The sequence below is a fragment of the Selaginella moellendorffii genome, unplaced genomic scaffold (genome assembly GCF_000143415.4).
Source record: "Selaginella moellendorffii unplaced genomic scaffold, v1.0 SELMOscaffold_32, whole genome shotgun sequence".
Lineage (NCBI taxonomy): Eukaryota > Viridiplantae > Streptophyta > Lycopodiopsida > Selaginellales > Selaginellaceae > Selaginella > Selaginella moellendorffii.
In genome coordinates, this window is record NW_003314293.1 from 752,452 (window position 1) to 817,002 (window position 64,551).

General features: G+C 45.0%; 13 protein-coding genes, 1 long non-coding RNA gene and 1 other non-coding gene across 21 annotated transcripts in view; 10 read left to right on the forward strand and 5 right to left on the reverse strand.

Annotated features, from left to right (window-relative positions):
• The window catches only part of LOC112348719 (ABC transporter E family member 2-like), a 3,353-nt gene extending 3,181 nt beyond the window's left edge, over positions 1-172 (reverse strand). The window contains exon 1 of the mRNA XM_024681764.1: positions 1-172. This exon is cut by the window's left edge and continues 253 nt beyond it. Within this exon, the coding sequence (XP_024537532.1) occupies positions 1-172 (172 nt within the window).
• Positions 173-694: 522 nt separating this feature from the next.
• On the forward strand, positions 695-1,991 carry LOC112348762 (transcription factor TCP20-like). Its single transcript, XM_024681929.1, has one exon. It carries the CDS (start codon positions 762-764, stop codon positions 1,914-1,916), a length of 1,155 nt encoding a protein of 384 aa, XP_024537697.1. The 5' UTR covers positions 695-761; the 3' UTR covers positions 1,917-1,991.
• A 452-nt stretch (positions 1,992-2,443) lies between these two features.
• Positions 2,444-2,515, forward strand: TRNAP-AGG. Its single transcript has one exon. It is a non-coding gene; the product is annotated as a tRNA-Pro (tRNA).
• A 655-nt stretch (positions 2,516-3,170) lies between these two features.
• LOC9638505 (bifunctional monodehydroascorbate reductase and carbonic anhydrase nectarin-3) lies at positions 3,171-4,432 on the forward strand. Its single transcript, XM_024681924.1, has 6 exons — positions 3,171-3,342; positions 3,398-3,606; positions 3,690-3,905; positions 3,970-4,125; positions 4,189-4,239; positions 4,291-4,432. Exons 1-6 carry the CDS (start codon positions 3,276-3,278, stop codon positions 4,348-4,350), a joined length of 759 nt encoding a protein of 252 aa, XP_024537692.1. The 5' UTR covers positions 3,171-3,275; the 3' UTR covers positions 4,351-4,432.
• A 14,966-nt stretch (positions 4,433-19,398) lies between these two features.
• LOC9649966 (cyclin-dependent kinase F-3) lies at positions 19,399-23,551 on the forward strand. 2 transcript variants are annotated; one of them, XM_002976802.2, is made up of 14 exons: positions 19,399-19,779; positions 19,840-19,918; positions 19,979-20,047; positions 20,107-20,196; positions 20,279-20,417; positions 20,475-20,577; positions 20,627-20,679; positions 20,732-20,798; positions 20,851-20,959; positions 21,008-21,073; positions 21,130-21,268; positions 21,317-21,442; positions 21,501-21,573; positions 21,628-21,877. In XM_002976802.2, the coding sequence occupies exons 1-14, from the start codon at positions 19,772-19,774 to the stop codon at positions 21,746-21,748; spliced, it is 1,242 nt and encodes a 413-aa protein (XP_002976848.1). In that variant the 5' UTR covers positions 19,399-19,771; the 3' UTR covers positions 21,749-21,877. The 2 variants fall into 2 exon arrangements, with proteins under 2 accessions (XP_002976848.1, XP_024537647.1); XM_024681879.1 differs by lacking the exons at positions 19,399-19,779; positions 19,840-19,918; positions 19,979-20,047; ... (6 more) ...; positions 21,008-21,073; positions 21,130-21,268 and having other exon boundaries at positions 21,628-23,551.
• On the reverse strand, positions 23,433-25,847 carry LOC112348751 (pentatricopeptide repeat-containing protein ELI1, chloroplastic-like). Of its 2 annotated transcripts, none has more exons than XM_024681877.1 (2): positions 25,755-25,847; positions 23,433-25,701 (listed from the first exon to the last, which is right to left on the reverse strand). In XM_024681877.1, exons 1-2 carry the CDS (start codon positions 25,835-25,837, stop codon positions 23,556-23,558), a joined length of 2,229 nt encoding a protein of 742 aa, XP_024537645.1. In that variant the 5' UTR covers positions 25,838-25,847; the 3' UTR covers positions 23,433-23,555. The 2 variants fall into 2 exon arrangements, with proteins under 2 accessions (XP_024537645.1, XP_024537646.1); XM_024681878.1 differs by having other exon boundaries at positions 23,433-25,694; positions 25,755-25,818.
• A 136-nt stretch (positions 25,848-25,983) lies between these two features.
• LOC9649967 (protein TWIN LOV 1) lies at positions 25,984-28,378 on the forward strand. 2 transcript variants are annotated; one of them, XM_002976803.2, is made up of 8 exons: positions 25,984-26,085; positions 26,563-27,270; positions 27,323-27,536; positions 27,605-27,669; positions 27,724-27,803; positions 27,857-27,912; positions 27,967-28,030; positions 28,079-28,378. In XM_002976803.2, exons 2-8 carry the CDS (start codon positions 26,727-26,729, stop codon positions 28,238-28,240), a joined length of 1,185 nt encoding a protein of 394 aa, XP_002976849.1. In that variant the 5' UTR covers positions 25,984-26,085; positions 26,563-26,726; the 3' UTR covers positions 28,241-28,378. The 2 variants fall into 2 exon arrangements, with proteins under 2 accessions (XP_002976849.1, XP_024537743.1); XM_024681975.1 differs by having other exon boundaries at positions 27,323-27,445; positions 27,610-27,669.
• Positions 28,379-29,985: 1,607 nt separating this feature from the next.
• On the forward strand, positions 29,986-30,211 carry LOC112348779. Its single transcript, XR_002993174.1, has 2 exons — positions 29,986-30,058; positions 30,120-30,211. It is a non-coding gene; the product is annotated as an uncharacterized LOC112348779 (long non-coding RNA).
• An 85-nt stretch (positions 30,212-30,296) lies between these two features.
• On the reverse strand, positions 30,297-31,474 carry LOC9638506 (warthog protein 6). The gene is made up of 4 exons (XM_002976934.2): positions 31,353-31,474; positions 31,232-31,299; positions 30,961-31,177; positions 30,297-30,910 (listed from the first exon to the last, which is right to left on the reverse strand). The coding sequence occupies exons 1-4, from the start codon at positions 31,435-31,437 to the stop codon at positions 30,570-30,572; spliced, it is 711 nt and encodes a 236-aa protein (XP_002976980.1). The 5' UTR covers positions 31,438-31,474; the 3' UTR covers positions 30,297-30,569.
• A 1,220-nt stretch (positions 31,475-32,694) lies between these two features.
• On the forward strand, positions 32,695-34,254 carry LOC9638507 (WAT1-related protein At4g19185). Its single transcript, XM_002976804.2, has 7 exons — positions 32,695-32,968; positions 33,025-33,087; positions 33,161-33,277; positions 33,329-33,542; positions 33,604-33,759; positions 33,828-33,979; positions 34,031-34,254. Exons 1-7 carry the CDS (start codon positions 32,778-32,780, stop codon positions 34,140-34,142), a joined length of 1,005 nt encoding a protein of 334 aa, XP_002976850.1. The 5' UTR covers positions 32,695-32,777; the 3' UTR covers positions 34,143-34,254.
• A 38-nt stretch (positions 34,255-34,292) lies between these two features.
• On the reverse strand, positions 34,293-35,395 carry LOC112348697. The gene is made up of 4 exons (XM_024681719.1): positions 35,275-35,395; positions 35,110-35,190; positions 34,978-35,050; positions 34,293-34,928 (listed from the first exon to the last, which is right to left on the reverse strand). The coding sequence occupies exons 2-4, from the start codon at positions 35,145-35,147 to the stop codon at positions 34,308-34,310; spliced, it is 732 nt and encodes a 243-aa protein (XP_024537487.1). The 5' UTR covers positions 35,148-35,190; positions 35,275-35,395; the 3' UTR covers positions 34,293-34,307.
• An 883-nt stretch (positions 35,396-36,278) lies between these two features.
• LOC9649969 (GPI-anchored protein LLG1) lies at positions 36,279-36,924 on the forward strand. Its single transcript, XM_002976805.2, has 3 exons — positions 36,279-36,366; positions 36,416-36,457; positions 36,650-36,924. Exons 1-3 carry the CDS (start codon positions 36,303-36,305, stop codon positions 36,922-36,924), a joined length of 381 nt encoding a protein of 126 aa, XP_002976851.2. The 5' UTR covers positions 36,279-36,302.
• A 2,061-nt stretch (positions 36,925-38,985) lies between these two features.
• On the reverse strand, positions 38,986-42,583 carry LOC112348695 (putative pentatricopeptide repeat-containing protein At3g49142). Of its 3 annotated transcripts, none has more exons than XR_002993145.1 (3): positions 42,468-42,583; positions 39,783-42,414; positions 38,986-39,043 (listed from the first exon to the last, which is right to left on the reverse strand). XR_002993145.1 is itself a non-coding variant. In XM_024681718.1 (2 exons), exons 1-2 carry the CDS (start codon positions 42,531-42,533, stop codon positions 39,868-39,870), a joined length of 2,613 nt encoding a protein of 870 aa, XP_024537486.1. In that variant the 5' UTR covers positions 42,534-42,583; the 3' UTR covers positions 39,545-39,867. The 3 variants fall into 3 exon arrangements, 1 of the variants encoding a protein (XP_024537486.1); XR_002993146.1 differs by lacking the exon at positions 38,986-39,043 and adding an exon at positions 39,545-39,739; XM_024681718.1 differs by lacking the exon at positions 38,986-39,043 and having other exon boundaries at positions 39,545-42,414.
• A 70-nt stretch (positions 42,584-42,653) lies between these two features.
• LOC9649970 (cell division cycle and apoptosis regulator protein 1) lies at positions 42,654-47,270 on the forward strand. Of its 2 annotated transcripts, none has more exons than XM_024681716.1 (19): positions 42,654-42,755; positions 42,815-42,952; positions 43,087-43,287; positions 43,569-43,944; positions 44,073-44,670; positions 44,767-44,812; positions 44,866-44,958; positions 45,001-45,056; positions 45,106-45,205; positions 45,273-45,551; positions 45,609-45,773; positions 45,834-45,876; positions 45,922-46,109; positions 46,162-46,236; positions 46,284-46,358; positions 46,416-46,802; positions 46,862-46,903; positions 46,967-47,029; positions 47,084-47,270. In XM_024681716.1, exons 1-19 carry the CDS (start codon positions 42,699-42,701, stop codon positions 47,171-47,173), a joined length of 3,072 nt encoding a protein of 1,023 aa, XP_024537484.1. In that variant the 5' UTR covers positions 42,654-42,698; the 3' UTR covers positions 47,174-47,270. The 2 variants fall into 2 exon arrangements, with proteins under 2 accessions (XP_024537484.1, XP_024537485.1); XM_024681717.1 differs by having other exon boundaries at positions 45,025-45,056.
• A 21-nt stretch (positions 47,271-47,291) lies between these two features.
• LOC112348698 lies at positions 47,292-50,235 on the forward strand. The gene is made up of 3 exons (XM_024681720.1): positions 47,292-47,544; positions 47,839-49,828; positions 49,880-50,235. The coding sequence occupies exons 1-3, from the start codon at positions 47,316-47,318 to the stop codon at positions 50,079-50,081; spliced, it is 2,421 nt and encodes an 806-aa protein (XP_024537488.1). The 5' UTR covers positions 47,292-47,315; the 3' UTR covers positions 50,082-50,235.
• Positions 50,236-64,551: the final 14,316 nt, after the last annotated feature.

Sequence of the window (64,551 nt, forward strand, 5' to 3'; positions counted from 1 at the left end):
CGTCTGTCTCACCCTTGTTTCTAACTCGTGTTTCGTTCGTTTGCATAGATATCTCTGGCGAGGCGGGCATAAGTTCGCCATCGCTTGACACAAACACCACAAGAGCATTTACGAAGAGGCCGATGCCAACAAGCGGAGGAAGAGATACACGAGGCCGCTGATAGACAAACATGGAGATCTACAAGCGCGAAGGCATGCAACCATGGAGCAAAGCCAAGCTCCCAGTTCTTAGCGGCCAATTCTTCTTGAGCAAAGTTCACTGTTCTCTCTCTCTCTATTTTTCCAGATGTTCCAGAGGGAGCACTGATCATCCGCGAGCACACTCCACTCACGAACTTGTTCTGCTGCCTGTGGTTCAACGAGGTGAACCGATTCACGCCGCGCGACCAGCTGAGCTTCGGCTACGTTGTCCACCGATTGACCGGCTCCTTCCCCTTGTCATGTTCCCAAACTGCGAGTACAACGCGCTCTTCGTCCTCCACAAGCACACGGGCGAGCACTCGTCCAAGGTGGAATGGGTGAAGACTCCGGACGAGCTCAAGGACGAGAGCATCGCGTTCGAGACGAGGGCGGTCGGGGACGGGCCCGTTGACCGACATGTTGACCAACCGTTGACCAAAAGCCCCGAGCTTGGATTTAGGGCTGACCTGCAATAGGGCATTTTTTTTTTTCTGTGGGATCCAGCTCTCTCCGACAGGCTTTCCAGCGATCGATCGAGCTTGCGATCTTCATGAGGTGACTTTGTAGATTCTCTCTGGGTGATGGGATCTAGTAGCGAGGTCTCGGAGGACATCGAGTGGCACTCCCCGGGAGGAGTGCCAGCGGCGGCTGCGCCATCGCCAGCCCCGCCGGAGGAGGCGAAATTGATCGCGCCCATCAAAGGCAAGCGCAGCTGCGGGATCAGGAAGAGGAATTCGAGCGTGAAAAATCGCAAGGTGGAAGTGGAGGAGGAGGAGCCGGAGGAGAAGAAGTTGAAGAAGGCGGCGCCAAAGCGGAGCTCGACCAGGGATCGCCACACCAAGGTGGAGGGGCGGGGCCGGAGGATCAGGATGCCGGCGGCGTGCGCCGCCAGGATCTTCCAGCTCACGCGGGAGCTGGGCAATAAGTCTGAGGGCGAGACCATCGAGTGGCTGCTCAAGCAGGCGGAACCTTCGATCATCAAGGCCACGGGCACAGGTACCATCCCGGCGCTCGCCTTCTCAGTGGCGGCGCCGCTGGCACTCCGCCAGGCCGCCGCCAATTATGTCGCGCCGATCGCCGTCGCCACCCGCTCCAGCCTGCCGCTGGATTTCGCGGCGCCGCGAGTGGACAACGCTAACGCCACCACCACCACCACCACTACTATCACCACCGAGGGTGGCGGCGGTGGTGGCGGTGGCGGCGATGAGAACTCCAACGAGAGCCATCGAAGGTACGAGTTCCAAGAGAATGGGGACAGTGGATCCATCGGAGACGATCATGGAGAGGGGAACGCCAAGAACTTGCTCACTAGCTTGAAAGATGATCCACCATCTCTCCAATCCAAGCAACAGCAAGCTCTCGACGACCACCACCAGCATGACCAAGAAGAACTCGCGATCCATCACCACCAGCAGCAAATCTCTTGGCCCGTGCCAAACCTGTGGATGCTGCCAGTTCCATCCATGGGTGATCACTCGTGGGCATACACCACTTCCACTTCGTGTCCCTCGAGCTTCTCATCGTCGGCGGCGATGATCCAGCAGCAGCTCCAGCGGATGAATGCGAGCAGCCTGATCGAGCTGGGGCCTCTGGGATCGATGCTGGCGATGCAGCATCACCCGGATCTTTGCGCCCCTGGCAGCGATAACTTCAACCTCTTTGCCGCGACGTACCACCACCATCTCCAACGCCAAACATATGATCCTCACGTTACTTCACGAGACGATAGCGGCTAGCATTGTGATGCTTAAAATCCCCTCCACTTGTAAAACATTTCAACTGTTGTCATCTTGGACGTTCAAATTTTTGGTTTAAGGAATATATAAATATTGATTTTGTAATGTGTTTAAGTTTCTTTTTAGAACATGAGGTAACTTGCCACCTACCATACCAGTAGAATTTTTCTTCTCTGAAAAGTCAGCAGAAGAGTTTTTTCCTCGTTTCATTGCCATTTTGCTACTCTTCTCTCCAGATCATTTTTAGAAATTACATCAATATGAATTGGAATAGGTTGATTTTGAAATGTGACTTTTTAAGATTGCATAAATTTTATTTTGCACTAAAACAAGTATAAATTAATGCTTTTTGGCTTTAAAAATCTATATACCTAGAATATTCAAATATATTTTATGATATTCCTTAGACTTAATATTAATCACTAATGTAAATCATATCATCAAAAGAATTAATGTACACCTAAAGCCATATCCGACGGCTGCCAACGGTTGGATCAGCCACAAATTTCGCTGACTAAAGCGTTAATGGGCATTTGGTCTAGAGGTATGATTCTCGCTTAGGGTGCGAGAGGTCCCGAGTTCAATTCTCGGAATGCCCCATTTGTTACCAGAAGAAGTTCAAGGAGGCTAGGAAAATACCAAACTGTTTATGTTTGTCACCTGACATCATCATCCAGAATAAAATTCCTCGTGACACAAAGTTTTAGAATGGAACGTTCTCTCTATAGCCAGATGCCGCGTTTGATTTCTCCAAACCGGCCCATCTTTTCTGAAGCAGAGAAGCTAGTGCCTACACTAAAACACTAATAGGCAGCGAGTTTGCCTCTCTCAGGGATTTATTTCAACAAAATACGAAATTCCAAAGGAAGAATATGGTTTCTCCCTATTTGGCGGCACAGTCCAGAAGGCCGCAACAAGAGAAAAAATAAAGCAGATTCATACGCTCTCGTGCACGACCAAAAGTCAACAGTCACTATTGACTGAGCAGGCCCTTCCACTTTCACCAGGACGTGGAAACGAGTGAGCGATTGCATTTACACGGGCTTGGGGACGTTCCTGCATGTTGCAATCGAGGCCTTTTCTTGGGCACGAAAGAAACTTGGGCGACGAAACATGGAGCGTTCGTGATGGTAGGGCCAAATTCCTATTGGCATTTCCTAGATCTAGTCCAGAACAACGGCACTTTTTTCGAGACTTTGTATCCATCTGCTGAATAGCTTCCCACTTCGCCTTTATATTTTTAAGGACCGTTCTGGGGACCCAGAGAAGCAGATCACTCGAGGAGGAAACAGCTACTCTAATTTTTTTTTCTTTCTTGCGTCTCAAACGAAACCAGGTGTAGATTTGAGACGAGGAGAGATGGAGAGAACCAATCTCATACTATTGCTGTTCGTTTTTGCACAAGCCATGATCATCGCACAAGCAGGTATATAGTTTTCAAGCGAAATCAATCGATCATATATTGTTTTCTTTTGTTCTAGCCGAGGAGTATGACTACTCGAATGGGACTCGAGGCCAGGCAAACTGGGGAAACTTGAGACAAGAATGGAGGGCTTGCAGCAGCGGCAGAATGCAATCTCCGGTGGACATTCAATCCGAGGAGCTCCAACCAGTGTGCTCTTTGAAGCTGCTCCAGACGAGATACAAACCAACGAATGCCACTCTCACCAATCTCGACCACGACATAGCAGTATGTATCTCCTGAATCCATCTCATCTCCGAAAGATCTCCATCTAATCATGGCTCGGGCCCTCGTTTTTCTTTGCGCAATAGCTCGAGTTTGGCGATTCTTCATCGGGATCGCTCATCATCGATGGCACCTTGTACAGTGTGAGCGAGTATCACATCCATGCTCCCAGCGAGCACACTGTGAATGGGAAGCATCTCGCAGTCGAGGGGCATCTCGTCCACAGGAGTGAAGACAACAGGCTTGCAGTCGTCGCCGTCATGTACACGATTGGATCCGAGGACGACCCATTTATCGATCAGGTAAACAGAGATCTGGGTTTTCTTCGTGATTTCTGAGAATTTTTTTCACTGTCTTTTTGGTAAGGTTGAGCATTTTCTACCTGAGCTGAGTGGCGAGCAAGATGTTCAAGTGGTGGATCCCTCACTGCTCAATGTTGGAGGGAAGCGATTCTTCAGATATGTTGGATCACTGACATCACCGCCCTGCACCGAGCAAGTGACATGGAGCGTGTTGAGAAGAGTAAACAAATTATTTCCTTAATCTTTTGTTTCTTTTCCGCTGACCATGGTTCTGATGTTACAGCCACGAACGATCTCGAAAGCCCAGTACCGGCTTTTGATGAATGCCCTCAATGTAAGAATTAATTCACGCACTAATAAACAGCTTCTAACATTCTGTGTACAGGGTGATAACAACAGATCGATACAAGGCTTGTTTGGAAGAAGAATAAGCTATTATAAATAGAAGATTTGTTTTAGTCCTATTAGGGCACGCGGGTTTTTAACCTAGCAGATGCAGACCAGCTAAATACATCCACATTACCATCTCAAAGTGTTCCAGATTCCAGAACCCGAGAATATTACGCTCTATGTGGAATTGCTTAATAGGCTTCCTAGTGCGTCCTGTCTGCTTGGATCACGTCCATTCCTTCTATGCTTTGATGACTTTTTAAATTCCTTTTAAGCGACTGTGATTGTTAAAAGTGAATATGCTGTGCTGTTCTAAGATTTTTCAAGATTAACTACGAATTGTTTTGCTTGTTCTCCTACAGAAAAAGCTCTTTTGACTCTTATGCCCAGCGTCCTTATTTATTTGATTATCTCATAGGTTAACAATAAATTTATCTTCCTATAATTCTCTTTAGCAAACGTTTAAGTAATTCTTGTAAACATGTTTTTAGATGGTTTTCTTTCATAAACTGATAAAATTAATCAAGCCGTCGATTGATTATTCATTGAACTGCTTGTCCGACAATGGAAGTTACCACTACCCAGAATGATCGACTTCCAAGGAACTCGCATTTCATGGGGTTTCCAAGTTTAATCCGCTCCTCACAGCTCGAGCGTGGTGGAGGCTGAGAGCTTGACAAGCTTTCCTCAAGCGCTTTGATCACTGCCAGATAAGTCACTCAATTCGGAGCAAGGCCCTCGACGTCCGACCAACTCTCCACATAATGGTGGTGTTGCTATGCTTAAGTTGCACTTCAATGACAGGCGTGTAGTGCATTCCGTGGCACCATTCTGTTGTGGATCTCCACCTACATTCATCTTGCAATGGCTAGATAGTGCCTGGCGGCTTCAAATCTCCAGGTCAAAGAAACATCTGGGGAAATAGGCCAGCTGTTTGCGATTGAGGACAAAAGGAGTGATCTCGATTCACATATGAAAACATTACAACGAGTGGTGAGCTGACAGAAAAGAAAGTCTCTTTTCTTTTCCAGATGAGAGCCAAATAGCTATCCCGGACATGTCGGGCCCGACATGTCCGGCCCGAGATATATCGGGTGCCCGACATGTCCGGGGCCGGACATGTTGGGCACCCGGACATCTCAGGCCCCGGACATGTCGGGCAAGCTCTACTTCACAGCGAGAATATGACTTTCACATACTCTAGTATAAAGCATTTTTGTAAGTTACTGAATTCCTCGGAAGTTCTTTTGGTACATGTGTGCCACGAAAGGACAGTTGAAGTCAATTGCAGTTTCCTGTTTGTTTGAGTTGGTGGTGTTTGATCTTATGGGACATTTTCCATGGTCGACTGCTAGTAATAAGTATATTATTATTGCTTTTGACTACTTGACTCGTTAGGTGGAAGTTGGTGCTTTTGCTAATGCCTTTGCAATTACTGTTGGATACTTCCTCCTCAATCGAGTGGTGTTTTAACATTTTTGTCCAGAGCAGATTCTTTCGGATAATGGTCCTACATTTATGGCTAAGACATTTCATGTTTTGACGTCTCGGTTGGGGATACGCCACATTTTCACGAGTGCTTATTATACACAATCGGGCGATCTAGTGGAATAGCTCATTCGGACATTCAAAAAGATGATTGTGAAGTATGTGAACGTTCAGCATTCGGATTGAGATGGTTATTTATTGTCTCTTCGGTATGCAAATGTCACAAGGGTGCAGAGTTCTATTAGTGCTTCACCATATAAACTCTTATATAGTCATGATTTAATATTATCAATAGAGCTAGATTTACCTTCGCAATTGCCACAAGCTGCCGATGCTAGGTCATGGGATTAATATTTAACGAGCATTCTTCCACTTGTCCGAGTAGAGTTTGCAGAACACTTAAGCCACATACAAGTGGAACAACAATGGCGTTACAACTCCCATCATCGTCCACCTATAGAGTACAAAGTGGATAATTTGGTGTTAGTCTATTTTCCCCATCTTATAATACGTGGTTTATCTAAAGGGCTCCTTGCGCAGTGGAAAGGACCGTATGAGGTGTTGCGGCAAGTTGGACCACAAATTTATAAGGTTCAGCATAACATCTAACAGGCTGATCCTCCAGAGATTGTGCATATGCAACAATTAAAACGCTTCATACAAAGAGATTAAAAGCAATTAAGACCATCTATAGATCCACTAATGTCTCATTTTGACATTCCTCTAGATCCCGGCCCATCTACAAGAGAACTCTAATGGTCTTCCATTATTCTGAAAGGAGGGGATGATGTGAGGGCTAAGCGGGATTTTGGTAGCCATCGGATTAGTTTTAATTCGGATACATATTTTCTATATTCCCTTTCCATATATTAATCTAAATGTATATTATAAAATATACTAAAATACCTTAGACAGGTTTTCCTATCAGTGCAACTCAGCATATTCACTCTTAAGGACCACATAAACGTTTGCTCTCGCTTCAAAAAGGAAGGGTAAGGAATTAAAAAGACATGAACTTTTTAGACTTACTCTTGACGATGCTTGCTTGTTTCTCCGTCAACAGAGCATAGACAGATTTCTCATGGCAACCCAAGTAGATAGGATGCACTGGGCCAGGAAGCATATTGAGCAATTCCACATAGGGTGTGATATTCTCAGGCTCTGGAATCAAGAACACTTTGAGATGATGATCTGGATGTCTTTTGAGCGCATCTACTAGGAGAAGTAGACTTTAGAAAAACGTGTGCCCTAATAGGACTAAAATGCATCTTCTATTTGTAATAGCTTATTCTCCTTGTGTAAGAAGCTGCGTGAATCAGAACCAAAGGAAATAATTTTGTTTACTCTTCTCAACACACTCCATGTCACTTGCTCGGTGTAGGGTGGTGATGTCGGTGATCCAACATATCTGAAGAATCGCTTGCCTCCAACATTGAGCAGCGAGGGATCCACCACTTGAACATCTTGCTCGCTACTCCCCAAATTACCTACCTTCTCATTTATGAAGTTCACAATGTCACAACAAAGAAGAAGATTAGAAGAGAAAATTGGCATAATGCTAGGCAAGTAAGTTCTTCTCATAATGTGCTAATTTATAACTAATTCTGCAGTATTGCAATGCAAGTTCAACCAACTATGGGGTTGGTAAAGATCTACTGTTGAAACATAAAGTATTACAACTAATAGTAATGGGTAAAAAGTCATAGATTATATAGATGCAATGGTATGCAAGAGATGGAAAGTGTTGGTCGTCTTCCAGAACAAATGCTTTTGAGTGAAAAATCATTACACAGCTCATACAACGGAACAACATCAGCGACAAGAGCCGCCACAAGCATCACCAGGACGATTTTCAGCATTACCTCCATCTACAGCAGAGTTAGAAGAGGAGAGATTTCACTCGCAATTGATCAAAAACACTTGTCCAGCCACTGGAAACACCTCCTTGGAAAACCTCCTTGGATTTTTATCTATGGAGCAGCTTGAGGCCTGGCCTTCATGATGACCGAAGCTTGAGGACGAGGTCTTGGCAATTGCTATCATACTGTGGATTCTAAGGACCCTCTCTAGGACATGGAGCTGGCACAGGAAGGATGGATTGTTGAGCGCTTGATCGTGCACTGTCGGGCTTAGCCACAATGCTTGCAATACCTGGCCCTCTGCATCAACAATTCAAGTATTGGTATCGTTTTTAGACTTCTGTGAGTTCTCCTCCCAACCTGAGGCTGGTCTGATCACCGCTGGTTGAGATTGCCCACCGCATGCACCGCAAGCCATTTCTGAGCCATGCGTGACCCATCATTCAGAAGTTATGTGTCATCATGTGAATAAGCATCAAAAGATTATCCAATAAACATTTGCCACGTGGACGTGAAAAAATTTTGTTACGTTTTTCTATATTGTTCCAATCTCTTTATCCTAATGCAGTTTCTTCAACACAAGGCACATTCCAAATGAAACTTCTTCAGGAAGACACCCGAAACCTCACGGTGCTTGGTTCTGCCATTTCCAAAGAGAGATCTTGGCTCACTGCCATCTCCAAACAATCAAGCTCAGAGCATTGAAGTCCTTGCCATTTTCCATGCAACTTGCCATTCTCGATAAGAGGAGAAACACTGGAAGAACCTCCAGGCCTCGCCACGCCCAAATCCTTGCCATTCCACATCCCATCTCTTGACAGATGCTGGGAAGAACGCCCAGGAGCCTGCATCATAACCCCGTGCTTCACCGTGCTCGCCAGTCTCACCGTCCTCGACATGCTGAGAAGAGGAGAAAGAGGAGAAACACTGTGGAAGAACACCTGCGTCTTAAATCCTCGCCATCAAATCCTCCCCAGTTTCCAACTTTAGGGACCCAAGACAAGCTATCAGCCCTAAGTCAACAAATCACATGGAGTAATAAGGGAAACATGCCATGGCCCTCTGATGGGCATAAAATTGTAGACGAACTGTAGGACAATATTTGGACAGTCTTGTGCATTTGGTTTATCAAACATGCATATCATCATCCACGCACGGTTTACAAATTGCACGCCATAATAATGGCCAAGAACTTGGTCCTTAGGTCTACAAATCAGGCCTGGTAATTGTTAATCTATCGAATTTTAATCTTTCCTGTCATGAGAGCGGCAAAGCTCTTGGTCTCAAAGGCCCCAGTCCATCGCCTCTCCGCGAGCTTGAGCCATGGTACCCTCCGCTCCTGAATGTTAGTGGTGTTGCCCAGTAAGTTTAAACCTACTTTGATTGGCTTCCACAAAGGCATCTCAGACTTGCATTGCCAAAATCATCAAAGACAACTATGTTTCATCCTCCCTCGAGTTGAGCACATTGGCAAATAAGGCCAGTAAAATTTGTGACTGAGAAGAAAAAAGATTTGTTGGTACGAACTGAGGGGGAGTATTACAAATTTAGCATCAAACGCAGCTATGCACATATTAGATAACATCACATTGCATCTTTGGCCAATAGAAAGACTTGCGTAGCTTCTCAATTACACAACAATATCCTATATGCCCATCTAGAACAGAAGAATTATGGTAATTATGGAGAAATCGCGGAATAAAGACAGAAGACACCACCAGCTATAAATAATCATCAGGATCTGTCCCCACAAAATAAAGAAGGCCGTCTTCAAGGTGATATTAAGAATGTAAATGCTGGAAAGGCAAGTTATCAGCAAGTAATGCAAGATTCTCAAACCCCTCTCGAAACCTTCGAATCCATGGCTCAAGCTTTTGAGCTTTGTGAACCTCATCAAGAGAAGGTAGATTTTGCTCTGTGCCTTGTGGACACTGAACATCAAGTACAATAACCACTGATAGTATAGAATCCTCATCTAGAAAATCTACAGATGTTGGAACAACAAGCTCATTAGAAACATGAGAAGAGAGTGGAGAAGGAAGAAGAGCTCGAGAAAGGGCATCAGCATCAGCCATAAAACTCTTTGGGCGATGAACAACATCAAAATCATATATCTGAAGCTTCAAAGCTCACTGAGTAGTATGACCAACCAGGTTTTTCTGCTTCAATAATGAAGTAACGGCAGCATGGTCATCTTCAAGTAACATTCGAGAACCATGTAGATATGCATGAAGTTTTTCGAAACCCTAGACTGCTACTAAACACTCATTCTCTGTTATGGAGTAATTCATTTCCGCTGGTTGTAATGTACAACTTATTTACGCAATGGGATGGCACTAACCAAGCACACTCCTTTCTTGCATCAACACTCCTCTAAGACCAATGTCAAAAGCATTTATGTGCAAAATAAAAGGTTGAGTGTAGTTAGGATATGCTAAAATCGGAGGAGTCGTCAATAACTCTTTGAGATCCATGAATGCCCACTCACAATCCGGAAACCAGATGAAAGATGACATTGATGACTTCAACAACACTCACAATGGTGTAGTGCGATCAGAAAGATGATCCATAAAGCGACTGAGATACTACACATTGCTTAAAAAGTACTACACATCATTTACACATTTCGGAGTAGGGAACTTTAGAATAGCGACAAGTTTATCAAGATTAACTTGCAAACCCTCACGAGAAATACAATACCCAAGATAAGTTGTGTTCTTGGACCCAAACATGCACTTCGACCGCTTCAGCTTTAAACCAATGTCCCGTAGCCGATCCAACACTTTACGAACATCACGAACGTGCTCCTCCTATGTCCCCTTCGAGTGGATCAAGATATCATCAATGAAGTCAACAGTCACCTCTGACATATCGCAAAAAACCTTGTCCATCATCCTCTAGAAAGTTGTTGGAGCATTGTTCAAACCAAATGGCATCACCAAGAACTCGTACAATCCAAATGATGTACGAAAAGCAGTTTTAGGAATATCTTCTTCGGCCATCAGTACTTGCTAGTACCCAAAAGCAAGATCTAGCTTGGTGAAATAACGATTTCGCCCTAGACAATCCAAGAGATCAACAGTGTGAGGAACAGGGTACACATCTGGGATCATCACTTTGTTTAATGGACGATAATTGATGCAGAAATGAATACTCCCACCAGGCTTCATCACAAGATGAGGTTCATATGCCCAAGGATTCCGTGACTTCCGAATAACACCCTTTTCCAACATCTCTTTAATGTTTGCATGTAAAATCTTGATCTCTTTGGGTGACCGACGACGAATAAGAACCTTGATTATAAGCATCCTCGGTTGGAATCGGATGATGTGCGGCAATCTTAGCCCTAGATGATATGTCAAAGTCAAAGAGATCAGAATACCCCTTCATGAGCCAGTCAACTGCTACAACATAAAAATTGTCGAAGGGATCGGAAAAGGGAAGAGCAGAATAAGATGGAAACATAAGAGGAAATAGTGGGGGACAAAAGTAATGGAAGTAGAGGTAGAAGTAGAGAGACGAAGAGGTATAAAAGTGAGAGGAATGGATGAAACATAAAGAAGTATGAGACAGAGGGGAGAAGCCTCAAAGTCACACTTGGCATGATTGTGCTGCAACCAATTCATACCAAAGATGAGGTCAAAAACTTAACTCGACACCACCTATAAGGACTGCAACTCAAGCTCAAGATCACCCACACGCACAACCAGATCCGCCTCATCCCGTGCATATGCATGTGTACAGCCGTTGCCATAAAGAATGAAAATTGGTTCTGCCACACGACGCAAGTGTAAATGGCAACGTGTGGCAACAGGTCGAGCAATAGAAAATAAACTTGAACCTGTATCAACCAACATAGAGAGAATAATAGAAGACCTCTTATTATAAAAACGAGCTTGGAAAGTAGACACTAGATGAATCAGTGCCGAGTGAACCCCTTGATGATACTCTCGAAAGAAAGATGGAAGGGTCACTAACTTATTTGCACAAGGTCCCTCCGTTACTCGCATAACTTCTCATTTTCTGGATGCATCATAGTATCTAGACTTTCCACTGTAGCAGCACCAACAAAACGTTGTTGATGCCAAAGTCTCCACCCAGGAAATGGAGGTCACCAATCTAGAAAATGCTGACAACGCGCCAATAAGTGTGCCCAACTTCATCACATGCCCAACATCGAACGTCACAGCCACGACCACGTCCTTGCCCTTATCCTTGGACTCAAGTAGCAATAGCATCAACCTCCATTGAAACAGGACTATCGCCTACAGGAAGAGGAACAAAAGGACAAGCAGTGAGAAGTGGAAGAAGCAACGTCTCATAATGTTGCACCAAGCGAAGAGCATCTTCAAGGGTGGTTGGAGCAAGTGCACACACAAGTCCGACAAGATCTTGATGAAGTGCTGGCTACAATATTCCTTGCTTGATTTGCTCCGACATATTTGGCTCGCCGAAGCAAAAGACTTTGGAAACGAACACCAAATTGCATCACCTACTCAGATGGCCCTTAGCGAAGACAATGTAATTGTTAGAAGGCATCATCACAATCATCGGCATGTCCGAATGCACATTTGAAGACATCTAGGAGAACACTGTAATCCCCACGAGTGGCTGTGCTCAAAGCATTGTACCACTGCAACGCCGTCCCTTAGAGACACGTGGGAAACTCACGCAAACATCGACCATCATCTCAAGAATGACATGTGGCAATCACCATGAAGTGATCGAACCAATGGTACACATCATCCCTAGGATTCCCACGAAAAAGCTCCGGCCAAACGCAAGGATTGGCACAAAGAGTAGAAGGAGTTATACCACATGTTGTGAACGCTGCTATCAATTGAATTTGGTTGTTCAATTGCAAGCTCATAGCATCAAACAATTGTACCAACTGCTGCTCCAGAGTCAAAGGAGGAGATTGCTGATCTGCCATGAAGATGAACAAAAAGGAAAAAGCGAAAGAAGAGGAATGACAAAAGTTAGAAGGAAATGGAGATCTAAACAATGCAAAAAGCTAGATTTAAACCAAAATTCTAAAGGGAAAGAACAAAATAAAGGAAATAGAAAAAGCTAGATCTAGATGATACAAAAGTTATATCTAAACCAAAATCCCAAATCCAAACACTCCTCAGGGATAAAGGTGCCGGGAAAAAGGTGCCCCTCATCTCCACTAATATAAGTGCATGGAATATGAAAAAGGAATATAGAAAATATGTATATCAATTAGCCCAAAAACCCTAGCTTATATACAAAAGTGAGTGGTCCGAATTGAAACCAATCTGATAGCTACCAAAATCCCACTATGCTAATATTAGTATACGGCATCGTAGTCGTATATTTGGCACTCACAATACTATTTTAATAAATTTTAATTATTTTTATAATTTGCTATATATATATTCTAAAATATTCTAGCATCTAATGATTGTTATTCGTTTTAGTTTATAAATATGTTTAAATCTTCCTAAACACTTTCTAGTATATTATTCTATCATTTAATATTTGGTATGCAATAAGATTAATCTTGATTTATAAATTATAAACATGTTTATAATGATCGATAAATTGGATTATTTATTAATCTAAAAAAATAACACTAAACCAAGAATATGCTTTGGTTAATCATTCAGATTAATCTTATTATGTATCAACCACAGCTAGCATCTATTTTCTTGTTCTAAGAAGTGTTTAGGAAATCTTATTAATTATAATTTTTTAAAAATTATCAGTACAAGATTAGTCTAAATGAATAACAACAGTAGAATATCCTAGAATATCCAATCATATTCTACACAGGTTTGCTTAAGTAAACCTAAAGTTTTAAACATTAATATTTTACAATTAAGGATGGTTAATCTGTATAGTTTATTATATTTGAAGGTTATAAATAAAACTTGGTAAACTAGCATTTTACTTTAAAATCTATATTTGTTTATCTTGTGAAAACTATTTGAAGTTTTGTCATCATCTCAACTTACTTTATTAGGCTTCTTGGCATTATGCTTCCCTTCCACTTCAACAGTATATTTAACTATAAAAATTAGAAACATTTTGGTTTCACACAAAAAATATTATAAGAAAAAATATTGACCTACCTTTTGAAGATATTTGGTTGTTCTTTCAACCATATAATTTTATTCACAAAGTTGGGAGAAGATAATTTTCCTTAATTTGATAAATTAAACTTGCATTTTAAATTTTTCAAAACCATTTCTTACTAGGGCTAGGGTTTAAGGTAGGACAAACTTGCAATTACATATGCAATCTATAATATTAAGAAATAATAGAAATCTATAGAAATGGTAGGGATTTTAAAGTTGGATTCCCTTCTTAGATTTGGTCTCAAGTGTTTTTAAAGGTTACTCAACCCAATAATACTCAAGCCAAACTCAAATTCTATCTCAATTGTTTTTGAAGTCACTTAACCCAATAGTATGCAAACTTAATGATATTTAACCCCTTAACCAATTAGAAAAAAAGGGTACATTCTTATTTATATTTTTCTTTATATTTGAACCCTTTTAAGTTGTTTTCTTTAATTGCTTACATTTGGTCTCGAATTCAATCTTTGTCTATATTTTTGACTTGGTTTTGAATTTGGTCTCAAATATATCAAGTCCTAGATACATTTAACCCCAAATATATCTAGTCAAACTTTTTATTATTTGGATCTTAATTTTAGGATCCTCTAGCCAATGATATCGTAGAGAGTTTATTTCTTATAATCATCTTGTATGTACATAACTTTATTTAGTGCTAAGCTTATAACACTTAATTCTGTGTGTTTGTAATTTCTTATCTATTTGAGCTTGTGGCATTTAATATAAGAGGCATTTTCCATGATTAACTGTCAATAATGAATATGTCATTATTGTTTTTGGTCTCCTGACTTGTTAAGTGGAAGTTATTAATGCATCTATAATTGCTATTGGATATTCCCTCTTTAATTGAATGATATTTTAGCATTCTTGTTAAGAGTGGAGACTCTTAGATAATGGTTTTGCATTTATAGTTAAAGTATTTTACATCTTGATATCTTAATCAGTGATATACTACATTTTTGTGAGTGCTTAATATCCATAAATGGATGGTTTGGTAGAATTGCTCATGTAAACTTTCAAAGGGATAACCAATGTGCTCTTTGAAGTTGCTCTAGATAAGATACAAACTAACAAATGCCACTCTCACCAATCTCAACCACGACATAACAGTATGTATCTCCTGAATCCATCTCATCTCCGAAAGATCTCCATCTAATTATGGCTCGGGCCCCTTGTTTTTCTTTTCTCTGTTTGCGCAATAGCTCGAGTTTGGCAATACTTCATTGGGATCACTCATCATTGATGGCACCTTGTACAGTGTGAGCAAGTATCACATCCATGCTCCCAGTGAGCACACTGTGAATGGGAAGCATCTTGCAGTCAAGGGGCATCTCGTCCACAGGAGTGAAGACAACAGGCTTGCAGTCGTCGCTGTCATGTACACAATTGGATCGATCAGGTAAACAGAGATCTGGGTTTTCTTTGTGATTTCTGAGAATTGTTTCACTGTCTTTTTGGTAAGGTTGAGCATTTTCTACCTGAGCTGAGTGGCTAGCAAGATGTTTAAGTGGTGGATCCCTCGCTGCTCAATGTTGGAGGGAAGTGATTCTTCAGATATGTTGGATCACTGACATCACTGCCCTGCACCGAGCAAGTGACATGGAGCGTGTTGAGAAGAGTAAACAAAATTATTTCCTTAATCTTTTGTTTCTTTTCCGCTGACCATGGTTCTGATGTTGCAGTCACGAACGATCTCGAAAACCCCATACTGGCTTTTGATGAATGCCCTCAATATAAGAATTAATTCACGCGCTAATAAAGCTTCTAACATTCTGTACAGGGTGATAACAACAGATCGATACAAGGCTTGTTTGGAAAATATTATAAATAGAAGATTCGTTTTGCCCGGGAGCCCTAAAATTTGCCGTATTAGGGCACGCGGTTTTTTAACCTACTATGTGGAAGTCTATATTTCTCTTGCTTGTAGTAGATGCAGACCAGCTCAAAATACATCCAGATTACCATCTCAAAGTGTTCCAGATTCCAGAACCCGAGAATATTACGCTCTATGTGGAATTGCTCGATATGCTTCCTGGCCCAGTGCGTCCTGTCTACTTGGATCCCGTCCATTCCTTTTATGCTTTGATGATGGAAAGACAAGCAAGCATCTTGAGGAGTAAGTCTTAAAGTTGTTTTTTTTTTGTTTCTTTTTAATACCTTATCGTTTTTTCAAGCGAGGGCAAACGTTTCTGTGATTCTTAGAAGTGAATATGCTGTGCTGCTCTAAATTTTGCAAGATTAACTAGGATTCAACCTATCAATATGAAATCTATGTTTGTTTTTGCTTGAAGCAAACTACAAATCTTTTGAGGACGCCTTATGTCCCAGCCAAGGGCTTTTGGAGAACGTCGTCATTTATTTGATTATCTCATAGGTTAACAATAAATTTATGTCCCTATAATTCTCTTTCTCTTCTTTTTGAAGCCAGAGGAAACGTTTCAGTAATTCTTGTAGCTGTGTTGAAACATGTAAAATTGATCAAGCCGTCAATTGATTATTCATTGAACTGTACAATGGAAGTTACCACCACCCAGAATGATCGACTTCCAAGTTTCATGGGGTTAGGTGCGGAGGAGGAGGGGAGCTTGGCTCGGAAGGACAGCTACTGCTGCTACTGCTGCTGTTGTGTGGCGACACTTTCTTCCCGAGGGGCGCCGGATCTCATAACGCCATGTACTGGATCTCCGACGGGGTCTCGGGGTTGAATCGCGCCTCGTGTGGGAGTTCCTTGAACGGGACCTCCACGGTGCCGATGGACTTGTCGTGGATGTGGCCGCGGGGAAGATCGATGGTGAATTTGCCCGCAGCGCTGATGACAAGCTTCTGGTTCCAGACGGGGTTCTTGGCCCCCTCTTGGTCGACGTGGGTGTAGACCTTTTTGGAGGGATGGACACGAATATGTCAGAGTTTAATCCGCTCATCACAGCTCCAGCGTGGTGCAGGGTGAGAGCTTGACAAGCCTTCCTCAAGCGCTTTGATCGCTGCCAGATAAGTCACTCAATTCGGAGCAAGGCCCTCGACGTCCTTGGGAGAGACCACTTCACAGTCTCCATTCTCCACATAATGGTGGAATTGTTTGCTTAAGTTGCACTTACAGGTGTAGTGCATTCCGTGGCACCATTCTGTTTTGGATCTCCGCCTACATTCATCTGGCAACTAGCTAGATAGCGCCCGGAGGCTTCAAATCTCCAGGTCAGAGAAACATCCAGGGAAATAGGCCGGCTGCATTTAATGTAGTTTGCGATTTGCGATCAAGAACAAAAAGGAGTGATCTCGATTCACAGATGAAAACATTACAACGAGTGGCGAGTTGACAGAGAAAGAAAGTCTCTTTCTTTTCCAGATGAGCTATGGCTACCACCACGTAAATGATGGGAAGCTCTACTTCGCAGCGAGAACATGACTTTCACATACTCCAGTATAAACTATCTTCGTAAGTTACTGAATCCTCAGAAGTTCTTCTGGTACATGCGGGGCTTTGCTGGGATTCCTTTGTCTTGAATGCATGACGTTGAGCTTCTGAGGGATCCAGCAGGTTCGTACCAAATTTGACCGGCCTTATTATGGAGGATGAAACGTCTGGAAAGGGGAGTCATCTTTGATGATTAAATCTGAGATGTCTTCGTCCCCGGCCGATCACAAAGTAGGATTAAACTTTTTAGTTTGTCCGGGCAACGTATACGTCCGGTACAGGGAGAGGCGATGGACTGGGGCCTTCGAGCTCAAGAGCTTCGCTGGACTACTCTCGACGGGGAAGATCAAAATTCAATACGTCAACAATTACCAGGCCAGATCTGGAGGTGTTATGCACATCCTGGGTATAATGTTTGCATCCCCTTCGTTGTCAAAACTTCATAAATAAAAATTCTACTACAGAAGCGACCCAAATAGCCTCTGGTCGGTGACAGTAATGTCATGGAGAGAGAAAGTGATGGATGTAGTTACTATCCTCTGCCCTTCCTCTAGGTCGAAAGACATATAGCGTAATGCGTCCACGTTAAGCTCAGGAGGAATGTCATGTTTTAAGAAGTGATATAACAGGTAATCCTTGGGTAAAGGTGCCTCTTAGTCAAGTTTCAAGTGGCTTTCAAAAAGTAGGGTCTTTGATTTATTAAAAAGGAAAGATATTGATTCATCTGTGACTGTGTTAGAGATTTCCATTCGAGGGAGCATAATGTTCTGCGCCTAGCTTTTGCTCACGGAATTCAGGGAGGTAAGCTTTTGTTGGAGACATAAGTTCAAGCTTCTAAGATTTTTAGTATTCTTCCAGTTTCATCTTAAGTTCATCTAGCACCAACTTGTTATTTCTTGCCAAGCCACTCTATATGACTTCGTCTCCAACAAGTTCACCAAGTTCACCAAGTACTAAGTACAAGTAGTATGGAGCTCACCAAGTTCCATATCTTATTTTCGCAGGTACTTAGCTTTCGATTGATTCTCTTTGCGTTTTTCTCGAAGTGCCTCGTATACTTCTCCTCTTGATAAATTCTTGGTGTGGTTCTTTATCTTAGTAAATTTACATATTGTCTTCATCCACTCATTGCAGGCTTGATACAAGTTCTTTCATGCAATTGGCAAATGCATTTTACCCCAGAGCTGCCAACTCGAGCACTCTACCTCACTCTCAGCAATCTTAGCTTCGGGATTAGTGTGGCAAGTCGAGTGGGAGCTCCACCAGGGAGCTGAAAATGCTCATTTTGTGTCTGGGAGCTAACGATAGGGCAGCATCTCGAGCCTCCAGTCTGCTGGCCAAAACCATAACCATTTTCTCGTTCCTCAGAAAAAAAATCGGGGGTTGCATTGTAGGGGATCGCTGCCAAGGTTGAGAATGACAAGGATCAGCCAGGAAATGCAAAAGCATGACATAATAGGCTGTCACACAGATGACAAAGCCCACTCTGTCCAAGTTTGAATGGAGTTTGATAGTATACTACGAGCCACTAATTAGTAGCTCCCATTATACTATCAAACTCCTCATCATTCTACCTCAGCCTCTCCAAGGCTGGCTCACCTTGGGCTTCTTTTAACTAATGCAACCTCTTCAATTTATGAAGTTGGCCACAAGCATCTAAATCGTTCTAATTTGTTAAATGCTTCTTGATATTTTCATTTTGCATGGTTTTTTTTTCCAAAATATTTTAAATTCCCAAAGCAAACCAAGAATTTTTATAGCACAGTAAATTATTTAATGGTCCAGAAATTCGTTTAAAGGTGTTTTAGTAGTTATGGTGTTATTGATTTTCTTTGAGATCTGGCCAAAAAATTTGCTTTAAAAAGTGTGAGTGCTGTATTGGGATTAGATCCCTCCTTGTGTGTGTTTGAGGTGCATTGCTGGGTTTTGCAGTTAAGACATCATAACTTATTTGACGCTAAATAATTCATTAAGCTATGTACTTTTTGAAATTATTATCCACCAGAAATTAGCCTTAAGATAGCTTTTTTACTATTGAAAAACACATTAACTTCGAAATGGACCAAGGACAAACCGCTGAGCTCTAGTAATTTTCGTTGGTGTAAAACCAACAGCTGCGATATGTTACCTTTGGACGGCTCGAGACGCGTTCAAGTAGACGGTTGCGATAAGCCATGCAACCAACGGCTGCGATAATTGCACCCCTCTATTCCTTTTGTCGCTTCCAAGTTAGGTCACCCTAATGCCCAGAGGGATTGATTGGAGGGAGCGGTGCGGAGCGAGCGAAGATCTTGTCGCCGCCTGTTGGGAATGATCCATGCCCGGGTAGGCGCCGCTGGCCAGTGTGATGAGATCGTATGGACGAGGCAAAGGAATCGCAGCGGTCACTGAGCCGCTGGATTGATGACGGGACTTGTCCATGGAAATTGTGGGGTTTAGGTGCAATGGCTGGAGCGATGCCCCGATCTGTCAAAATTCTCGGCGATTGCTGTGCTGCTGCGGCTCATTCCTTAGACAATCCGATTATGGAGCCCATTTTTCCTCAGATTTTACGGCGGTGTATACCACGGAGTGACTTGATGCTAGCTCTTTTGGGGTGAAAGGAAGAAGAACGCAATGCAGAGGTATATCACAAAACTTTCTCACTCTCAGAGTTTTTTTCTTCCTTTTTTCTCCTTTAAAAGGTACCAAGTCATCAAACAAGTTGGAGATGGAACGTATGGCAGTGTGTGGAAGGCAATTGATCGATGTACGAATGAATTTGTAAGTCGAGCGCTTTTTTCTGGTCCAGTTTTACTTAATCTTGTACGTTTTGCGTTTCAGGTTGCAATCAAGAAAATGAAAACCAAGTTTCACGGATGGGAAGAATGCATGAATTTGCGTGAAGTGAAGGTCAGTTTCCTTGCTTTTTGTTTTGCATCGTGAATCTTATGCGGAAGTTTTGGCTTCAGTGTCTTCAACGCTTAGATCATCCCAATATTGTCCAGCTAAAGGAGGTGATCTGGGAACATGGAGAGCTGTTTCTTGTCTTCGAGTATATGGTAAAACAAACCTATTGATGGTTTCGTGACACGAACTTGTTTTTCCAATTTGTTTTTCCTTTTTTTTTTTTCCAATTTGTAGGAATGCAACTTGTATCAAGTCATGAAGGACCGATCCAAGATGCTGTCGGAAGAGCGAATTAGGATCTGGAGTTTCCAGGTGCTTCGAGCATTGGACTACATGCACCAACATGGAATATTTCACAGAGATCTCAAACCAGGTTTGGTATTTTCATCTTTAGGCTCTCATGAGTTTGTAATGTATTCCGTTCCAACAGAAAACCTTTTAGTTTCCGATGAGGCTATCAAAGTGGCTGATTTTGGACTCGCTCGAGAAGTATACTCAGTGGCACCATATACTGATTACGTTGCTACGAGATGGTAGTCCGTTTTTTTATAAGTCACTTCTAGATTAACGTTATCTTTTCAGGTATCGGGCGCCAGAGGTGCTTCTTCAGGCACCTTCTTACAGTTACGCAATTGGTATGTCCGCTATAAAGCTTGAGTTCCGTTATTCACCGTTATTGTTTGGCAGACATATGGGCAATGGGAGCCATTATGGCCGAGCTTTTCAATTTGCAACCTTTGTTCCCAGGAGCCAGGTGTGTAACTTGTGAAGCTTAGTCTGAGATTCTTAAAGTCCTGCTTTTGCAGTGAAGCAGACGAGATTTACAAAATATGTTCTGTTCTTGGCTCTCCGAACTATCACACTTGGCCGGATGGGATGCAACTCGCTGTTCGTAAAGGCTTTCGATTTCCTCAGGTGATGTTCAGCTCTTTCACGATTAGTTTTTGACGATTCCTTCGGCAGTTTGCGCCGGCGGGGCTGCAAAGTTTAATACCTTCGGCTAGCCCAGCTGCGGTGGACATGATATCTGTAAGTTTGTTTGAAGATAGATCCACCAGAGCTAATGTAAATTGCTTTCCTTGCAGGCTATGCTGTGCTGGGATCCAAACAGGCGACCGACGGCGTATCAACTGCGACAGCATCCTTTCTTTTACCAGTTTGGCTTATGCATTCCTCCTCCGATTGAAAGGCCATACGTCATCACCATCGACCCAGACGAGCAAGGTAAAATTTTTTGAAACCAAACTCAAAACTCACGACGAGCTCTGGCAGCTGATTATAACTACTACCGCCGAGGGCAGATTCACAATACAGGCTACAGCCAACCACTGCAAGAGCTAAGCTTATTCCCTTCTGGCAAGCTGAGAAACCAGCAGCATTCGAGTCTGGCTTCCAAAGGTAAGTTTGCGCTTTTGGTTTTTTGGCTTGGAACTTAGCTAAAGTGACAACTTTGCAGCTTTCTCGTATGGTTTTCCTGATGTCATACCTTGCATCAAGCGGCCTGTGGCTGGACTTGGCATCAGCAGCAAGTAAGCAGAACTATGGATAAAATATCAAAAGGATGCTTGACGTGTTTGCTTCAGGCATGTTTGCTCGGGTGAGGATCTAAGCTTGAGCACGGCAAGTGGTGGAGGTAGGAATCCAATGCTACAATTTGGGGAGAATGACTACTTGGCTCTTCAAGTATACCAGGGATACCCGTGATGATCTTCTCAGCTTCTAGCAAAGGTTTCAGAGATATTAATGTTATTCCTAACAGATGACACAGAAAGAAGACTATAGTATCTATGGATCAAACAGAATGCCTTCGTCTAATCAATTCTTGTGGCAATCTTTCACGAGTTCGTGAAGTTCACTCGATCTTGAAACGCTCCCATGGAAACGCTCTTTTTGGAGATTCTTTTGTTTGTAACAAGCTCATCGAGATATATGGCAAGTGTGGGAGCCCTGGCGATGCCAAGTCCGTGTTTGACGAGATGGGCTTCTCGAATTCCATCTCCTGGGGCGTGCTTCTCCTGGCATACACTCGAAATGGCCTCCTGCGCGATGCCAAACTCCTCTTCGACTCCATGCCTCGCAAGAACATCGTCTGCGCCACGACGATCCTCACTGCGTTTGCGCAATCTGGAGACGTTGCCAGAGCCAAGGAGGCCTTTGATTCCATGCCTTTGCACAATTTGGTGGCTTGGAATGCGATTCTAAGTGCCTTTGCCAGACATAGGCATTTGGAAATCGCGAAGGCGGTGTTTGATTCTATGCCGGAGCACGATCTCATATCGTGGACTACACTACTCACAGCTTATACACAAGATTCCTTTCTTCTTCACGCAGTGAAAACGTTTGAAACAATGCCAGAACGAGATATAGTTTCGTGGACGGCAATGTTAACTGCATATGCCATATCCGGGCATCTTGAATCTGCGCATGATACTTTTCAAAACATGCCGGAGCGGAATCTCGTCTCGTGGAACGCCATGTTGGCGGCATATTCGCAAAGCGGGAATCTTAAAGAAGCTAGGAATCTTTTTAGGGATGTCCCCGAGACGGATCTTGTGACCTGGAATCTCTTGCTCACTCTAGATGCTCAAAGCGGGAATCTGTCAGTGGTAAAAGAAACTTTTGACGTGAAAATGCCCCAGCACAATCTGGTCTCCTGGAACGTAATACTGTCGTCATACTGTCAAGCTACGCGTATCGAAGACGCCAAATGTATTTTTGATTCTATACCATCACTCAACCTCATTTCTTGGAACACAATGTTGGCAGCATATACTAGAGCAGGGCATCTTGATGATGCTAAGTTCTTGTTTGAGAGAATGCCGCAGAAAGACATTCTATCCTGGACATCTATTCTGACTTCTGTTTCTCAAGAAGGTGATTTAGAATGCTTTGAGTCTGTTTTCTATCGCATGCCAGCCAGAGATTCCTTCGCCTGGGCCACCATGGTTATGGCGTACACCCAAAACGGGCATCTTCGCAAAGCAAAATCTTGCTTTGATCGAATTCCAGAGTGGGATATCATCTCCTGGACTTCTGTTCTTGCGAGTTTTACTCACAAAAGAAACCCCGCAGAGTCTCTACACCTCTTTGGATCGATGGAGATGCTGGATCCTCCAGACCAAGCTTGCTTCACGTCAGTTTTGATCTCTTGCAGCCACGGAGGCAAGGTTGAGTCGGGAAGATCCTGTTTCCTTTCCATGAGAATGAACTATGGGATCCAACCCACAAGGCAGCATTTTTGCTGCATGGTGGATCTTCTAGCCAGAGCTGGGCATCTGGTGGAAGCCCAAGAACTCATCACAAACATGCCCTTTGTTCCTGATGCTTTCGACTGGACTTGCTTGCTCTCGAGCTGTAGAAGCTACAGAGACTTTGATCAAGGTGGCGAGGCTGCGAAACAAGCGATCTCCATGTTTCCAACCGGAGAAGCTGCATATGTTCTGCTGGCAGCGAATAATACCATTCAAGCTCTTCATCCCGGATGAATCACTTTGGCAAGAGTGTGAAATTTCTACCAGTACTCACCACAGGAGCAAGTTCCATCCCTGTAAACATGGAGCCTGCTTGCGTCCCGGCAGACGATGCTCCGCCCCTCCACCCTCGAGATAAACCCAAGAACTTCATGACACTCGTCGCAAACTCTCAGATTCTTACTGATCCGGATCGTCGTGCCAGGAGCCGTGTTGACGAGCGCGCAAGCCACAGCGATCCTCTCGCAGTGCCCGCACAGCGACGCCATCTTCTCGCCACCGCCACCCTCGAAACCCCGAAGAACATCCCGCAACTTCGCCGCGATCTCCAGACTTTGGGGATGGTTCTCGAGATCCCCGGCCATGAAGCAGTGAACTATACCAGATCTGTCGCTCCACCAGCATCGCCCAGCTTGTTTCCAGTCGCCGCAATCCCTCCGGAGCCACTCCACTCGAAGCTGCTCGCTCCACATCCCTGTGCCCGCGTACAAGCTCGACATCAAGAGATAGACCGCCGTGTCTCGCCGATCCAACCGAATCAAGCTCTCAAACGCGATCCTTCCCACGGCCACATTTTTCCACTTCTTACACGCCGCCAGGAGCGTCCTCCAAGTCACCGTGCTTGGCTCGAAAGGCATGGCTTGGATCAAAGCGAGAGCGTCGTCCAGCCGGTTTGCTCTGCCGCGGATATCAACCATGCAGTGGTAGTGCTCGATGCTTGGAGTGACCGCAAACTTGGAGCTCATCGATCCAAACCAAGCCTCGCCAGTCTCCACTAAACCAGCGTGGCTGCAAGCGCTGAGTATGCACAGCAGCGTGATCCCGTCAACTTCCAACCCCTCGTCCACCATTCCATGGAAGAGATCAAACACTCCTTTGGTATCGCCCTGGCGGCCATAGCCAAAGAGAAGCGCCGTCCAAGTTACCGAGTCTCGGGACGAGAGTGACTCAAAGATCCGGTGTGATTCATCCATGCTTCCACAGCGAGAGTGGAAATCAAGCACGCAGCTCGCGAGCCCTGCCTCGTTTTCCAAACCAGTCCGGCAAACTTCCGCGTATATCTTCTTCCCCGCGTCGAGAGCTACGAGGATCTCGCAAGCTTTGAGCCCCGCGGCGAAAGTTCTTGCGTCTGGAGCGTATCCTTCGAGCTTCATGCGCGAGAAGAGCTCAAGGGCGGCATCGCCATGGCCGTTCTCGGCGTAGCCGAGGATGAGAGCGTTCCATGAGACCAAACTTCTCGAAGCCATCCTCTCGAAGACACCCCGAGCATCGATCACGCTCCCACACTTGCAGTACATATCCACCACCGTGTTGGAGACGAAGGTGGTCATCTCCCTGCCGAGGATCATCTCGGCCTTGCGGTGGACCTCTCTTCCTCTATCGAGGCTCAAAACTTTCACGACTCTCCCGTCGATCTGCTCGCCGGTTTCCTTCTCGGCCAGATTCGTGCAAGCCTTGAGCGCCGCCAGGAAAGTTCTAGCGTTTGAAACGCAGCCTCTTTGTTCCAATCCTTTCAGCAAATCCATAGCCGCGACTTCTTCTCCATTTTCGGCAAGCACCAGCATCAAAGCGTTGCAAGAGACCAGATCGTGCTGAGGCATGCTCGCGAAAACTCTCCGAGCGTCGCCCAAGCTCCCACACTTGGAGTAGAAGGTGACGAGAGCGCTCGCCAAGAACAAGCTCGAGCATCCATCCTTCACAGCCCCGTCATGGACCTCCATCCCCTTCTCCAGAGCTCTAACTTTCACGATCCTTCCATCGGCCAGCTTCTTCCCAGGCTCTCTAGCAGCCAGGCTCGAGCAAGCTCTCAATCCAGCCAGGTAGCTCGCGGCATCTAGACGAATCCCGGAAGAAGTCCTGAAACTCGAGAAGAGCTTGATCGCGAGCTCTGGCTCATCGTTGTCTACGTAGCCATTGATGAGCGCTGTCCAGGCGATCACGTCGTGGCTCTCCATCTCGTCGAATGCTCGCTGCGCTTCCACCATGCTGCCACACTTGGCGTACATATCGATCATCGTGTTCGCGACCACCGAGCATTTCTTCGCTGAATCACCAATCCCGGAAGCCTCCATCTCCGCGTGTGCTCTCCTCGCCCTTTGCAAGTCCCTGGACATGGCGCAGCCCTTGAGCGTGGCGATGAGCATGGAGATCTTGGTCCTCTCCTTTCGAATCGCGGCGGCCTGGTCACTTGCAAGGAGATGGAGGTGAGAGATCGAGGATTTCTTGTAGATAGCACTTACATTGTGGATTGGAGGCCATCGCCAGGGAGAGACGCAGCCTCATGGATCCATCGCAAGCGAATGGGCTGTGCCCATCGACGCATTCTATAAACCCTAAACCTAAGTCCATGCCACGTAGGTGCCAAGTGTGCTATTTGACCGTAATTGACCGTTGATCGTTGACTTTCTTTGAAACGACGAATATGCCACACGTGTCTCAAGGAAGCCCATGAATATAGGGCTTGCAGTTTTGCCTCGCTAGTGATCTAGGAGAATAATCGTCGTGCGTGGCGCATTCCAGTGTCGGGGCTCGCGATTTCTACGCGCCGATCATTCCACCGGCGCCACAAAGGTTATTTGGATCTACTCGGCATTCCTGCTCCTCTTCTTGCTAGTGATCGGATTCCAGCTACAGTCGCTCGCGATTGCGAGGGTTCTTGCGAAATATTTGCTGTCGAGTGTCGAATTCGTCATTCCGGAGCTCGGCCGATCCGCCGCTGGCGAGATTTCTTGAAAGCTCCTCTTCCTAGTCTCGGATTCTTCATTCTCGTTCCTATCTCGGATTCACGGTACCGACGTTTGTGAGGTTTTCTTGCTCCCTAGAGTCGAATTCGTTCCCCTTGCTCGCAATTTTTGTGGGACTTCTTTGACTTTGTGGTCGAATTTCGCATTCTTTCTCTCCTCTTCTAGCGATCGCTGTCGAGATTTCTTGAGCTGGGAGAGTGATCAGCGGCATTTCCCATGGAAGATTTCTTGCAAGATAGAGTGTCAGCAAATTTGTACTGGTCTTTATCCGAGACTTAACTCTTTTATCGTTTTCTTCTCGCAGGGTAAAGTTACTCAAACTCAAAGATAAGCTGGCGCGGCGACTAGATTTTTTCTTTTAGATTGCGTTCCGTGAATCACGCAATCTCGGCCACCGATCACAGGCCGAGAATCAAGTTTTGAGGATCTCCATCGATCGCTTTCCGGGGGGCCACACCACACGTATGGATGGCGCTACAAAATGGATCCCTCCTTTCGTCAGACCGGAAATGTGTGAGGAGCCCGCGCATGAAGAACCACAAGCTCATCGTCTCCCAGTCCTTGATCCGCTCCTACCGCGCCAGTATCCAGGATGAGCTCCAGAAGCACGCCTACAACTTCGTCCTCTGCGACCCAGGCCTTCCGGACCATCCCATTGTCTACGCCAGCGATGGTTTTCTCGAGATGACGGGGTATAGCAGGGACGAGGTCCTGGGAAGGAACTGCCGGTTTTTGCAAGGGCGGGACACGGACAAGCGGGCTATCGTCGAGATACGAGAGGCGATTCGTGAAGAACGGGACTGTCAGATCAAGATCCTGAACTACACAAAGGCTGGCAAGCCGTTTTGGAACCTGTTCCATTTGGCGCCCGTCTTCTCGCAGCAGGATGGCCGGGTGGTGCATTTCGTGGGAGTTCAACTTCCCATATCTTCGAAGGTTGCGGCTCGCAAGGACGGGCATTTGACGGGGCTGGAACTTTCGTTTGACGAGCTCGAGTTTGAAGAACATTTTGGTAAGGTTTTTGTTCTTTCTTTTGCTTGAACGACGAATCTGTTCACTCGCAGATAACCCCTCGTGCAAGAATTATCACTTGAGCGAGGAAGACAAACAAAGAGCTTTCGCGGCAGTCAAGGCTGTGCTACAGGAGCTGGCCAACTCGAGCTGCAAGGGAGTCAGTTCTATGAGAAGTAAGTCATTCTCCGAGGGTGTGATCCCTCCAGGATTCGTGGCCACCTCGTTGTTGTTGGCTTTAACTAGAATCCCACACAGTTTCGTCCTGTAAGTTCAGTAGCTCTCTCTTTCGCTTTCGTTTTTGTCTTGAGGCTTGATATAGTTTGTTTTTGCAGAACAGATCCTCATCTTCCTGATATGCCGATCGTACACGCGAGCCTCGAGTTTCTGGAGCTAACAGGTTTTGTTCTACTTTAAATGTAGAATTCTAATGCATGGCCATGAAACCGTGCAGGATACACGCGAGAAGAGGTCATTGGTCGGAACTGTAGATTCTTGCAAGGACCTGACACTGATCTAGCGCCAATCGAGGAGGTAAAACTTTGTTGAAGTTACAAGTTTCCTGCTTCATCCTCATCTTTCGTCAGCTACGATCGAGTATATCTGAGGGGCAAACTTGCACTATCCGCATTCTAAACTACAGGTAACATTCTCCTCTCGGCCTGTTAATAAACGACTTGATAATCCTTGCTACCAGGAAGAACAAGGAACCCTTCTGGAACTCCTTACACATTTCTCCAGTGCGAAACTCAAGTGGAAAGGTTGTAAGTCTATTTCTTACGCACTCCTTGAAATGTTGTCCTTTTCAGGTAGCATACTACGCAGGAATTCAAGTAGCTGTATCTCATTCTAGCGAAGAGGACGAAGGGAGAGCTCGTATGCAGCAGCTGGGCACTTTGGGAGCTATAAAGGTGGCAGTGAGAAGCATACAGACTGGGCCGGTACTGCGAAAATCGAAAACCATAAGCTGAAAACATATCAACGCGATTTGTGAAAATGCGATCAAAGGTTTGTAATGTTTTGGATTTGAGATCAGGCAACCTTTCGTTGCTCTTTTGAAGTAAAATTTTCTCTATAACAAGGAAAAATACAAAAATAAACTGTAAATACATGTGTGTGTGTGTATTTATTTATTTTTATATCCCCTAAGGTGTTCTTAATTTTTATTATTAATAGTAAAATATATACATTAGAGGGAAGAAAAGTGTGGTGGTTATTATCTTATAAATATGGTTACTGATTAGCTAATTGATATTAGCTTAAACTTGTTATACTTTACAACTTTACCAAGAATAAAAAAAAACTTTATTAGAAATGTTTTAATCTCGTTGCACTTCCCATTATTAGAAAAAATGCTATTACAAACTATATGTTTAGCATCATAAACGTATTCTTTCTACAAATATAATAGCCTAAATTATTAAAAGATGTAAATTGAAAAACTATAGAATAGTCAAAGAATTAATTATGTAAACATTTAAACTCATGCAATCCTGTTAGTGATTTCATATATCCTAATACTTTCAAGATAACTTCATGCCCATGTACGGTTGTCCCCAGGCTAAATGTAAACAATTAAATTTCCTCAGTTCTTTTATCAACATGAAAATGCTAAAATGTGGTAACTGCTAAGATTTTTGCTAAAATTACGGGGTGGAATTTGATACATGGCACAGATCAAGCACTGCTGCTGCTTGGAGTAGCCTGCATTGTTCGTTCTTTCACGATTCATACTCTAGAACAAGGAAGAGTACGTAGAAAAGTTGTGTTCCTCCCGCTACAATCGCAAAGGCCTCGAGAGTTTTCTGCAAGCATCCAAGAAATCGAGTTTGGGAGAAAGAAAAGAAGGGAGAAGATTTCACTTACTAGTCTATCCTGTTTGACAGAACCCAGGATGATGTGCTTGGCAGAAAAGCTGTCAAAAAAGAAGTGGTTTGTAGGTAAATCTTCTTAGAACTATACCCGGTGGCAAGAAGTAAGAGGACGAGGGCGATGACTCCCACGCACACTGCTCCCACCATAGTTTCATGCTTATGATGCCTGGCATGTAACAGTCCTATCATGGCCGATGCCACTCCCACTGCGGCGGCTGTGAGGGAGAATCTCACCAAGTCGAAGATGGCGTTGTTGTCTACACACATTTTCCATGGAGGATTCATGAGAGTGTGTGTGTGTGTGTGTGTGTGTGTGAGAGAGAGAGAGAGAGAGAGAGTTTCTTACCTGCTAGCGCGGAGAGGTCATTGAGTTGATGGTTTACTTCAAAGCTTGCCAGGCCCAAGAGCGTGAGATCAGCGAGCAGAGCTAGAACCAGCAAAGCCAGCAGAGGAGATGAGCTTCTTCCTCGCTTCATTGCCATATTCCTACTTCTCTCTTTGAATCGATCTTCTAGCCGCAAATTCTATATGATTTCCAACAAATTTATCACAAACACCACCTATTTCTTTCTTTTCTTTCACTCCCTCTTGCAAGCCCCCAAACACTTCTTTTATACCGAAGCTCGACGATCAGAGTTTTGGAACTTACTGTCCTCGCCCCTCGTATACATCGTGTAGCTATGCATTTCTGCGTGTGAGAGGAACAGTGCGAGGAGAGGAAAGTGGTGGCTGACAGTGAGTTCCAGAAGATGGAGCTGGTTGACAAGAAGGCCGACGAAGATATCTTAATCAAACTGGTAAAGTCCTTCGATTGTTATGTTATGCGAGAAAGAGAGACTGACTGAGTTTCATACTCGACAGGGAGCGGACAAGGCCAAGAAGAAAGAAGGGGAGAAGGATGATAAGACCAAGAAGGTAAGTGGATGGGCTTGTTTGTGGCTTTCTTTTAACGATGAGCGTGTTTTCGTTTCTTCAGTCGGTGCCGATCGAGTTCCGGAAATCCGAGGCCGAGAATCAGTATGGCGGACGTGGTGGCAATCGCGGCCGCGGCCGCGGGAGAGGCCTCAACAACAACACGCGGCTTCGGCTCCCGAGATTGCTGATTTCCAGCAGTTCCCGTCTCTGGGAGGGAAATGAGATCTCAGCACTCGATTTCTTCTTAACTCTCTCGTTTCCTCTCGTGCTCTTCTTTTTTGCTTGTGTGTGTGATCTGTTGGCTGGCACTTCTCTCGCTCTCCCCCTTTTTTCTTAACACTTGAGAAACTTGGAAAACATCTATGCATCTTTGTGATGCATGTCATGAAATGAAGCTTTTGTTTGACATCACACAGTTCCTTCGCTCATTTCTTTCGTTCTTGTTCTGGAGATTTACATTGACCTGATCTGGATTGTGATAATTTCACTCTTATTTACTCCTGATTTTTGCTCAAGCTTTGGTGGCCAGCATTGCTGTTGCAACTCCAGCGATTCCAACGGTGAGAGCAATGCTTCCTCCATACTTGGCTCCAAACTCAGCAAAGTTGACGCAGGAATCCATGGCGGCATAGCCCTCTGCGTAGATTTCCTTGCTGACGATGTTGTAGATGGCGCGAAGTGGAGCGAGCACGGCCTGGTATGCGTATGGGAGGTACTCAGTTGCACCAATGGCATCAAAGAGGGAGTCCAGGAACCACTCGCTGTGAGAGGAAGCCTCCACGTTGTTAACCATGATGTTGCCGGAGAGAGTGAATGGGTTGTAGAGACCCAGCTTCTCCACCTTGGCAAGTTCTATAATTGTCAAAAGTAAGAGCAAAGTCTCAAAAGAAGTATGATGTTACCAGTGATTTGAGATGATCCCCAGAGAGTTTCTCCAACCTGGAGATCCTTGGCTCGCTTGTACACAAGCTTTCCCTTGGCGTCGACTGGGATGAAGTGGCCCTCGCTAAGCTCGATCATGTCTGAGGCGGTGTGGACCTGGATGAACTCGGAGATCACATCGGCGTCCTTGTGGCCGAATGCGTAGACATCCGAGAACACGTTTTTGCTCACTGCAACCTTTAGATCTGGCACTTTTATGGGCTTTCGAGAAACTTAAGAGCAATATAATACCTTGTCTCCAACTTTGAGATCTCTCATGAGTTTGAGGTCGCCGTTATACATTTGGACGGTGGCATCGCCTTTGCAAACATAAAGCCTGTGATTGGCTGTAAAATCGCTTGCAGATTCTTACCTGGGAAACATGAGGTGTTGGTCGCTAGAACAACGCTAGCAAGAACAGCGAAGAGAGAAGTAGCAAAGAAAAAAGTGTGAGCCATAGAGAACTCTACACTATGAAAGCCTAGAAAGATAGGAAAAGAAGCTCTAGAAGCGATGTTAAATCCTAGAGACGAGTGTTGGTGATCCTAAAACTTTGATAGCAAGAATTATTTAATTCTAAGTACATATTTGAGATGCCGCATCATTGACAAGAAAGCTCTCCATAGCAATTTACTTAAATAATGACTACGAAAGAAATTAAATGTTCATTAAGAAAAATAAAACGAGTTATGGAGTTTCAAGGAATATTCTAAGAACCTTGCCCTAAAAGTGTCTAGGGTGGTGTGAGCGCAGCAGCTATCGAATAAAGCTAAACTCGCGGATAAAGCTATCAGTGGATCTGCCCAGCACACTCGCGGATAAACTCTTACTCCTGGTTGGGCGGCATGTTCTGGCGGCGGCTTTTTGGAGGTGAGTGAGTAGAAGAGCGCAAGAGCCCAGCTAACATTTAGCTGCCCGCGGATGCAGCACGCTCGCGGAAACTATAGCTCGGGCTCGAGCTCGTGCTCCTGCTCCTCCTCTCAAGCTCGCCTTGTTCCTCTTCTGCGATATCTGCTACAACCGGCAGTTGACTGCATGCGACACGACGTTGCTTGATCACCCGAGCTATGCTCATGGAAACATCTGCCCCAAGCAGCGTCGTACACATGCAAATGCCCTTTACTGGGGGGCGCCTTGGAGCATTCCAGCCTACTTGTACGACAACGAAATGGAGCCTTCAATGACGCCGCTGGAGCCCTGCCACGTCAGGAGCATCGAAGCCGTGGGCTGCATTTCCACGTTCGAGCTCGGCCTGCTGTGTCGGGGTCCTCCGGCGGAATTCGTGATCGATGGAACTTTAGGAGAGCTTGATGCTAAAGAAGTCCTCGTCTATAAGGAATCCATCTGGCAGAATCGGGTCTCCACTGGCTACATCCTTCTAAGGCATTGCAGTATGGCTCTCTGGACTGGGTTGTCAACTACGACGACTTCCGGGGCATGCCCATGGCACTGTCGGCCAGGAAGTTCGTCCAGGCGTCTCATGACCGCGGAGAGGATCCTGTCAAGGAGCTGAACGCTGTGGACGCGATCGGGATCAGAAAGTGCGTCGTGGTGGATCTCCGCGGTATTGGCATCAATAGAAAGATGGGCCTCTTTTTCGCCGAAGATGCTCTACGCGACGTGCTGCCGTGTGTGTTTTGAATGTTTAGTGAATATGCCCTTCAACGGTCAACACTAGCATTATCTCCTAGTCAACGCAAAATAAACGTGGGACATTTGCAAAATCTAGGCATGGCGCTTCTCTTCTCTTTCCCCACTGATTTCTCCAAAACCGGAAAAAGTAAGGAATTGGATCGAGATGGCGACTGGCGGTGGCACTGATCGGCGAATCGTGCACGGTGTGCTCATGTTCACCCAGATCACATTCGGCATCAGTTACGTTCTCAACAAGGTTGCTCTCAACAATGGCGTCAACAAGATCGTCTTCTCGGTCTACCGGGATATCGTGGCCATCTTGTTCTTGGCGCCTCTTGCTTACTTCACCGAAAGGTATGAAATCTATAGCTTCAATGTCTTGCGATAGTTTCAACCCACTCAAACATCAGGAATGAGAGAACCCAGCTCAATGCCAAACTTTTCAGCACCGTGTTTCTTCTGGGATTCATCGGGTAATTTATGAGTTCTCCAGCGGTGAAAGTTCACGTTTCATTCTTCTTCGTTTTTACCTTTCTATTTTCACAGGGTCTATGGTGCACAGCTTCTAGTGCTTACTGGACTCTCATTGACATCGTCTGGCTTTGTATCTATCATGCAAAGTGTAACTCCAGTGTGTGCTTTTCTCATTGCCATGGTTTTCAGGTACGTTACTTTTGTATGATCTTCTCAAAAAGCTTTCGATCTTGCCTACAGGCTGGAACACATTCGATTCAAAAGGATAGACGGCCAGGCTAAACTCTTGGGAGTGATACTGTCGATCGCAGGAACTTTCATAGCCTCGGTCTTTAAAGGCCACGCAGTTGTTGGAGCAAGCAATGGTTTCACTTTAGATCTCTCGCCTTGGAACCTCGGTGCACTTGTCCTTGCTGCAAACAGCTTGTGCATTGGAGCTTACATAAATCTACAGGTTTCGTAGTTCTTCCAAAGTTTGCGATCACTGGTATCGATTGTTTTCTTCTTTTCGATAGGCGCCAATTCTCAAGCACTATCCAGCACCATTTTCATTGACAGCACTCTCGTACGTTTGTGGAATGGTCTGCCTAGCGGCCACAGGAGCGTTTACAGTAAATCTGTCGGTTTGGAGGATCACCAAGCTTGTAGATGTGATTGCTTTCACTTATGCGGTACGTAAGATCAGCTTTCTTCATTGTTTGCCAGTTCGTGAATTTATCATCTCTTCTTTCTTGTTCAGGGAATCGTTTCTTCGGGCTTAAACTTCGCATTGCAGACGTGGTGCGTCCACAAAGTCGGGCCTTTCTTAGTTATCGCGTATTTTCCCCTCCAGGCCATTGTTGCAAGCTTCCTAGCATTCATATTCTTGAAAGACTCCCTCTTCCTTGGAAGGTAAAAGAGACCACTTTGGAGGTTCTTCTTACTTTTGCTTCTTTTCCCCAGCATTGTTGGCGGACTATTTATCGTATCAGGACTCTATTTTGTGACATGGGGACAAGTCAAGCAAAAAAAGCTAGACGCTCAAGAAGAACCCACAGAACCTTTGATCGCCTAGATTTATATGACCATTACCTCTGAAAGGATCCTGACGATTCAGAACACCCGTTCTTTCATGCCTGTGAATGAAAGACACGAACATTCAAGAAACAACATTCGTCACCTGGAAATCAATCTAGAGGTCTAGAGAGCACGAAAGAACTCTGAAACCAGTTCTTCTTTGTCATCTCTGGTTGAATCCCAAAGCAGCAGCGGCACCAAATCCCGATAGCTGTGCTCGGTGGCTCGACTTTGGGCTCTTGCTTCGCCTCAAGCCCTCTGGCACTGGCGACTTCGCTGATCCCAGCCGCAAAGAATCATATACGTCGCTGCTAGACTTCAGCTTGCCACGGTCCATCAGCCCCGTGCTTGACAAATCCTGGCTTGGAAACTCCACTCCTTTCCAGGCCACCGATCTCGCCGGCTTCAACAGTGGTTTCTTCATGCCGGTCATCCAGTCGTAATGGTTGTCCATGCCTTGGAGCTCGGAGAACACCTGTGTCACCGAAGGAACGACTTTAACTTCGTCCTCTTGCAACACCGTGACCTTGTCGTCACTCGAGCTCTCGGTGTATTTGGCAGAGACCGGAAGTGGAGCTGGCTCGATGTCTATGTCTGGCTCTGGTTCTGGTGTCTTGTTTGCGCGGCGGCCGTGATATATCTCCTTGGCTCTTGGAGAATCGAGTAAGGCCACTGCGCAGGACTTCTGGTTGCCTCGGATGCAATCGCAAACTCGGCTCTGGACCCTCATGTCATCCGGACATGAACTGTCAAAGTATGCGTTGTAGATCACAAACTGATTAGCCTGCGAGAGAAAAAAAAACTCTGACACAGGAAATATGAAAGCAGCAAACCTGAGGATAAAATCTTTTCAGGTTGTAATGCTTAGCGAGGAACGAGAGAAGTTTTTGTGATGGTCGATCGTATCTGAAACCGCAAAGTTACATATCAGCTGCGGTTTAAACAAGGAAAGAAGCAAAATTTACCCGATCTGGTACGCAAGTTTCTTCGTATGAACAAGCATGGCGTCGAAAAGCTGCCGACCAAGACCGATTCTGTTCTATGACCTTGTCAAAATTAGAAGAACAACTTAATCTCTGAACTGAGCCGAGAGAAAGAAAAAAGAAACGACGAGAGAAAGAGGAGAATACCTTTGGCACGAAACGTGGACATAGAAATCCAGCACGCACAATGGATTGATCTCCACGAGAGCACCGCACTCCTTCCGGATGAACAAGTTCTTCTGCCCAACTTTGAGCAGCCCCTTGACGAGGATCACGTCTTTGCTCGGCCCGTTGCTCGTGAGGAGGTATAGAGCCTGCGAACCCAGACGAATGCGCTCGTAGTCTGTGATGGGAACTTTCAACTTCTGTGCCTGCGCTGACAGCCTTCCCATATCGTCGATCACTCTTCTCATATCTTCCTTCTCGGCAGGATTCAAGCGACCTGGACGAAGAGAGAAAACTGTTAAAAGTTGCCAAAGCGCTCTTCAAGTTACCAAGCTTTTGGCCGTCCCAAATCGTGACTCTAGCTCCTTGCGGTCCACTCTTTAAACAAGCGATGCAGTTCTGCGCCTCCATGCCAGGATCACCTCTTAAGTTCCAGTTTGTTCCATGATAGCAGGGACGAAACACGTCGCGTGGAGAGCCCTAGAAGCTCTCATCGTCATCCCAAACAACTGAAAAAACAAAACAAAACCGTTAAAGTTAGTTACCTCCGCGTCCGAACTAAACAATCCACCAACAAAAAAGCATTCAGAAATTTAACAATTAAATTTAACAATTTAGAAAATCCGTTAGAAGAATTAGGCTACTCTACAGAGGTTCATGGTACCTCGCGCGTGAAAAAGAAAGGACAGGAGCTCGCAACAGCTTACATTTCTTTCTCTCATGGGGGCGATGCCATTGTGCGATATCTGATAGAAATCTTCTGCCCTAAAATGTGATCACAAAAAATATGTTGAAGATTTAAGCGATTAGTTTTTAACATGATCAGATCATAGTGGTGCAGCAGAAGCGTGGTGGGCCCATAACCCATAGGTCGGAGGATCGAAACCTCTCTCTGATAAACCGATCTAGGTTTGATAGTGTCTACCAACCTTTTGAGATGGGTTTGTGTGGTTGATGTAACTACCTAGATTGTCGTGAGAGTCTACCAATCTTCTGAGAATCGATTGGAGATGGGTTTGTCGACAGGAGCTTGCTTGGCCCTTTGCTGCTTCTTACTGTGCTGCCAAGCCTCAGGTATCATCATCCCATTCCTCGCAGAGTTTCATACTCGCCGTCAATGCAGGATCGCAGGGGCCGATGAGGAGACTCTTCCAAGTTAAAGCTCGTAAGTTCTTCTTCTCCTGTCTTGGTTTCTTGCTTCGATCCCTTCGATGGCTTTCCACTTTACTTGGAGGACCTTCCTGTCGAATGGTCATGCATGGTGATGGGCAGGGGATAACGTTCTTTTGACTTCATTCGATCTGTGCTTCCATTCTCGTTGCTTTCACCGACCGTGCTGCTGAAACTTTCTTTGCAGCTTGCCCATTTGATTTCGGGACCGTCAACTATACCAGTATCACGAGCGTATGCAAGTCGCCATACCCGCGAAAGCCCTGCTGCGACTCTTTCATCGCACTCACCTGTAGGTACATCACTTACTTCAATGATCTAAACACCACTTGCGCGGACGAGATGTTTGCGTACCTCAACAATGCCGGGGCTTACCCGGGTGGCCTCTTTGCCAATATCTGCGTTGCCGGGCCCGAGGGCCTGCCTTGTCCCGCCGCACCAGCTCCTCTCCCAGTTCCATAATAACTTTCTCGGTTTAACTGAGCCGTTCGGGGTTAAGGCTTAACTAAACCCGTTATGTAGAAGAGAGACGCTATATTTTTCAAGTGATCAACCCTGGGAAGACTGGCCAGCCCAGGGACCTGAGGGATAGTCTGAGCCGATCCCGGGTTCGAACCCACCCGAAGAAGAGGGACCCTCAAATAAAACAAACTGATCACTCCTTTTATTTTCCCAAGCATGTCGGGGCACGGATTCGAACACATCACTCTTTCGTACTTGGCCGAATTTGGCGCCTCGCACCCAACCACTGAAGACACTGGCCTTCTCCGCTGCTCGGAATTCTGCCAAACCCTCCTCGTCGTCACCAACAATGAAACGCGAATCAAGCTTGGCAATTTCCTCTATCGTCTGGCTCACATAATGAATCTTCTCAATTCACAATCAGCGGGATACAACCTCCAGATTATGGTGTTTGCAGGTTTCTTTCGGCTGCTTTACCAGACATCTTCTGCCAGCAGCCGAGGTTGTGGTCAGCAGACAACCTTCAACTGGTGTGTAGTACCGGAATGACGAGCTATCTCGCTGATGAGATGGGAACAGCAAAGGTCCTCAACCCAGAATTTCTAGCAGGTCCAGATCTGGTGATCCACTGAAGACGAAGACAACAAGGAGTTGATCCTCTTTGCACAGTTCAAGCTCGTGAACTTTCTTGACAAGAAGAAGTTCGGGCAAGGTGTGTCGATGACGAGTCCCGAGTTCATATTCAGGTCTTCCGCGAAACTGAGGGCAGAGTCCCAGAAGGAGGTTGGTAACCGCTGGCATTATCATGTTGATGGTAGTGTATCCAGCAGTCTTCAAGAAGGAGCCTATGCCTCCTGCTGTTGAGGTGATTCCTGCTGCAGGCGGTGTTGGTCCCCAGCTCAAGATCACCATTCATGCTGGCAACGCAAAGCAATTGTTTTCTCAGGAGTAAATGGTCTTCATCTGTGTGCTGTGATCATTGCTAACTTGTTTTGACAGTTTGGTAAACTTTCTAGACGTGTACAAGGGATTCAAAGTTGGAGAGCCCGAGTCCTTGGCAAGGAAAAGGATAGAACTAGGCGAGATGGAGCTCGGACCGGGGGGCGAGGAAGAAGAGCCCATTGAGTGTGCCTAGAGTCTACACTTTACACAGAAAAAACATGGGAATAACATACTGGGGAAGAGAATGAGATGGAGAGAGCGATCGAACCGACCAGAGAAAGGAAGGAAAGAAAACAAAAACACTCTTCTTGACAACAAGAAAAGAGCAAGCCTCCAAATTGTTGCCGACGAGGATCTCTCAAGCTTGCGATGGTGGCGCGCTTCGCACTTCAAATCACTCTGCAAACTTTAATACCTCAGAGAGAAACTGGACACTTGTTCTAGCCTTGGCGGATTCTGTGTAGGGAGACGAACATGTTCCATGTTTTCAAGGATGGGAGGTGCTGCTGCGGCTGTTCTATCCAGGAGATCATGCAAGTCGCTCTGTGACATTCTCAGTTTCTGCACGATTTATCCCCGATGTAGTGTTGATAACAGCACAGGTGATGGCGAGCCTCTCGCTATGCCCGCACAGGACATCCTCCTTGTCCTCGTCCCTTTTCTTAATACTCCTTTTCCATGGACAAAGTTTTCACTGACAGATATATCAACACGCTTTCTCTTCTTCTTCCGCTTCGAACCTGCATCAGACTGCGCTCCCGCCATTCTTTATACCGTTTCTTTCTAAAGCACGGAAAGGTTATGCGTCAGATAGTCTACAGAACTTAGAAGATTCTTTACCTGTCTCGAGCTCCTCCTTTGCAATCTCTTCGGGTGTCTTTAGCCTATCCGAAGTCTTTGCGTGTATTTCAAATGCCATCTCCATCAGCTTGTCGAGTCAACGTTAGCACAAATATATAAAAGCAAAGTATTGCAGGGAAGTCTGCCAAGTACCTACTCAGTATCTTGCGAGTGGATCGAGCTTTGGGGAGAGACGCGACCTTTACAAGTCTTCCATCCGCTTTCTTCTTTCCCGGCCAAGCGAATGCAAGCTTTGAGAGCAGCGATGTGGCTTCCGTTTGGAGCACCGTCCGTGAGGCTCCGGTACATGATCTCAATCACATTTATTCACCAAGTCCTGCAAAACACCGAAGTAAGCATCACACAGAGATGATACAAAGATTACCTTAACGTTTGCTGGACAGGAATTTTCCCAGAATGTAGTAGCTTTGGTAAGATCCTCTGCCTCTGCCATAAGCTTTAAGAGCGGGGCGACAAAAAGAAGAGGGAGATGACACAAGCTATGGTAAAAATCCACCAGGGTGCTCGCAATGGAAATTTGAGAAAATTGGCCTGGAGCGATGCTATTCCCAGTTTCGATCAGCGGGCACAAACAAAATCCCGGCGATCTCATGTCGAATTGAGCTGAAGATCATTGAGCCCGAAATTCATTTGATCACGGTCGGAGGATTCTGATTGGAAAATAGCATTAAATATAAATATATTCATTGGACATTAATTTATACAAATCAATGTAGCACACTAGTGATTTTGGTTGTTTAATCCTGAAGAGCTTCGTGGACTCTATTCTTGAGTTCGTAGTCGATGCCGATCTGATAGATCAGCTCAGTGCTGAGCGTTTGCAGCTTGATGGGATTCCATTGTCAAGGCCGAAGAGAAACATCGCTCGGGATTTCAACGACGGAGCTTTTCCCTCTCGTCGATCATAACCCTGATTATAGTCTAGCCTAAAAGGTAATTTAAACGACGTCCAAGTGACAACTTTCCACCAAGTCCTCCAAAACACCAAAGTATATACAAAGACTTCCTCTGCCTGGAATAACGTAAGCTTAAACAAAGACAACGAGGAAACTTACCAAGCCTCCAAACAGTCGTCGACGAAGGGGGTGGCGCGTTTCGCATTTCCAATCACTCCTCGAAACAGCAACACCGGCGCTTCTTCTACCAGTAGCCTCCACAGCAGCACCTCCCATCCTCGAAAACATGGAACCTGTTCGTCTCCCTGCACAGAATCCGCCGCTCTTCTATCCGGGAGATCATGCAAGTCGCCCTGTGGCAGTCGTCGCAAGTTCTCAGGTTCTTCACGATCCGGACTGTCGCCCCCGGCGCAGTGTTGATAAGAGCACAGGCGATGGCGAGCCTCTCGCTATGCCCGCACAGGACATCCTCCTTGTCCTCGTCGGACGTGCTTCGCAGCACACTCCCCACGTCCGCGACGTACCCTTGCTCTTTCATGGCCACCAGGAGATCGTCCAGCTTCGCCCGGATCTCGTCAATCTGTGCGTGGCTAGAATCACCAGCCGAGAACTTATGCACCACTCCCGCGCTGTCCGTCCACCAGCTGCGACCCTGTCCGGGCTTTCTCCAAGCTCCAGCACTGATCCTCATTGTCTCGATCCTGGCGTGCTCCTCCCACATTCCCAGGCTCCAGTATATCTGTTCCATCAGGATATAGACTCCAAACTCGGAGTCGTCCAGCTTCAGTAGATTCGCGAAAGCGAGCTCGCCAAGCACCACATTCTTCCACTTCCGGCAAGCACCCAGGACCGTCCTCCATGTCACCGCAGTCGGCTCGAAAGGCATCGATCGTATGAGTTGCACGGCAGCATCCAGCTGGTTGGCACGGCAAAGTATGTCGAGCATGCAGTGGTGGTGCTCGAAGCCGGGAGAGACGCCATATCTGGAAGCCATCGAGCTGAAGAGACCCCGGCCTTTGTCCACGAGGCCGGCATAGCTGCAAACCGCGAGCACGCACAGCAAAGTCACGCTGTCCGCCTTGAAGCCTTCGTCCAGTATCTCGTGAAAGAGATGAAACACCTGGCTTGCCTCGCCTTGGCGGCTGTATCCTGCTATAAGCGTCGTCCATAGCACGATGTCCTTGGCGATGGAAACGTCGAAGACTCGTTGTGCAGCGTCCAGACTCCCGCATCTCGCCAATGCGTCGACCATGGTGTTGGATAGAATCACGTCATTCTCGTAGCCACCTCTACAGACTTCACCACAGATGGCCTTCGCGTTCTCGAGTGCCAAAACGCTGCCGCATGCTTTCAGCACGGCCGCGAAGGTCCGAGCGTCGGGCTCGCATCCTCGAGGTCTCATACGCCGGAAGAGCTCCAAAGCCATCTCGCCTTCACCGTTCTCGGCGTATCCCAGCAGTAGCGTTGTCCACGAGACTGATGTCTGGGAGGGAATGCTGTCGAAGACACGGTGAGCATCGGCCAAACTCCCACACTTCGCGTACAAGTCCACCAGTGTGTTGATGAAGAAGTAGTCTGCGCAGCCGCTTCCCTCGGCCTGCGAGTGAATCCGCATCCCCTTCTTCAGGCACTCGAGCTTCACAAGCTTCCCGTCGACTAGCTCGCCTTGCTCTTTCGCAGCCAGCTCGTTGATAGCCTTTAGCGCCGCAACGAAAGTCCTGGCGTCTGGTGCGCAAGCTTCCGGCCTCATGCTCGAGTAAACCGCTAGAGCCATTTCAGCATCGCCATTCTCGACGTATCCCAGTATCAGCGACGTCCAGGAAACCACGCTGTGGCACGGCATCCAGGAAAACACGCGGTGAGCGTCGGCCATGCTTCCACACTTGGAGTACATGTCCACAAGTGAGTTTGAGACGAACGTGTGTGTGTCACAGCCGAGCTTGGACGCTTCGCGGTGCACGGCCATTCCCTTTCCAAGTGATTCCAGCTTCACCACCTTTCCAGTGACCAGCCTCCCTTGTTCTTTCGCTGCCAGCGTCATGCAAGCCTTGAGCGCCGCGACGCAAGTGAGAGCGTTTGGCTGGCAGCACTGCGCGATCATCCGGAAGAAATGCTCGAGAGCTACATCTCCTTCCCCGTTCTCAGCGTAGCCCAGTATCAAAGTCGTCCAGGACACCACGTCGTGGTGAGACATCCTGGAGAAGATCCTGCTAGCTTCTGTCATGTGGCCACACTTCGCGTAGAAATCCACGAGCGTGCTCGCGACGAAGATATCCGACTCCCAGCCGGCCTTGGAAGCCTGCGTGTGGATCGCGATCCCTTTGCCGAGAGACGCGATCTTCACAAGTCTTCCATCTGCTTGAGCGGTCCCTTCCTCTTTCCCGGCCAAGCGGATGCAAGCTTTGAGAGCAGCGATGTAGCTTCCACCGTTTGGAGAGCAGCCGCTAGACTCCATCCTCGAGAAGAGCTTGAGAGCAGCGTCTTCTTCTCCCTGTGACGCATAGCCCAGTAGCAGGGAGTTCCAGGAGATCACGTCTCGCGACTGGATCCTATCGAACACCCGGCGAGCCTCCACCAAGCTCCCACACTTGGCGTACATGTTTACCAGGCTGTTTGCCACGAAAACGTTGGAATCGTAGCCCCTTTCCATGGCCTGCGCGTGAACTCTCTTCCCCCTCTCCAGATTCTTGGCGCTCGCGCACGATCGCAATGCCGCCAGCACCGAGAAGACGCTGCTCGCTTCCGCCTCGTCTTGCCGAGAGCCAACCACGATTTCACATACCGCGGCATTCTGCAAGAAAAATCGCTCGGATCGAATCTCGGACCGGAAATCCTCACACTTACATGATAGAATCGCAATGCGATCCAGCGCCAGCTCCTGCGCGATGAGCGCCTGGAGAGATAGCGCATTTCACGCGAGAAAGAAACGAATTAAACGTTTCCTCCATAGCCACGAAGAACCCTAGATTTGGTGCGAATATCCTCTAGCTATCCAACGGCGCGGATGGGGTCCATATAATCTTCTTTCTCCCTGCATGGTTAGGGCTAGGTTTAGGGTTTGCTGAGAGGGATCCGATGGATCAGTGGAATTTGCGCACGGCCGCGGCTCACTTCGGCCACTTGACGCAACAGGTTCGTGTTCTCGCGATTCTCAGCTGGAATTTCCCATATTTCTCTCTCGAATCCTATAGAACGCGCAGAGTGGCTCGGCGCAATACTCGTACACCTCGGGCGCTTATGCGGGGCAGCAGCAGCCACAGCAACAGCAGCAGCAGCAGCAAGCGCCATCGTCTGGTAGCGCTGCTTACAATCAAGCGTACCTCCAGCAGGTAAATTCCCCCAAAATCTCGCCAAATTCGCTTGGTTTTTTCTTGGCCTTCCTTGTTCTTGGCTTTTAGTGTTCGTTGTTCGTTTATAGCCTTTTCTTTCCTTCTTCTCGGCTCTTAATGGCTTGGTTTTCCAGGTAGCACAAGCCGGCTATAACACTTCCTCCTACGGAGGCCAGCAATTGTGGTCGACGAGACAAGCCCAAGGCCAGCAAGCGGACCAGCAATCGCAAGCCGCCTATGGAAGTCGCGTCGGAGGCGTCGCCCAAGTCCCCTCAAGCGGCACCGCGTCGGCAAATCAGTACGCTGGTCAATACTATGGAGTGTCGCAGCAACAGGTAACTCCATCCTTGACGCTCCATGCATGGTCTTGTCTGTGGCTTGGCATCACTGCACGGTGTTCTTCCGGAATACTACATGCTTTGGTAGTCAAGCTCACAACTTTGCGTCCTTTGTGTTGGAAGTTTGGCGTTAAACATTGTAAACCGATTCTCAGCCGCATCCCGTTGCCTTTGCTTCCCACCGTTTTGGTTTCTTTTCTGCTCGTTTGTCCTTGCTTTTTCTATTTTTTCGTCTTCGTGTTGCTGATCAAGAGACTTGGTGGCCTCTGTGGGGGCAGCTTCTGGGAGTAGCTTCCAAGGCGTCGGACTACCAGGCCTCGGGAGGAGCGGCTTCCAGGACGTCAAGTGCTTACGGCAATGGCGGTCAAGATAGGCCTGTTAGTGGAACCTCTTATGTTGGCGGCGGCGGAGGTGGCGGTGGCGGCGTCTCGTCAGTGAGCGTCTCGGGAGTCTATGGCGGCGCCGCTGACTCCGCCAAGTATCTCTCGGGTGGCGGCGGTGGCGGCGGTGGTGGTGGCGGATATGGGACAGCAGCAGGTAACCAGTACGGTGGCCAGAAATCTTCGAGCGATCAGTACGCTACGACCGCCGCGGCGTATCAGGGCGTCAAGTCGTCCGACTATGCGAGCCAGTTCTACGAGCAGTTCCAACAAGGTGATTCAAACAAGGATCAACTTGAAAGTTTTTTTCTCCGGTTTACGTGTGGTTCCTACTCGTTTTCTTCTATTTCTTCTCCTTTTTTTTCTTTCTTGAGACTTGAGACCTCTAACTTGGTAGTGCAGTTGCTCGAGCGGCGGCTGCCACTGGAGGATATGGAAGCAGCGGGACCGGTGATGCGTCGGGTCTGCTCGCCAGCTTAGGTGGTGCTGTGGCGGCGATGCCGGGAGGGAACTTATCGGGCCAGCAAGCCAGTAGCGCGTATGGTTCTCTGTCCGGGAGCCGAGGACTCAACACCCCGCAAGTATACCCGGCCAGCCCGACTATCGGCTATGGAGGTGTGAGCTTACCACCCGGCAGAGACTATGGAACTGGCAGAATCTCGACAGGGGGCTCCATGTTCCAACGTGAAGGAAGCTACGGTCGGTCCGAGAGGCCGAGCATTGGGAGCAGTAGATTCGACGATCGGTCGCGGGACCATGAGAGAGACGTGGAGCGCGAGCGGGAACGAGAAAGGGAACGAGAACGCGATCGCGAGCGTGAAAGGGAGCAGCGGGAGCGAGAACGGAGGGAGAGGGAGCGGGAAAGGGAGCGGAGGGAGGAAGAGAGGCGAAGAGAACGAGCGAGTCCACCGCCTCCGCGAGCGAGGAGGGAGTCATCGCCATCGAGGAGGGACGACAAGAGTAGAAGAGAGTCTCCTCGTCGAGAGTCGGGTTCTCATAGGTACTACTACTGCTGGCTTGCTTTGCATGGCTCATTGTCCTTGTTCTACTCACAAGTTTGCTTTTTCTTCTTTGGTTTTGCTAATGTTTTTTCCAGGCATTCTTCTCCGTCCAAGGACAAGAGACGGGAGTACCTGTGTAGAGTAAGTTGGTTGATTGATTTATGACTTTGGGATCTAAGATTGTTCCTTTCCAGATCGACAGCAACAACGTGCTTGAAGCTGAGCGAGACTATAACTCGATCACTAAGCGCTACACGAGGCTGTCCGTCGTGCCAGAGTTTTCTAAGGTTTGTTTCTATCTTTCTTCTAGTTTTTGATGTTGTTTTTAGCTAGTTCTGTCTTGGATGGGGAAGGAGGACAAGATTCTCATCGAGAGGTCTATCAGGTGTGTCTTGCTTGTGCTTTACGTGGAGTAACTTTCTATGTTTTGACAGCTTTGAGCACGATTGTATTGATGTGGAAGAGGCTGAGACGAAAGAAACCACGAAATCTAGCGATAAGATTCAAAAAGGATCCACCGTGTGGAATGTGAAGGTGATACATGAATACTTTTTATTTTTTGTCCTCCACGCCTAATGGTTCTTTTGTTCCTACAACACAGGTGATGCTCATGAGTGGTTTAACAGAAGAATATGTCGCAGACCTCCTTTCGGACAAGCCTAGTGACAAGCCTACAAGCTTCCAAAAGATGCTGAAGTTTGTGGCCTTGCGGAAAGATCGAAATGCGATTATGGCCGCTGGTACGCGGTGGGATAAGTCTCTCGATGGTGGCGATCCAACTGTGGATGATAGCGGTCTAATTAGAGCTGCCGTGAGAAGTTTGAAAGAACTGATCCAGCTCGACTTGTCCGAGTGCAAAGATTGGTTTCGCTTTGCTGAGGTACGCACGAGTTATTTTCTTTTTTACTTCTCTTTCTTGAGTATGTTCCTTCTTCAGGTACATTATGAAAGAGTGGACGAAGATGGCTTTCCAAGTCACAGAGAGATCAGTGTCATTTTCTTCCCTGATATTTCCTCGTGCGTTCCATCTTTTGAGAATTGGTGCTTGCAATGGAATCAGAGAAAGCAGGCTAAGCTTGAGAGAGAAGGACAAAGCAAGAAGGTATTAATTTCTATGCTGATAATGTCACTTATTCTTTTTTCTTTTTTCTTGTGTGTGTAGGAGGTCAAGCCGAGCGAAAAGAAAGACGCAGCTGAGAAAGAAAGTAAGTTTATTTCAACATGCTTTTAAAGCTGGCGTATGTGAGCAGGCATAAGCGAGGGGACCCCAGAGACGGACGTGAACAATGGCGAGCCTGTTGCTGCTAAAGAGGAAGAAAAGAAAGAGAAGGAAGAGAAAAATGAGAAAGATCCGCCCAAAGATAGCGAGGTTAAGAAGGATGAAGCTCCAGAGCACCCAGGATTCTTATTAATGACGAAGCGCACTAAAGCCAGCAAGGTTTCTTCGTTTTTCCTACTCATTTTGTGCGCTTACAAGGTTTATTATACAGTTACGTTCCATGACAATTTCTCTGGATGGGCTTCTTGACTACGACGAGAATGACAAGGACGAATGCACATTTGAGGTATGCTGTTTGTGCTTCATTGCTACAGGCTACAATTGTTGTTGCAGCTGTCGCTATTCGCTGAGGCGTTTGCGGAGATGATCCAGTTTAGAAAAGGAAGCCAGATTCTAGCCAGCTTGGAAGTAAGAGTCCTAGAAACTTTCCCTAAATTTTTTTTGAGCTTTGTTGGTCTCTTTCAGAACTTGCGTAGGACTAGCCATACTCGTAGAAAGGAAGAGAAGAAGCGTAGCCGGCAAACAGAATCTGGAAACGACGGGAAACGGGTCAAGATGGAGCAAGCAAAGGCTGCAGAAGAAACTTCCAAAACAGAGGAAGAGAAGCAACCCCTGGCCGACGCTATGGAGGAAACTCTCAAACCGGAAAAGGAGAACGAAGACACTGAAAGCGAGGCAAGGGCCGTCACTCCTCCAACCTCTGAAGCCAAAGAAGCCAAGGAGACGAAAGAAGTAAATGAAGGAGAACAAGACGAGAAGAAAGAGAAGAACGGCAGCGGTAAGAAGGACAAGGACAAGGATCCCAGCAGCAAAAAGGAGAAGAAAGTGGTGGTGGACAAAGAGTTACTCAAGGTGAGCGCTTTGCTTCCTCGTCAAAGATTTCACATTCCCGACCCGTGTCTTGTTCACAGGCTTACAGATACTTCGACCGGAACAAAGTTGGCTATCTAAAGGTATGCTTCCTCTCTCGCTCTCTTCTCTTGTTTTGTTCCAGTCTTGAGCTCGCGTTATTCCAGGCAGAGGATCTTAGAAAGCTGCTACATTCACTGGGGAAATTCCTGTCGCAGAGAAACGTTAAGGTAGTCTCTGTATTATCGCAGCGTCTGTGTGATGTTTACTTTGGTGTTTTGCAGGACTTGGTGAATGGAGCTGTGCTAGAAAGTGGTAAAGCAAGAGATGAGAAAGTCATGTACCGGAGCCTTACGGACAAAGATCTGTTATAGGGTGGTCGATTGCCACTTGGACGGCCCAGATTATCCTTCCGATCTTGTTTTTAATTTAAATAACATTTTATAAAACTATTTGATATACAAAATTTAATAGTAGACCCGCACCCTAACCCTAACGTAAGAGTTTCTTGCGGCTATGGATGGGCTTCAGGAGCTTGAGCGTTCCATCCGGGCTGTGGGCACTGAAATTGAAGAGCTAGGAGAGCAACTGAAGAGCGAGAAAGATCCTGAAGAGCAAAGGCATCTGTGGGAGGAGAAGTGGCAACTGCGGGCGGAGGAGGAGCGGCTGCGGAAGAAGGAGCAGCTGCTGCGGGAGAAGGAGGAGCTGCTGCGGAAGAAGGAGCTTATCCTGCTCAAATCTAATGGTAAGTCTTTTTCGATACATGCTATGCGAGAAATTTGATGCACATTCCTAGCCTTGCCCTGCAAAAGCCCCAATCAGCTGCTTTTCAGATCTGCCCCAAATGTCGAGCTTTGTTTTTGTTGCATTGTCCGGTTATTTTGCATACAGGCAAAAGCGTTGCAATCGCTCATTTTAAACTCGAGCAGTCCTTGTTTGTGTTCTTTGTTTCTGATTTTCCCCATCCAAAGCCTCCATGCATGTTCATTTTTTTTTCTGTCGTGTTTTTTTCCGTAAGCTTGTGCGTTGACTTGTGCAGCTCAAAAAGTTCCGACTGCTGGTGAAGTATTAATCGAGGCTCTCCCCCTCGTAGATGCTTTTATCCAAGAGGCCCGGGAGTCTATTAAGCAGCTTGGAGCTGTGCCCACAGTGAAGGGGAAGCCCAGCCTACTTTTAGCGGGCTTGGGAACAAGCTTTCTGACGCAGTCTGGTGATCTGGGCAAGATGCTAGACAGTAAAGGTCCGGTGGTTTCTGTGGTGGGCACATCGGGTTCAGGGAAAACAAGGACGTTGCTGGAGCTTCTCTGTTCGAGAATTGGGCTTTACTTCGTAGCTGACGCGCAGGGTAACTTTGGGTTTGAGGACTTGAGATTATTGCGCAGCTTGGTTCTGGAAGGCGTGGCATATGACGTTCGAGCTGCTCTAGCTCAGTCGGTAGTACGAGCTTCAGTTTTGGCTCGGTTATTTCTACTAAAGCGTTGTCTTGAGGTGAAGTTCTCGGCACGGGAATGGTTGCTACTCCAGCTTCTGGGAAGTGAGTTTGTGCAGGTGGATATTTGCAGGGATTTAACGGGTTCTTTGCTCGTCAAGTTGAAACCTCTAGGTGTAATGAGAAGGCAGGAAACCTTACAGGAAGAGATCAATGAGCAGTGGCAGCAGGTTATAGGGATGGCTACTGATGTAGTCGTTGTGTTGGATGAAGCGCAGGCGCTCTTCGAGTTGCACAGAGATCAGTTTAAGCCTTTTGTCAGAGGAACTGGGATGAGGAGTTCCTTCCATCAAGTATATAAGGCTCTTAGCAGGCCTTCCCCACGTGTTACTGCGAAGTTGTTAATTTCAGCTACTGGGTTGGCTGTACAAAAAGAAACAGAGGGTTCCTCAACGCCAATTGCAAAACAGATGCGCTGTGGTCCTGCTTTCTGTTCCTTCGGCAAGTTTCGAGACATGGGCGACATGTACAAGTACATGAAGAATTTTGTCGCTGTCGACAACACTGTTGATGAAGAGTTGCTCCAGAGGTTCGTAGGGAGATACAGACCACTGGCTCTGGTTCTTGAGGATTTTCTGGAAAAGCAACGCTCTCTCAATGAGTCGCTTAAGAGTGTCCGATCGATGCTCACGAAGGAGGACTTGGAAGGATCTTATATCCGGGTTTTGAAGCGCATCCAGGTCCAGCCGCGGATTCACAACGTGGAGCTGATTGGCGTGTGCCGGATGATATGTCTGACAAGCCAATATGTTGGAAAGTACCACTGCACCAGGAAAGCTGAAGTCGAGCTGATTCACCATGGGCTAGCTTACTTGGATGCTGTTGCTGTGGGAGAGTTCGGGTTGGAAGGAACGGTCGAGGAACCACTTGTGCTGGAAGCACTTCAGAATTACTTCCGTGAGGACAACTCCCTTCTTCATATAATGAATCTTCTCAATTCACAATCGGCGGGATTCACTCTCGAGGCTGCTGCAGCAGATGCTGTTTGCAGGTTTCTTTCGGCTGGCAAGTTCAGTAATCATCCTATCTTTGAGGGCGCAGCTGCTTTACCAGACATCTTCTGCCAGCAGCTGAGGTTGTGGTCAGCAGACAGCCTTCAAATGGTGTGCGCTACCGGAATGACGAGCTATCTCGCTGGTGGGATGGGAACAGCGAAGGTTCTCAACCCGGAATTTCTAGCAGGACCAGATCTGGTGATCCCAGTGAAGACGGAAGACAACAAGGAGCTGATCCTCTTTGCACAGTTCAGGCTCGTGAACTTTCTTGACAAGAAGAAATTCGAGCAGGGTGTGTCGACCACGAATCCCGAGTTCATATTCAGGTCTCGCAAGGCAGCAAGACTGAGGGCAGAGTTCAAGAAGGAGGTTGGTAACCGCTGGTGGAAGAATGGCATTATCAGGTTGATGGTAGTGTATCCAGCAGTCTTCAAGAAGGAGCGTATGCCTCCTGCTGTTGAGGTGATTCCTGCTGCAGGCGGTGTTGGTCCCCAGCTCAAGATCATCATTCATGCTGGCAACGCAAAACAATTGTTTTCTCAGGAGTAAGTGGTCTTCATCTGTGTACTGTGATTGTTGCTAACTTGTTTTGACAGTTTGGTAGACTTTCTGGACGTGTACAAGGGATTCAAAGTTGGAGAGCCGGAGTCCTTGGCACGTTCAGTTGATAAAGCGCTGGCATTGGACTTGCATAGCTCGTTCAAGGACAGGCCTAGGAGGAAAAGAGATTTCGATGTAGCCTTTACTGAACCGGAAGACTACTGGGGTGATGAGGAAGGAATGGAGTTGGATGTATAAACTGGCAACTGTAAACTGGTAATCTGACGGAACTAACGAGCAACTCTTAAGCCTCGGAGGGGCAGTGTCTTTAAATGCTGTACCACAAAGTGGTTAAACATTTATAGTAACCAACCGAGCAAATTTAATAAAGATTTTTCCAAATCTAGAGCAATTTCTAATGGATTCTATCACTGGCGAAGAAAATTAGTTCCTTTTTTGCTGAGAAGACCTCCTCCTAAATACACTCGATAGTTCTTGTTTCCTTGTTCCTTTCTAGGTCTTAGCATGGAAAGGATTTCAAAATCTGCTCTCAAGCACGCATATCAAGCTTGCCAACAAAATAAAGGAGTTCAATCAAGAGATAAACTTGCTAACTTAGCTGCCTTTGTTGGGCAAAACAGAGTTAATGACTTCGCATCCTCAACATCAACCGGTGCCACTTTGCAGGAGCAAGGCAGAGGAGGGCACAGCTCGGAAGAAGTATCGGACATGACCGTATTAAGGAAATTGTCGTTGCATTCTGGACTGAGCTCACGCAAGTCTCCCTGAATTCCAAGGATGTGAAGTCTTACAGAATCAAGAGCTTGGAATATGAATAACATGCAACTCATTACTTGGATTGCACTCAGGTATCCTCTTTCCTTTTGTTTTGATTCTATTTTAGCAGGTTTTTGGTGAAGTTCTAATTGATCAAAGTCCATTCTGGGAATTTAGAATGGTCGTGGCAAACGGCACGGTACCATGGGCCACGCTGGATTCCTCCACCCTTGAAAACCAAGACTCTGAAAGATCATTGTATTCAATTGTGGTTTTGTGCCAGATTGTTTGAAGCTAATTACAAAGAAAATCCCATGGGACGCATAAATCAAAATCACGCTCCGATTCATATCGAGGATTTCTTCTGCGTGATAGTCCCTCAACATGTTGATGCAAAATAGCCATTGTAATCTAGAGCCGTCCAAAAGTCTCGGATTTCAAGTAGCATTTGGCAGACGATCTCGCGAAACGACGATCTTGCTCTAGAACTTGTAAAATGGTTGGGATAATGAATACAGTTTTCCTCCCAGCTCCTAATGTTCTTGAGTGACGAGCGAAAGTCGAGCAAGCACTGCATTATGTTATTCATGCATAACTTCTCTCCTGTGTGCTCCAAAGAAAGGAAACATCTACACACACAAGGACAGGAAGGCATGAACGTCTTGCTTTTCTTCGGTGCTTACTGATGGACTGCATTGGCCAAGTACTTGTGGTGAACTACCTCCAAGTCCTGCATGTCCTTGATCTGCATAATATGTCTGCATTAGAACAAAAAACTTGCAGCACGTTTATTCTGTTTACCTCGTGTTTAATAGCACGAAGAAAATCGCCCCAGAAGCTGCGAATGTACGTGACATTGAAAAACTGTGACAAAATGCCCAATTTGATGCCTAGAAAAAGAAAAACAAAGCCTCAATGAATTTGTTAGAAAGCACCTAAAAAGTTGAAGAGCTCGGAGTTTATCCGTCTGCTGCTCCAAAGAGCTCGAAGAACTCGACGCATGGAGCGCTCCGCTGCCTGAAATTATTTTTAAAAATAATGAAACGTTAAAGATGAGATACTTAATGCTCGATCGGTCGAGAAACCCGATTCAGGAGGAACCTCGTTTGAAAAAAGACTGTCCTGCGGTTGAAGCAACCTCACAACTGGCAGTTTACTTCTCGGAGCTAGCACCGGTATCACTGTCGTGATTGTCATTGCTGTCCTCACCAAGTCGCGGAGAGTAGAAAAGATTTCAAATGCACATTTTACTGATAAAAACAAAAAAGACTCACATTGTTTCTGGCTCTGACTCCAAGTCCTCTGAAGCCGTTTATAGAGGAGGAAGAATCAAGAATAACTTAACATTAGAATAAAGAGAAAACTATAGACAATTACCGTGTCTGCCAATGCATGCACGAGCATGGCTGCCAGGGAAGTGTTGCGGGATACTTCAAACAGGCTGATGACAATGATCAGAAGCAGCCGGTTTGTGAGGATATTGAGACTGGACGTACGAAGCCGAAAAATATATCCATCTTCAGGCTTGCGCCTTGAGCTCTGCGTTTCAAGGCTCCATGCCGAGTGACGAGACAGACGTGGAAGGGCAGGTCTCTTGTTTCTTATCTGTGAGGAAATCTTCGAAGAGAGGGATTGCGAGAGGGATATCTCCGAGAAGATTGCTCTTGGATTGCCTTTGACAAGAAAGGCCTCAGGCGAGTTTTCAGGCAGAGGCAGCATCGAGTGGAGACGATTGCAGAGAACTACTGGGAAGTCTTTCGGTGACAAGAATCCCATAAAACTGGTAAAGCGTCTTTAGTTTTCCAAACTTCTCTTGTTTCATACAGGAGGAAAAATGGACAACAGCTTCAGAGGACTCGAAAGCAGAGCCAGAAACAACGTGAGTCTTTGTGGTTTTATATCAGTAAACTGTGTATTGAGAACTACTGATGAAACGGCCACTTCTGCTGAACTGGACTCTCTGAGACTTTGCGAGGACATACTGGTGCTAGCTTTGAGCAGGGAACTGCAAGTTGTGATGAGAGCTTTTTACAACCACACAAGGAGGACTGTTTTTTGGCAAACGAAGTTTTCCTGAATCGGGTCCCTCAACCGATCGAGCATCAAGCATCTCATCCTTGTTTACGGCACAAGATGCTGGACTGCCAGGAAATCCATTTTATGCTTGCGGCGAAGGGAATATCACCGAGTACATCTCCATGCTCTTTACGAATACCCCTGATGGCTGGGATATAAGAGCTATCAATCAATCGATCATTGTTTCAACGGTTGAAACAATGGCACAGAGTTATTCACGTAAGCTCAAAATGAGAGAACATTCTTATAATAATTTGCTCTCAACGTGATTTGATGTAAATTTTTTTTAATATATAATCAACTTTCTCTCTTTGTTTTTGATGTTCTGAAGAAATGGTTTTCACTTAGATGTCTCCTCCAGCCCTTGGACACTGATGGCAGAGTGGACGGAGATTGAGCACGCCTGGCATAGTTTTGTCGTAATGAAACAAGAGAATTATGTTGATCATGATGTATGAAAGTATGTGAAATGTTTTGCTACGTTTGTTTTGTGGTCAAAGAGCTGCCTGATCGAGCGAGAATCGTCATGAGCAGTGAAGACGAATTTCAGAAACTACAAATGCTCACCTGGTTTTGTCCTTTTTTTGTTCTACCAGGACGCAGAACTCATGACAGTCATCCTCGAATGCTGCCTCCAAGAGAAAGTTTTCAACAAGACTTCTACTGTGCCACCATGACGTGATCCACAGATTCAACTTACAGGGGTCCGCAACTAAGTGGACCACCAATGACTAAAGGTCTTTACAGTCTTAACTTGACAGCACCCAAAGTAGTGGATTCCATGACTGACAATGGTTGATGATTCATGTCTCCTCAGTAGACAAGATTGAGCACATCTTTGTGGTGACAAAACAAGAGAGCGTCCCCAGAGTTTTGTATGCTTGAGCAAGCCAAAGCCATCAAAGTAAGTTTGCTTGCGTTTGTTTTTGTTAGATGTTTAAAGATGGATAAATGGGATTGGACAGATTTATGAGAAGCTGGGGAATAACTTCTTCAAAAAGAAGAAACTAAGAAGAATGAGCTTCTTTTTTTCCTTAAATTGCTAAAGTTAGGTTTTTCATGGGTAATTTTGTTTATGGGGCTCCTTGCATACCTTTTACAGTACTATAAGGTTGCTTCTCGCCACTCTTTTACGTGTGATAAAGAAATGGATGACTCTTAACCCCAGGTATCCCAAAACCTTTAATCGATTGGAAAAAGAATTACACTTTTGTTCATGGGCCCTTCCCCTCTATATTTGAACTCTTATGGATCATTCCCTTTAGTTGCTTATAATCCACTACACTTCCCTACAAGTTCATGCTCTTGTGAACGGAAGTTGAGAGCCGCAACTCTCCCAAGAGCCCTTTCCCGAGAGCCCTACTGTTTTGACACCTTACCCCTCAAGTCGAGCCTAGCTGAGAGCAAACTAGACCTACAAGATGTCAATCAATACTGTCTTGACACCTTACCCCTCAAATCGAGCCCATCTGGGAGCAAATTGGACCTTGTCAATCAACATGTGGTATGATTCCCCTAGCCAACTAATAGAGTTAGACCCAAGACCCCTCTATGATATCAAATATAAACTCTTGAATTTAAGCCTCCCAGGAAGTCATCCAGGCCAGTACTATTCAAACCTAAGAATGCTTAACCTCAAGTATCCCAAAACCTTTAACCATTTAAACCTAAGGACGTTTAACCCCAAATATCCCAAGACCATCATCTCTCAAGTTGTTCCCTTTGGTTTCTTACACTCACACCCATTTGGACATGCCGACGATTGTGATGATACCTTCCAATAATTGCATTGTCTTCGTCAAGGGCCATTAGAGTTGGTGATGCAATTTAGCTTTCATTTCCAAAGCCTTTTGCTTCGTGTGGAGCCAAATATATTGGAGTGGATCAAGTTGGGAATGTTATGGCTAGCATTTTGTCAAGATTTTAGAAGACTTATGCATGCACTTACTCCATCCTTCAACTCCACTTCCTATGGGAAATGGTCTTGTTTCAATGGAGGTTGATGCTAATGCTGCTCGAGTTCAAGGACAAGGGCAAAGACGTGGTCATGGCCGTGATGCTCACTATTGGGCTTGTGATGAAATTAGTCACACTTATCAGCGTTGTTGGTGTTTTCTAGATTGGCAGCCTCCATTTCCTGCAGGGAGACCTTGGCGTCAACAACGTCATATTGGTGCTGCTATAGTGGAAGGTCTGAACACTGAGATGTATCTGGGAAATGAGGAGTCACGTAGTAACAGAGGGACTTTGCACAAATAAGTCAATGATCCCTCCATCTTTCTTTTGGGAGTATCATCAAGGGGTTCACTCGGAACCAATTCATCTAATGTTTACTTTCCAAACTTGTTTTTATAACAAGAGGTCTTATTATTCTTTTCATGTTGGTTGATACAAGTTTGAATTAATCTTTTATTGCTCAACCTATTGCCACATGTTGCTATCTACATTTGCGTCATGTGGCAGAGCTAGTTTTTATTCTTTATGGCAATGTTTGCACATGCATGTGCACGAGAGATGAGGCTGATGTAGTTGTGCATGTGGGTGATTTTGAGCTTGGATTGCAGTTGTTACGGGTGCAACAAGACCCCAAGTATCCCAAGACCCTTAACCGATTGGAAAAGAAGGTGCACTTTTGTTCATGGGCCCTTTTCCTCTATATTTGAACCACTATGGATCGTCTCTCAAGTCGTTTTTTTTATTGCTTACAATCCACCATGCTTCTCTGAACCAACAGAGTCGAACCTAAAACCCCTCTCTGATATCAAATATAAGCGGCTGAATTTGAACTTCCCAAGAGGTCATCTAGCTCAGTACTATTCAAACCCAAGGACGCTTAACCCCAAGTATCTTAAGACCCTTAACTGATTGAAAAAGGGGGTGCACTCTTGTTCATGGGCCCTTTCCCTTTATATTTGAACCTCTATAGATTGACTAGTGTGAGACACAAATCCCAAAGCCCCAGAAGTGGAGCCAAAAAGGTGCCACGTGCAAAGTAAAAGTCAAACGAGCATAACATGTTTAGACTAAAAGCTCCAACATAAAAAGTTGAAAGCGAGAGTGGAACTGTCAATAAAGTGCTTAAGGAACAAGCACAAAGCAAGCAATAAGTGAGTCTCTAGAAAAGGGATATAAGAGGAATAACACATGATACATGGAAGTGTCAAGATGAACTTAAGATGGAATCCAAAATAGAGTCTAAGATAGAGTCTGAGATGGACCAAAGATGGAGTCTAAGATGGACCCGAGATGGAGTCCAAGATGGAGTCCGAAAAAGACCCAAGATGGAGTCTGAGATGGAACCGAGATGGAGTCCGAGATAGAGTCTGAGATGGACCTGAGATGGAATCCAAGATGGACACAAGATGGAGTTTGAGATAGAGTCCGAGATGGAGTCTAAGATGGACTTAAGATGGAGTCCGAGATGAAGTTTAAGATGGACCTAAGATGGAGTCTAAAATGGACTCGAGATGGAGTCCGAGATGGAACCAAGACCGAGACCAAGTCTGAGTCTAAGCCCGAGCCTGAGTCCGAGTCTGAGTCAGAATACTAATATAGGCTGTTGGGTGAAAGCCCAAAGAGATCATCCCCCATTTAAAAATAGTACAGATTTAAATTTTTACTCATAATTTTTTTTTAATTTATAAATATTCTATATCAATCAGATAATACTCTCAATCATTTGAATTAATACAATCATTCTGTTCATTTAGTCTTATACTATTAAAATAATCTCAGGACAGTATTAATATCAGTCAAAATTTATTTTGTTTTATATTTAGATATTTTGGGAATCTAATGAATATTCTTAAGCAAGGATTATTACTTTATTATTGAAACCTTTTGTTGATCAATTTTATTGTCTGTAGATTTTTTTAAGAGTACCAGATCATTAATTTAGAAATGATTTTTTTAGATTTCAAAAGTATTGTCATTCATTGCTTAAAGTTATTAGAAATTTTTTGTATCTTCATATAAATTTTATTTTCATATTTTTATTGTTCCTATTCTTACATCACTATTTTTCTATTTTTTTAATCAATTCCTTTATTAATTTCTTTATGTTTGTTTCTGATTTTTAGCATATTTCCTAAAATGTTTTTTACGACTATTTTGTCATATAAGAAATAAGAACACAATTCTAAATATTAAGCAAAACACTTGAAATGCTTTGCCCTCCATAAAAAAATTGTAATGCTTGTCATCTCTATAAATATGAGTGTCTAGGATATAGGAATAAGTATAGTAATTGCAATTTAGACCCTTGGTACTATATTAGACATAAATATCAATAATAATTCAGGAAAAACTCATAATAAAGAATTTTTTAAAAATATTTATTCTATTTAGATCTAGATTTATATTAGCGTTTTGCTAGATCTATAATTATACCTATTAAATATATTCTTCACTTTTAATCTCAATAACATTCTCTTCTTCTGCCATGCCATATTGTTGTATATCAAACAATGTGTCATTTGAGGTTGCAAGTGATGCATTGTTGTTTTCACTTGACAACATTGTTTCTATGGTTGGATGCTTTTCAAATTGACCTTTTAGTGTTGTGCAACATGATTTTATTGGTGTTACAACAATCCTTGGTGTTTTTCCATCTCTAACTTTCATGGGACATAATAACATGATTTCTTTTGTTCTCAATGATTATGATTGCCCTTCCTATAATAGGAATATATTCTTTGAATTTCTACTGGCCAGTTCATCAAGCAAGAAGAGGGGCATGGAGATGTATCTTGATCCATATAATTGGTGCAGGGTAAAGTTATAAGAAGAGCTAAAATTTGGAAGAGGCAAGAACTCTAAAACCTCACCTTTAGAAACATGATTAGTTGGCAGTACAAATGATCTTTGATTCTAGCAAGAAACACATCTTAGGAAAGTTTGATATGCCACTCTAGATCCACTTTACCACACTTAAAATTATTTAATAGATCTTAAGATCTAGGCTCCTAAATTTAATGGTGTTGAACAAGAAGTTGCAACACAAAAAAATGATTACATCTCCCCACTCCTTACTCCAATTTGAGTGAGCCTACACTCTTAAGAAAGCCCTGAACTTAAGGAAGAGAATGCAAGTAGAACCACTCTGAAATTTCTTTCTTACTACTGGTGGCATGATTCCAAACAAGACAAAATCAAGAAATCTCCTCTATAGCATAAAAAAAGAAGGAAATCTCCATCTTTTCTCTCTAGATTTACAGGTTAGGCATGTTTAGAAGACACTTAAACCCTGTTTAGCATGCAAAAATGTGAACTCTCTTCAAGTGCTGTCACTACATCATTACAAACCCTAGAATATCCTTCTATATATACATTGAATATACTAATGTGCATATCCTACACAACAGGCCATGCACTATCTCAATCAGCCCCCCACTGAAGAGATATACTAGTAAAGTAGAGGCCAGATTATGGAGAATTCTCATCTAAAGAAGACTGATGAAGAGTAGTAATGCACAATTAATATTAAGAGTATCAGTGACAGAAAATTGGATGATTGCAAAACTAGCATATTGGATTAATACCACATGTTGCCATCTTTTGTCAAAAAGGAGCACTCATCCTTGATTTCTCTAGGCTAGTGGTTTCACCAGGAACTTACAAGCAAGCTCACAGTAGTGACCAAGCCAAGTGAAGGGCAAAACATGATTGATTGAGCATTTGCTTGTTTTCTTTTACATATACTTTAGAGTTCTAACCTTGGTCTTCATGCATACACAACTTGCAACTTGCCATATTGAGACTTGCATCAATGTATGTGACTTTGACAATCCTTGGTTGAAGTATAAAAAGGCACTATGAGGAGTGCACACCAAAGATCCTAGGTTCGCACGTTTGGAATGAATATGCAACACATTTCACAGCGCTATAGGCTGTTCTCCATGGGAGATGCTGCAAAGGAATGCTCGTGGGGTTCCTCAACAGATCATTGTACTGAAACCAATGACCGAAGTGTTGGTCCCAGCCGTTGAAACTTATGCGGAGCAGCTCCGCCAAGGTTGGTCTAAAGCTACCGAGGCGATGGGCAAAGCTCAGGATAGGTATCGACGTGATAAGGATCAGCATCGTCGGAATGTATCCTATCAAGTGGGAGATCAGGTGTGGCTATCTTACCGAAACTTGAACATTAAGGGTTCTTTGTCTCGGAAGCTCTTGCCGAGATATGTTGGACCCTATCGGGTGCTAAAACGCATTGGTGATGTATCCTATCAGTTGGATCTGCCTGTGGAGATGTCCAATGTTCATAATGTATTTCATGCCAATCTATTGGCTCCTTACACCATGGATGTTGCACGTCAACGGGAGATTCGTCCACTGCCAGATGTTGTGGATGGTGAACCTGAATATGAAGTCGAAGCTATTTTGGATTCACGCTGGCTTAAACGTGCCAAACGTCAGGTCCCGGAGTATCTAGTTAAGTGGAAAGGTTACCCAACTTGTGAATCAACTTGGGAGCCTCTTAGTAATCTTAGCCATGCTCGTGAGCTTGTCACGGAGTATGAGAATAGTAATAAAGCTTAGCTTTTATAAATCTTGTAATAAATCTTGCAAATTAATAAAGTAATATCTATTTCTGTAAATCAAAGTGTCATTTCTCTCGTTCGTCAGTACTTGGGTCAGTTTTGGCAGGCTGACTTCGGCACTTCGGTGCATGGGTCCAATCCATAACCATGGGGATAACTATTATAGACTGATCACAAGTCCCCGCCTCTCTCTCGATGACTCACTTTTGATAAAGGGGCGTGGTCGTGTAAACAACTTAATCTGCCAGTTTATAATAGTTGTCTAAATCTTCCCGATGGGGTTGATTTCTTGCTCAGGGGACGTTGGGCCTCTGGCCTTCTCCCTATGTCCCTGCGGGCAGGGATGTATCATTCCTTTGTAAGCCGAGTGGTACTTGGAGCAGCAAGGGTGGTTAACTCTGTTAGTCATTTCCTTGTCGGTGACGGCCGGAGGGTGTTTGAGTCTTAGCGTCTTTGGACGTAGAGGAGAGGTTGTTCCATCACTCATTTAAGTTGGTGTGTTTCCCACATAGTGTGCTTTCTGTTAACTTTTGGAGTTGTTTCCTTGACGGTTTGCTAGACTCGGGTATGCATCGACGAGGACGTCGATCTTCCCCAAGGGGGGGAGAGTGTCGCGAATGTGACTTTGGGTATCGAAAGATACTTGTCGACCAGTCCTTACGGGCACTCTTTCCTTACTGCTATGAAGGCAGGAGGTCGGTACTGCTGGTTCCCTTTATTGGCCCCTCTTGTCCAAGTGTTAGTAAACTAGACTTAGCATCTGTATTTGGCCGGATGAGCATAAGGACGGAATTCCTAAGTGTCTATTTGGCCAAGCATACTTGGCCCGGCTTTTTAGTTCTCTTTTGCTCTGTCTTGCACTGGCTTGGCAAGAACCCTCACGTATTGAGACTAGTCCCTCAATATCACCGGATGATAGCTTACTGTGTCTGCCAAACACCCTCGCTATCACTCCCTTTGTGTTGGTCTCATTTCGGTCCCAAATGCTATTTATGGAAAGTGTCTAGATTAGCTCATTTGGCATATCTACGGAATGTAGAGGTCGGCCTGAACCCAATGGTGTTCGTCCCGTGTCCAAATTTGCAATCTAAGGACATTCCATATTTAGTAAGTTTCGGACTTGTCCCAGAGACTAACTCCTGGCACTAAGGGAGGCTTGGGGTGAAAGCCCAAAGCGTGTGTCCCTCAAGGGGGGGGGGGGGGGGGGGGCTATAGGGGGTTCCAAATGTATAGTAGGGATAGTGGTTGGAATGCATGTCCGACCACCTGAGACATTAGTTTGGCTCCTGCTGGGCTGTGTCGCTCCTTGTTCTGCGTCCGGCTTGGGTCTAAGCCCAAGCTCCACGCTGCTCTAGTCGGTGGAGTACCCTCCTTCTTGCGTTAGGCCACCGGTATGCCAAAATCGTGCCAGACTCCGTCTGACACCATTTTGCGTGCAAGTGCTGGATACGGGGAGCTGGTGCTCGTGGGATTGTACCGGACCCTTGTTTCATAGAGCAATGGGCTTGGAGTTCGGCTCCAAATTCAGGTGCGCTACAGTCTAGCAATATTGACTTCCTGCCATTGTGGCAAAATATTCGAAAGGACTTGCTGACAGATAACTTTCGATACCCAAAATCACATTCATGACAATGATAGAGCATATGTATACACGATAATCTAGAATTCTTGAAGCTCTTATATTTATAAGTAAGCTATAATTATAAAGCCTCATTTTTGAGATTAACATTTTAAGAATCAGAGTATTGTCAGTGTCATAATAAATAAACCTCATTCCCAAGAATAAAACTTAATATATAAGCTATTGTAGTTTTTTTGTTTTCCTTAAGCTCCTTTGAAGTTTGTATAGAAATGGCTCAAAGGAAAGTCATTGCTACTCATATTTGGCCCCCCAACATTTTATATCAATCTCCATCTTCATCCCCAAGTTTTATTAACATTCCACCTTCACCTCCATATAACAATCCTCTTTCTACTAAGGGCTTTAGTGAAGCTGAACTAGAGCTCTTTGTATATGTCTAGATCTTGCTATTGAGAGGGATTGCCTTTAGCACTTTAAGAGCAATGCCACATGTTTTTGCAAGATCTCACTTCTGACATGGCGGGATTATTTGAAAGCACAAAACATTATTCTATTTGGTGTTCAATATGTTATTCTTTTTGGACAAGACAAATGACTTTATGGGTTTACAAACTTTTCTTGAGCACTATAGCAATTGCCTAATGGCAGGTCTAGAAAATGTGCATATATGAATGTATAATAGATTCAAGAATGAGTTACAGACACATACCCACTATTGTTTCATGATAAGGAACAACATCACCTTGGGATACACTGCATCCCATAGCTCAATAAATATAAGGTGAATCTTCCCCACAATACCAATATAGAAGGCATAAAAGGAATCAATATGTTGATAATGAGGCAAAAAATAGTTCATTTTATCCTTACATGAAATGAAAAGCTTATTATATGTCAGATGTCTGTGAAAATGTCAGATGTTAATAACAGTGTCAATCTCAGATATCATAATTGCAAATTATCATTCTCACCTATCACTATCACTTTGAAGCACTTATGTGTTGCCATCTCCTCCTTCAACATCTTGTAAACAATTATATGTGATATGATACACCATATAGAACAAAGTATGTTATCTATAACTAATATCATTTCATTATAGATTTTTTTTCTTTTAAAAAAGATAATACTATAGTATAGTAAAGTAATTCTAGATCTTACATTCCACTATAGAGTGGCCTAAAAACCCTATATTTTACCATCGACTAGAGCAGCATAGAGCTTGGGCTTAGACCCAAGCCAAATGCAGAACAAGGCTTTTGCATAGTCGGGGAGACTTCTAAAGCCTCTAATTCTAGAAACTCCAGGTGACTGTGATCTATAAAACGGAATTAAACATGTATTGAAATCTTAATAAACATAATTTACCTCTTTGAGGTTGGAGGCAACTCACAAAATCCTCTAAGCCAGCATTTGAAGAAATGATGTTCTTCAATAACAAACATTGACCTACCAAAGTCACGTGCTGCCTCCACCATAGAATTGCTACCTATTGTGTAATCAATTATAACACATTTGGTGGGCAATAAAGCTCAAGCAAGATTTGTATCACCAATGGAGTTCGAAATTAGTACCCTAGAATGTGTTGCGGATTTGCTCATCCACAAGGTTGGGTATGATATCAGTGGAACTATCATATCTAGGTAAAACACGTGTTGCACACTCGCTATCACAAAACCTATTATATGTGTCTCTGCAAAAGGCATAATAAGTCCACATCATAATCTGGAAACTAAGAAAGATTAAAAATTAGATAAAAAATATAAAATACATACTCACCTTTTCAAGCTTCACTTGGATGCCTTTAGTATTGACGCCAATAGGATTTATAATGCACCCAAAAGAGAATGACTTGAAACAAATTTCTATTACACATATTATAAACTCATACATCTAGTTGGGGTCATTTGGTAGGGTGAAGACGACATAACCAACTTTGAGCATAAGTGCTTTTGACAAGAAGAATGAATTACGCATGTGGTTGGGTGTGAGAAAGTTCTAATCCTCAACTTTCCCATCAATATCTAAAAAACCATCTGGAAATTCAAAGAGAATAAAGTTTGCAACTAGGAGCAAAGGCCTTTGTATCTTCCAACACCAACAGTTGAATTAGCATCATATGTCCATGTTTATATCATCTTCCGTGAAAGATGTTAACAATCTACTATAGGAGCTAATGCAAACACCCATAATGCCTCGTTGTGTTATTGGAGAAACATGATAGACCTATAAAAGAGCTAAGTGAATGAAAAAAGCAATGAATAATATGCTACCGTTATATGGTGTGTTGTCAATGAGAGTTCCTCCAAGTCCTTTTCATGAGCATCTTATTGAGTTAGAATGAATTTACTACTAATAGTCATTATTGGAAAAATTGTATATTATCACCTTTGATTTGTAAAATTCACTTTTGCTTACCTCAAGGTCGATGTGATACTTTGTGAACCACTTGATCATCATGGAATCTGATCCAAATCTTGGATGTTTGATGGTTGAACTGAAGCTTGATATTGGTTGTCTGGTGGTGGAATGTGAACTTGATCTGGAGCTTCCTCATCCTCCTCTCTATCATCACTTGCATCGCCAATATTGCCAGCATTGACAACTTCCTCTTGATCTAGTGTAAGGGTTTCCTTCCTTAGGAGCTCCAACTCCCTATTCTATCTTCTGTCTTTGGAACTCTCATAAACATTATTGGGTACATTCTTCCATCCTTTACAGCCTTTGCAACAAGTCAAGTTCAAACTGGTGCCTTAACTGACATATACCTATAAACAATATATATTTAAGAAAAATCTTAGAAATCATATTATACTTGTAAATTGCATATTGCATGAAATAAGGCTAACTATGTTAACAATCATAAGTTATTGTTCTTGTTCTCTGGCCTTGGGCCACCAAGAGGCCCAAGGTAGAGCTTGGGTCGGCCACCTAGCCACCTAGGGGGCCGAGGTTATTCAAATAACCAAAGGGCCAAGGTTATTTGAATAACTTCAGCCCTTCGAGCCACTAAAGTGCCCAAGGTTGAGTTCAAGCTAGCCACCTCAGGCACTTTGGCCACTTGGGGGGCTAAGGTTATTCAAATAACCAATAGAGAAAAAGTTATTTAAATAATTTTGGCCCCTCGGGCTACCAAAGTGCCCAAGGTTAAACTTGGGCTGGCCACCTCAAGCACTTTGGCTACTAGGGGGGCCTGAAGTTATTCAAATAACCAAGAGGCTGGGGCTATTTGAATAACCTTAGCCCCTTGGGCTACCAAAGTGCCTAAGGTGGAACTTAAGCCGACCATCTCAAGTACTTTGGCTACCTAGGGGGCCAAGGTTATTCAAATAACCTTGGCCCCTTAGGCCATCAAATTGCCCAAAGTCAAGTTTGGGCCAACCACCTCAAGCACTTTGGCCACTATGGGGGCCAAGGTTATTCAAATAACCTTGGCCTCTCGGGCCACCAAAGTGCTTGAGGTCGAGCTCAAGCCAGCCACCTCAGGCACTTTGGCCACCCAGAGGGCTAAGGTTATCCAAATAACCTTGGTCCCTTGGGCCACCAAAGTGCCTAAGGTCAAGTTTAGGCCCTTATTATCTTTATTTAGTTTGACCAATAAAGTTTTATTCTTGTAGAAAAGAAAATTAGTACTACCTAAAAATGTTGTTTGAAGAATATAAGACGACATGAAATTTTACAAACAATTTCCAGGAATAGATAATTAAACATTTTGTTGAAAGCTAAGCTTTAACTCAAGTGTGTCCCCTGTGAT

Bases quoted from the DNA above. Each gene is read 5' to 3' on its own strand.
- LOC112348762 (XM_024681929.1), top strand. From the start codon at position 762: ATGGGATCTAGTAGCGAGGTCTCGGAGGACATCGAGTGGCACTCCCCG.
- LOC9638505 (XM_024681924.1), top strand. From the start codon at position 3,276: ATGGAGAGAACCAATCTCATACTATTGCTGTTCGTTTTTGCACAAGCC. The intron at 3,343-3,397 runs GTATATAGTTTT...CTTTTGTTCTAG, and splicing joins CATGATCATCGCACAAGCAG to CCGAGGAGTATGACTACTCG. The intron at 4,126-4,188 runs GTAAACAAATTA...CTGATGTTACAG, and splicing joins CATGGAGCGTGTTGAGAAGA to CCACGAACGATCTCGAAAGC.
- LOC9649966 (XM_024681879.1), top strand. From the start codon at position 21,832: ATGGATCAAACAGAATGCCTTCGTCTAATCAATTCTTGTGGCAATCTT.
- LOC112348751 (XM_024681877.1), bottom strand. From the start codon at position 25,837: ATGCGTCGATGGGCACAGCCCATTCGCTTGCGATGGATCCATGAGGCT. The intron at 25,702-25,754 runs GTAAGTGCTATC...TCTCCTTGCAAG, and splicing joins GATGGCCTCCAATCCACAAT to TGACCAGGCCGCCGCGATTC.
- LOC9649967 (XM_002976803.2), top strand. From the start codon at position 26,727: ATGGCGCTACAAAATGGATCCCTCCTTTCGTCAGACCGGAAATGTGTG. The intron at 27,271-27,322 runs GTAAGGTTTTTG...GTTCACTCGCAG, and splicing joins CGAGTTTGAAGAACATTTTG to ATAACCCCTCGTGCAAGAAT. The intron at 27,670-27,723 runs GTTTTGTTCTAC...GAAACCGTGCAG, and splicing joins CGAGTTTCTGGAGCTAACAG to GATACACGCGAGAAGAGGTC.
- LOC9638506 (XM_002976934.2), bottom strand. From the start codon at position 31,437: ATGGCTCACACTTTTTTCTTTGCTACTTCTCTCTTCGCTGTTCTTGCT. The intron at 31,300-31,352 runs GTAAGAATCTGC...ATGTTTGCAAAG, and splicing joins CAACACCTCATGTTTCCCAG to GCGATGCCACCGTCCAAATG. The intron at 31,178-31,231 runs GTATTATATTGC...CCAGATCTAAAG, and splicing joins ATCTCAAAGTTGGAGACAAG to GTTGCAGTGAGCAAAAACGT.
- LOC9638507 (XM_002976804.2), top strand. From the start codon at position 32,778: ATGGCGACTGGCGGTGGCACTGATCGGCGAATCGTGCACGGTGTGCTC. The intron at 33,278-33,328 runs GTACGTTACTTT...TCTTGCCTACAG, and splicing joins CTCATTGCCATGGTTTTCAG to GCTGGAACACATTCGATTCA. The intron at 33,760-33,827 runs GTACGTAAGATC...TTTCTTGTTCAG, and splicing joins TGATTGCTTTCACTTATGCG to GGAATCGTTTCTTCGGGCTT.
- LOC112348697 (XM_024681719.1), bottom strand. From the start codon at position 35,147: ATGCTTGTTCATACGAAGAAACTTGCGTACCAGATCGG. The intron at 35,051-35,109 runs GTAAATTTTGCT...TTGCGGTTTCAG, and splicing joins AAACTTGCGTACCAGATCGG to ATACGATCGACCATCACAAA. The intron at 34,929-34,977 runs GTTTGCTGCTTT...TTTCTCTCGCAG, and splicing joins TGAAAAGATTTTATCCTCAG to GCTAATCAGTTTGTGATCTA.
- LOC9649969 (XM_002976805.2), top strand. From the start codon at position 36,303: ATGGGTTTGTCGACAGGAGCTTGCTTGGCCCTTTGCTGCTTCTTACTG. The intron at 36,367-36,415 runs GTATCATCATCC...CCGTCAATGCAG, and splicing joins ACTGTGCTGCCAAGCCTCAG to GATCGCAGGGGCCGATGAGG. The intron at 36,458-36,649 runs GTAAGTTCTTCT...CTTTCTTTGCAG, and splicing joins ACTCTTCCAAGTTAAAGCTC to CTTGCCCATTTGATTTCGGG.
- LOC112348695 (XM_024681718.1), bottom strand. From the start codon at position 42,533: ATGCGCTATCTCTCCAGGCGCTCATCGCGCAGGAGCTGGCGCTGGATC. The intron at 42,415-42,467 runs GTAAGTGTGAGG...TTTTTCTTGCAG, and splicing joins TCGCATTGCGATTCTATCAT to AATGCCGCGGTATGTGAAAT.
- LOC9649970 (XM_024681716.1), top strand. From the start codon at position 42,699: ATGGATCAGTGGAATTTGCGCACGGCCGCGGCTCACTTCGGCCACTTG. The intron at 45,552-45,608 runs GTACGCACGAGT...TTCCTTCTTCAG, and splicing joins ATTGGTTTCGCTTTGCTGAG to GTACATTATGAAAGAGTGGA. The intron at 46,110-46,161 runs GTTTCTTCGTTT...TTTATTATACAG, and splicing joins AGCGCACTAAAGCCAGCAAG to TTACGTTCCATGACAATTTC.
- LOC112348698 (XM_024681720.1), top strand. From the start codon at position 47,316: ATGGATGGGCTTCAGGAGCTTGAGCGTTCCATCCGGGCTGTGGGCACT. The intron at 47,545-47,838 runs GTAAGTCTTTTT...TGACTTGTGCAG, and splicing joins TATCCTGCTCAAATCTAATG to CTCAAAAAGTTCCGACTGCT. The intron at 49,829-49,879 runs GTAAGTGGTCTT...TTGTTTTGACAG, and splicing joins AAACAATTGTTTTCTCAGGA to TTTGGTAGACTTTCTGGACG.